Source organism: Coffea arabica, chromosome 6c (assembly GCF_036785885.1).
Source record: "Coffea arabica cultivar ET-39 chromosome 6c, Coffea Arabica ET-39 HiFi, whole genome shotgun sequence".
Lineage (NCBI taxonomy): Eukaryota > Viridiplantae > Streptophyta > Magnoliopsida > Gentianales > Rubiaceae > Coffea > Coffea arabica.
In genome coordinates, this window is record NC_092320.1 from 30,737,905 (window position 1) to 30,809,993 (window position 72,089).

Genomic DNA, 72,089 nt, shown 5'->3' on the forward strand with positions numbered 1-72,089 from the left:
GATAAATTGGATGGATTCTAGACAATCAAAGACCGCTCGAGATTGTTTAGAATGGTAGAATGGCGCCACAATTGAACATGGTCTTGAATTGATAAGCTGAAACTTGAACAAAGGAGATTCGACTCACTTTGTATCAAGGGACGCTCCCAAAGGAACAAGAAAGAGAAAACTCTCAATTTTTATTCATCATTGCCTTCCCCTTGAAAATATCATAAGCTTGGCTATTTATAGCCTTACAAGACTCAAAACCCTAATTTAAATTGGAAACAATACAAGTTTTCTTATTTGACTTGACTTCTAAACTTGACACAACTTTCTAAAAAATTTGGAAGCAATTAACTACTTTCTTAAAACTCTAATTCAACTAGAATAGGAAACTAACTCAAATAGGCTTAACTATGGTCAACATGACCTTAGCCTTTATTCCTCTTATTAAGGACTCAAAAATAACTCAAGACTAACTCTAATTAACTAACAATATTTGCTAAAAATTTAATTAAATAAATAACAAGAAATAAGCATGACATTTCTTCAATGATTATTGAGCCCGATTGCACCACCAACTATCAAACAAATTTTCTTGAACTTGAAAGGGATCCAAATCTTCATGTTCTCATCAGGTTCTATTGGAATTTGATCTTGGTAAATAATGATTTTGGATCCAAATTTTGAAGTTAAAAAGGGGAAAAAGTGAGATTTCCTCCAAAAGTTTAGTGGTTGACAATTTTATGAATTGATTTGACTTTGGATCTTTGTTGTAATGGAGTTTTGGCCGGTTTAGTTCAAGAAACCTTATTAAACTATGATCCTTGTTTATAAAATGATTTTGGGACAAAAGTTACGAATGTAAGTATTTGAAAAATGGACTTTTGCTATGAATTGCTTGCTAGAAAACTTGTGGGAGTGGAAAGCCATGTTCAAACTAAACGAAATGCTTTTGTCCGATTGGAAAGTTGAATTCTTTTACTTGAATTGTCAATTTGAAATCTTGAGTAAATTGAAGTGTCTAGGACACTAAAGTCGACTCATTTGAAAGCAAAGTTTTCGTGCTTAAGTGAATTGATTTGGTGAACATTAAAGGTTCACTTATATGTTGCATTTATAGTGCAAACTAAATGTGCAGGCGATCCTTTTGTGGATGCTTAAGTGCTATTTGGTGAGTGTTCTAAGTGCATGGTAGCACTATATAAATGCTTGATATATTAATGAGCTTGAGAATGATATAACTATGAACTGTCATTCTTTTGAACTTGTTATTAACGGGCGAGTATGTACTTTATCGCACTCGACCCTACTGAATTGTCATTGATATACGTGAACTTGATATGATATTATTGATATGTGGGGGCCCCAAAACCCAATGGCTAGTTATTAGAGGTTGAGCCGGCAAGGGTTTGGTCAACTCAATTAACAAACCTTGGGCAATATATACATGTTGGATCCATTCTGTTCTGGGTATACTCGAGTAATACCAATTCTGGAAATTTTATTGGCTTGTGGGCCCGGTAGGGGGTGAAAGGTGGATAGAGTGGCGTGAAGTGGTGATTCTACATGGACATGAAAGTTGATGGAGTGTCAACTATTTGAATTACTGATTGATCAAGTGTTTGCCAGTACTCAGTATCTTTCATGATTGTTATATAGACTTTAACGATTTACTTATATGAAATCCCTCGTTTATGTTTCTTGTTAGTTTAAATATATGATTAATTGCTTTCTTAATTGCATGTCCTTCTTGGACCTCACTGGGCGCAAGCTCATGCATTTCCTTTTATTTTTCTTAACAGGGTTGGTTCGTGATTTGGAGATTTAGCACTTAACTTTTGTTTTAGCTAGATTAAGTGATTAGAGTGCTATTTTGTTTTGAATGGGAATTGTAAGCTTAAACTTTTTCTTTTGTATTTTAAGTTGCATTGGCTGACAACTATATGTATATGTTGTATTTAGCGTATTTTGTGGTAAGCTTGGATATTGGGTTTGATTTTGTGGTTTGTTATTGAATCCTAACGAGAGTTGGGCAGGCAGCTCGCTGATATATTAGAGTACGCCCTTAGGAGAGGTGGGATCGTCACAGTTGGTATCAGAGCTATAAGCTTCAGATCTTTGTAGTGTATCCTAACCTTGAAGTTTAGGATGCTGGACTGTGGAATTAATTTGAATATTACATGAACTAGAGAACTTAGTATATCCTAGTGGTTAAAGAGAATTTGATGCGAACTCGATTCTCCAAGGACTACTTGAGAAGAAATCGAATCGATCAGGCAGCAGAAGGATCTATCTTGATCAGGTTATGGATAAATTGGATGAATTCTAGACAATCAAGGACCGCTCGAGATTGTTTAGAATGGTAGAATGGCACCACAATTCAACATGGTCTTGAATTGATAAGCTGAAATTTGAACAAAGGAGATTCGACTCACTTTGCATCAAGGGACGTTCCCAAAGGAACAAGAAAGAGAAAACTCTCAATTTTTATTCATCATTGCCTTCCCCTTGAAAATATCATAAGCTTGGCTATTTATAACCTTACAAGACTCAAAACCCTAATCTAAATTGGAAACAATACAAGTTTCCTTATTTGACTTGATTTCTAAACTTGACACAACTTCCTAAATAAATTTGAAAGCAATTAACTACTTTCCTAAAACTCTAATTCAACTAGAATAGGAAACTAATTCAAATAGGCTAAACTATGGTCAACATGACCTTAGCCTTTATTCCCCTTATTAAGGAATCAAAAATAACTCAAGACTAACTCTAATTAACTAAGCAATTTAACCATTTTGGGTATCATCATACAAAATTCAACATTTTGAATGAACTTTTCTTGGATTTTCTTGTTTTGGTAGTTTGATCTTGGATCATTATTGTATCGCTAATAGTATTTTAAACTGATTCGTAATTCAATGGGTTTTCATTATATGGCTCGTACATTGCACGGTAATTTTCCAAAAAGTAAGATGAAAAGAGGGAAAAAAAGAGAAGTAAAATATGGAAACTACTCTGAAACCAGTATTAGCCTTTGGATGTTGTCTCATATGGCCATGGCAGTGCTAGATATTTCAAGTTTGGGAACGTGTATGCAGTCATGATCATTGGCCACAGCAAAAAAGGGAGACAAAAAAAAAACCTTCTTCTGTAGCTAGCTTAAAACTTGACAATCCAAATCGAGTAAACATATAAAAATGGCCAGCAAATATCTTTATCCAAGACTACCATTTGGCTTCACAAATAAGATGTTCATCGTTCATCTCCAATATGGAATCAATAATAAGTGTAGTCAAGTTTTCGCCATCTAGACTAATGCCAGGCATGAAAATAAGCTTAAGTTGAGATCTTGCACCAAGAATCTATTGGGGGTTCTTTTTTTTTTTTCCTGATTTCGCAAGTGTCCAAAGTAGTCGAAAAATATCTGCAAGAGGAAGTTGGTTGGCATGTTAGACTAGATAGGGAATTATTTAGCTGGTGCCCCGTCAGTACCTTCCTGAAGATTCAATGAATTCTGAGATAATAAATCAATCAGAAGCTGATCATGTAGTAAACATACAGATTTCCAGAAGCATATGTTTCGTGAAAAGAGAGAATAAGAATTCATTTCAGATGGGACATGAAACGCAAAACACAAAGGTGATAATGAATTTCCATAGAGGTGCTGAAAAAAAAAAAAGAATTTCCATAGAGGAATGGCTACATTGGACTAGGACGATGTATATCTTCCCACAAAATAATATTGGCCGTCCTAAATATGCTAACGAGGATGAAATACAAGAGTGAATCATGAAAATGAGTTCATAACCTTCAAGAAATGGCCAGCAAATTTTAACTCAAAAGATGGAGTATGGTTCTTGTGGAAGACCCATAATGGGGTTTTAAGGAGAAACTTTATTTTTGTCCAAAAAAGGGAAAAAAGAAAAGGGATAAAGAGAATAAGGCAGAACCTTGTACTTTTGATAACGATCACACACTAATTTCTTTATCCTCTTGTATGACTTTGTTGGGTTCTAGAATAAAAATAGAATTAGTATAGTGTTGTCACAGAGGAAAACAAAATCATGTGAAAATTTTTGCTATTTTTTTCATAGTTTGTTCATAGTTTTTTTCTACATAGTTTTCAAAACCTCATAACTATTGCCTTGCTATTGAGATATGAAGGAAATATAAGGCATCAAGAATAGACGATAAATGCAGTACAATGTTTCCTAAAGTCTATTAAATGTGAGTTTTGATTTCTTTAATTGAATTAGAACAAAAAATTCATTTAACCCAAAGAAAAAATTATTTGACAGCTTCTGAAATTTACAAATGTTGCGGGATACCATTTTTTTTTCAAAAATTGTAAATATTTGATTAAATTGATAAGTGGGATTGTAGGAAACAAATTCTTAGCGGATCGATTATGAGAGATGATGGATGTGGATAGAATGAAATGAATGATAAACAGTTTTTGTGCCCGAAGGGGCGACGTGCGTGCTGAATCAAGCCTAGTCAATGATTAGGAATGCTAATTCCATATCTGATTTACACTTTACTTTAACAAAAGGAAAAAGTAAGGAAATAGATTCAGTATTTTATTCCTGCAAAGCAATGGATTTGTCTTTTTTCCCCTACAAACCATTGAAAAGAAAAGGAAAGTCCTGATTTTGTAGGAGTTCTTACAAAGGGTGTCAAATAAGCTCTTAGTTTTTATTTACTTGTTTATTTGGTTTGTACTTGATATTTTGTTATCAATTTGTCTGTTTCCATTAGCATCAATTATCTTCTTTTTTTGTTATTTTTTCTTTCTTTACCTGAATTTTTAATATAATATTAAATATATAATTAATCGATATGATAATCTACCATCAAAAGAAATGTGGATATATGCAATAATTGCACCAACAGGAGTAGCTGCTTTGGCTCTTGCTATTAAGTATAAGAACAAAGGTGAGACAAAGAACCATTTTCTCACGCTCTGAAATTTGGCCAAATTTATCTAACAAAATGAGAGAGTGTGACGACCCACCTTCCTTCTAAGACATGCCCTAGGGTTTGGCAAACTGTCTGTTCAACTCTCGCCGGAACTCATTCACGAATCTCAGAAAATAATAACAATTCCCAAACTCCAATAGTATTAACTCCAAAGTAAACATCAAAACTCCATGGTTAAACATTACAGATCATCCAACATTCCAAATTATCCATACTTATATACATATATAATCAAACGGATAAAAATCTAGGTCATTTAATCAAATGACCACAAGATAGAGCAATTACACTTCGATAAAGCAATAACATATTCATTTAAAAGGATACAGGGCTCTCATGAGCTTATTCAAGTAGCTTGATCAAGATTCAAGATTTTCGTTGACACTCCGTCAACTTTATTCCATAATACTAACAAGTATTTCACCACTTCACGTCATTCTCCAACCACCGTTCAACCCCCTACTAGGCCCATACTTCAAATTCAAGGAGGGTAATACTCAAGTATACCAGTTCAAGTTCAAGTTCAAGAGCTCAAGTGCAAGTTCAAGTTCAAATCCAGGTGACAAGACCCATGGTTCATTGATCTCATCGACCAAGCCCCTGGCGGCTCGACTCGACCGACTAGCCAATAGGATTTGCAGTTCTAAGCATGCAATGGAGTCGATGGGATAACAACCCAAACGACCATCAAGTCAAGCACAAGTAAAGCAATTCATTTAATACAAATATCAGGAATCTAGCCATGAAGGGTTGAGTATGATAAAGTACATTCTTGCCAGACAATGTCAATTCAAGAGCAAGTAACTCAACCAAGCAAACATGTCATTCAAAAACAAAACATGGCACGCAAACACTTCACAAGCACTTAGAACACTCACTCGAAGTAATTTGAATTCGCTACTCAGTGCTTGGACCCTCCTCTAGTTCTTTCTCGGTTCTTGAGATGGTTATGGACTTATTAGTTTATTTATTATTTTCCCAATGGTGAAGTTAAGGTTCACATGATGATTTTAGCTAAATGTATATATGTGCATATAGGTATAGTTCGAGATATTTAACTGCATACTTATACAGAGGGTTTTAAGATGATCTTAATATTTATCTTATTCTACTACATCAAAGGTTCAAAGTCTAGGTAACTTTAATCTTTCAAGCCTTAAAGTTCCATATTTTATCAAAATAAGGTAAGGTATAGTGGTTATATGGCAATTTACATTTTATAATGAAGGTTGGGATTTAGGTTCTAAGGATCATTAAGAAATAAAAAGGATCATTTTAGAAATCAAAGTTCTAAGTTCATAAATTTCCTCGAGATTGGCAACTTAGTATTCCTATGAACTTCCTTCATTTCATCCTATATTTTGGATGAATTTTCACAAGTAAAACTGTTATAAGATGGTTTGAAGGGTTTTGGTCAGTTTTGGGGTCAAGTTCCATTTTTGAATTCAAAGTTTAACTCAAAACCTAAACATTTGTTTAAAATGATTAGAAACAGATTTCCAGCAATGGGTAGTCAAGTTTCTTACTTTTTTTTTATAGAGAAATTTCATTTTTTTATTAATCAAACGCAAAGTTTGGTTCCTTTACAGGATAAAACCACGAGGGGGACATCAACCATACCACTTGGAAGCACAATAGGTGGCCTAACATCTTCTAAGGGATAGAATACCAATACTATCTAGCCTAAGCGCCCCTCGGGCCTTAGTAGGGAGATCCGCAAACTGAAGATAGACTCTATCGCAGCCTTCATCGCAGCCCACATTTGATAGACAATCCACCACCTGGTTATCCTCTCGAAAGCAATGGGAGACACTATTGAAATGAGATGAAAGTTGAAGCAGGCGTCGAATTTCTGGATCAATGCTCCATGGGTACCGAATTGCTTGCTTCTATATTTGAAATAGGATCAACAATTCCGCTTCGACATGCACCCGCACATAACCTTGTGAAATGCATAAATTAACCCCAAAGAGAAGGGATCTCGCCTCAGCTTGAATGCTAGAACTACTCGCAAAGAATGTGGAGAAAGCGAGCAGGAACTTCCCCTCACCATCCCGCAGGACGCCACCGCCCCCTGCCCTCCCAGGGTTGCCTCTTGAACACCCGTCCGTGTTCAGTTTTAACCCTTCAATAGGCGGCCTCAACCACTTAACCAATCTAAACGATGCCTACTGACGAACAGAGCCAAGTGCGGCATAAAAGTCAGCCAATGTCAGAAGAACAATGGCATGCTCGGGGAACGTTAGATTGAAGAGAGCCCGCACATCATTGAAAACGAATCCAGAAATAGCTACAAAAGCTAAACTTTCCCTTTGAACCGCACTTTGTTCCTGGCCTTCCAAATATGCTAGCAAATCAAAGCCGGGATAATCCGGTGAACAAACTACAGAGGTGAGTGAGACCACCAACTGGCCATGTTACTTCAAGCCGAAGCACCAGGGTTCAAAATCCCTGCCGGAGAATCAAAGAATTTCCATACCCCACTGCTACCTCACCCCCACAAAAAATAGGGTTAAATACCAAAAACCCTCATGTGGTTTGACTAATATTCACTTTACCTCCCTATGGTTTGGAAACCTACAATTTAACTTCCTGTCGTTTCAACTAAAGTGAAAGTCTAACAGAAAACATTTACAATAACGGTATTTCTTTCAGACTTTCACTTTAGGTAAAACAACAGGGAGTTAAATTGTAGGTTTTCAAACCATAGGGAGGTAAAGTGTGCATTTGACAAACCACAGGGGGGTTTTTGGTATTTTACCCATTCTCAAATGCACAAAACATTCTTCCAAGGGTTTGACTCATAGAGGGGCAATTTTGACATTTTCCTTTCAGACGTTAGTTTAGATGTTTTCCGTTAGACTTTTACTTTAGTTGAAACGACGGGGAGTCAAATTGTAGGTTTCCAAACCATAGAGAGGTAAAGTGAACATTAGTCAAACCACATGGGGGTTTTAGGTATTTAACCCCAAAAAATATGGTCTAGAGTTTCAACATTCGTCTCGGTTGTGAGGACTCGCAAAAAAAAAAAAAAGCCCTTTTATTTGGAATTATTATTTATTAAAGCCCTACTACCCAATTATTCTCTAATAAGTGCAAATGAACCTAGAAAGTAGGGTTTCACTCTTTGTTTGCAAGATTGGAGCAAATTAGGGTTTTCGTGATTTTTCGCCGGATGATTTTTCGGTACGGAGCAAGGACCAAATTTGGTGATTAAAAGTGACTTTTAAGTGAGAAATAATATGTAATTAGGAGCAATGATATAAGGTTAGTGAATAGGAAGTAAAAACCCTAGTACGTGTGTTTTAATGAAAAACGGCGCGAACCGACGTGTACCGTGTACTACTGATTTAATCACCACTTTCTTACCATACAGGCTCATTACTAATTGAGCAAAATATCTTCCCCCTCATGATTATCTCTTGACCAAAATTTGTGGCTCAAATGCAAGGAAAGAAAGAGAAAATTTTGTGGTTGAGGTTAAGCCAAGTGTTGGCCAAACTTGTGGCTAGAATTAATTCTTATCTTTCTACCTTCTTATAAGACAAACTTAGCTTAATCTCCTTCCTTTTCTTCTTCATCTTAGCCGAGCAAGAGAGAGAGAAAGGGAGAGCAAGAGAAAACAAATTCCTTCTTGATTTACACCAACCAAGTGCTAAAATCGAATTTTAAACCGATTGATTGTAAGTTTGGAAGCTTGGGAAGCTAAGGGAACCAAAAACTTCAAGAAATAGTGGAGGATCACTCTTGCAAGCCTTCTTTTTGAGGTATAAAATCTGATCTATGGCTTTGATCCTTTTATTCTTGTTTAAGATGTTAAATAGTCCATGTTTTGGGTTTGATTACAAGTGATGCAAGTTGTTGTGGTGATTTTTGGATGAAATATGTAAGTTAGAGTTTGATTAATTTCTGCCTAAACTTGTTGTATAGTTAGTATATGTTGTATATAAGGTTATATATGGGGTTTTGGTAGCAAGTGTAGCAAGAAATTAAGAAAACTATCATTGAAACCAAAAGATTTCAGATTTCTGGAAATTTTCATCCTATTCTGCCCGTTTTTGTTGCACCATGTTAGAGGCCGAATTGGGCTTGGCATAAAACATGAAAGTTGTATAGAATGGTATTTTATAGTTGCCCACAAAATTTCAGCTCAATCGGAGCAACGTAGCCTGTGAAAAGACCAAAATACCCTTACTATTTTAAGGTTTTTCCCAGTACTCCGTTTGGCCAGTTTATCCAGTTTATCACGTTTATTCACTAGGATCCGTACTGATTTAGCCTTTTTACAAAACATGAAAGTTTTAGTACTCTATCTTAGCTTTTAAACGCATCCAAGAACACCTTAAACGGACCTTGGTAGCCTGAGATATGACCATTCTAGTCTAGTGCAGTTAATTAGCCGTCAAGTTGGAAGTTGGTTCTGTAACTTGGGAATATGACCAGGTTACCCTGGAAATCCGACTAAGTGACCTTCATGGAAGTTGTAGGCCTTTGTTTTAGCTTCGAATTGGTATAAGTTGTACCTCAATCCGATAAGCGTAGCCTCGGATGTGTTCTTTCCGCAACCACACGTCAAATCTGTCTTTTGTAACTTCATTTCCGCACTTGATATTAGCTTAATTTTTGTTCTTGTATTGTTTTGAGCCTATGGAATGGCTATTGAACTGAAATTGTGTTATGGATAACTTTGGGTTGGATTGAGTGAAAGAATTTAAGCCTAAATGGCTGGAAATTGGGTAAACACAAAGGGCATGCTGCCCAAATTTACGCTAGAGGACTAGAAGACTATACTTATACTTTGTACTAGTAGTTATTCGGATTTTCTTTGATTTACTTAAACTTTGGAGGGGTTTAACTGTAATATTTTCTCTTGGCTATTATTAGGGTTTCTTGGCAATTGAGAGTGTTATCCGGGTGGATACTTTGGACATTATTTTGCTTAAATAGGTGAGTGTTCTATATACGTTTGTTTCTATGACTATGTGGATTGTTGTGACTATGTGGTTATTTGTGAACATTTGATTAAATGTTAATTGTTTTCTACGATTTCTAAAATGAACTTTTGCTAGGTGAGTGTGTACTTTATCGCACTCGACCTAAATGAATATGAGATTCTTGGTGTTTAAATGTTGAAATATTAGTTGCGCATGAATGTAAGCCTTTTGGCTGAACTGGGCCCTTACCTTTGTTACCGATCGACTCGAGCCAGAAGCGGACTCGGTCGGGTGATTTGGTGACCTGGGTGCACATTTGGTATACTCGAGTATTACCTTGTAGTCCGGTCAACGTCCGGATGGGTGGAGTCCGGTCAATGTCCGAATGGGGGGGAAAGCCTGGTCAACGTCCAGGAGGAGGTAAACAAGAATGAACAAACGAACGTCAAAAAAAAAAAAGAGGGGTTTTACTTACACAGATGCAATTTTAAATAATTGGAGGAATAAGGAAATGAATGGGGAACGAACAACGAATTGCTCCTCATGAGCTTGTATCCTTTTAATGAATGTATTATAATTGCTTTATATTGGACATGTTTTCTGGATTATTTGTTATTACATGATTAATGTCCCTGTTCAATTACTTGTTTTTGTATATAGAATCTCACTGAGCTTTTAGCTCACCCCTTTAGTTTGTTTTCCTTAACAGGAGAAGGCGAGCAAGGACGAGAGCTCAGTTTAGACTAGCCTAGACTAGTTTTTGGTTTTGTAATGGTTCTCGCCCTAGTGCTTGGCACGGGCTGGATGTGTGGTGAACTGAGAACCTTTGTATATTCAATGTTTGTACTCCCTTTTGAGATAGTAATGTACATAAGTTTTGCGTTAAGTTTTGGATCGTCGTTATATTTATTCCCGTGATTTATTTCGATTTTAATTGAGGATTGAAGTGAACGAGTGAGTCCTGGCGAGAGCGGGGCAGGCGACCCGCCGAACCCTTTGGTACGCCCTAGGGGGAAGTGGGGTCGTCACAGGTGGTATCAGAGTTTAGGCTTCAGATTCCTGTAGTGTATCCTAGGCTTGAAGTTTAGGATGCCGGACTATGGGATTTGATTTGATTCGATTTGACTTGAGAGTTAAGCGATTGAGGGATAAAACCTATAGCTGCTTCGCGTGGTCTCGGCGCGGAGTGACCCTGGACTAAGTGGTGAATAAGTATGAGGGACTAAGTGAAGCTATGAATTGCGAATGTTATAGGCCTTAAATCTTTCTCATGGTATCTGAGGATCATAGATAGGTATGTCAGGTAGGAATTCCGATTGTAGATAGTTTACTCTTGGGACTGCATTTCGAGATGTGAATTATCTTATTTCGGATTCTTGTGCCTGAGTACTCCAGAGTTGAGGCGCTGCTAAGTACTTGAGACTTGCATTTTGGGAACATGAACAGGCTTGTCTGACTAGAATGAGCACAAGACGTTAGTAAGTGACGTGAGGGACATCTAGTTTGGATAGTAAGTGATGTGAGGGACTGGACGGGCTGATACTGGGACGACTTCGCCTTTTCCTTTTGATTTACCTGTATATTGTTACTACATGACGTTAGTATACATGTGTGTACATGGTTATCTGTCCAACTTGATATGTATTTATGTATTTGCTTATCCGTCTTCTTGATATGGCATGTTATGTGCGTATATGTTTATTGGTGTATTTGGAATACTAGAATTTGTTACTGTAGTCAATTTACTGTGTTTATTTACTAAATTACCTTTTTGGGGAAAAGAAAAGAAAAGAGAGAGGGAAAACATATATATGGACGGGAGACGTAGTCGTGGACGTGGCCGTAGAGCTAGGCAAGCTCAAGAATCGAGAGAAGAAAGAGAAACAGTGGCCGAGCAAGAACAGGGACCGAGGGTTGAGGCTGGAGATCAAATGGCAACGGCGATGCAACAAATGACAAATATCCTGGCACGACTGGTAGATCAACAGGGTCAAATGCCAGTGAATCAATCCCGAAATCCTGAGATCGGAGAGGATAAGGCTCTTGAGAGATTCCAAAAGTTTCTACCTCCGAAATTTCAAGGAGGGCCTGATCCGGATATAGTTGAGCAGTGGTTGGAGGCAATGATTAATATCTTCGCGGCTTTGAATTACACGGAGCAAAGACAAGTAAATTTTGCTGTATTTCAATTCGAAGGACCAGCCCGCGCGTGGTGGAATGTAATTAAGGCCAAGTGGGAAAGAGAACAGACGGTATGGACATGGGCAAACTTTGTAAGGGAATTTAACGAAAAGTATCTCCCACCATTAGTCCAAGAAAGGAGATAGGACGAATTTATTGGCTTGCGTCAGGAAACCCTAAGTGTGGCCGAATATGAGACCAAATTTACTAGACTATCTAAATTCGCTTCCGAATTGGTGGTTACGGAGCGACGGAGAATAAGACGATTTGTACAAGGACTAAATTTGGAAATCCAGGAGGCATTAGCGGCAGTTCAAGTTAATACGTTTACAGAGGCTCTTGAGAAGGCCCAAAGAATTGAGGATGTGAAAGCCCAAGTAAAAAGCCTTTCAAACGCGGAAAAGAGATACATTCAGCAGCACACCTGAGGAATTCGGAGAAAAGACAATGCTCTCCAAAGTGCAAAAAGTGAACCATTCACCTCGCCCACCTTGGACATTAAGAGCATTAGGTGAAAGGTCCATGAAAGGAAGTCAGATCGGATCAAAGGACATTTCTCGTGAAGATCCAACAGTAGCTTCTCGATTGGCCTGTGGATACTGTGGAAAGGCAAATCACACTGAGAATGATTGCTGGCGGAAAAGGGGAAAATGTTTGATTTGTGGGAGTAGCAATCATCAACTTAACAATTGCCCGAAGAAACAGCCACGAGAGGGTAGTACTCAACAAGTGGAAGGAACCAAACCGAAACAAACTCATGAAAGAGGAAACCGAACAAAAGTATCAACACAAGTTTATGCCGTAGATCAGCAACAAGTTCTGGGGTCCTCCGAGGCGACGGAAGGTATGAATTTCGAGGTCGAAATTCTTTTAAAGGGGAGAGAGTGTGAGGACTCGCAAAAAAAAAAAAAGCCCTTTTATTTGGAATTATTATTTATTAAAGCCCTACTACCCAATTATTCTCTAATAAGTGCAAATGAACCTAGAAAGTAGGGTTTCACTCTTTGTTTGCAAGATTGGAGCAAATTAGGGTTTTCGCGATTTTTCGCCGGATGATTTTTCGGTACGGAGCAAGGACCAAATTTGGTGATTAAAAGTGACTTTTAAGTGAGAAATAATATGTAATTAGGAGTAATGATATAAGGTTAGTGAATAGGAAGTAAAAATCCTAGTACGTGTGTTTTAATGAAAAACGGCGCGAACCGACGTGTACCGTGTACTACCGATTTAATCACCACTTTCTTACCATACAGGCTCATTACTAATTGAGCAAAATATCTTCCCCCTCATGATTATCTCTTGACCGAAATTTGTGGCTCAAATGCAAGGAAAGAAAGAGAAAATTTTGTGGTTGAGGTTAAGCCAAGTGTTGGCCAAACTTGTGGCTAGAATTAATTCTTATCTTTCTACCTTCTTATAAGAAAAAATTAGCTTAATCTCCTTCCTTTTCTTCTTCATCTTAGCCGAGCAAGAGAGAGACAAAGGGAGAGCAAGAGAAAACAAATTCCTTCTTGATTTACACCAACCAAGTGTTAAAATCGAATTCTAAACCGATTGATTGTAAGTTTGGAAGCTTGGGAAGCTAAGGGAACCAAAAACTTCAAGAAATAGTGGAGGATCACTCTTGCAAGCCTTCTTTTTGAGGTATAAAAACTGATCTATGGCTTTGATCCTTTTATTCTTGTTTAAGATGTTAAATAGTCCATGTTTTGGGTTTGATTACAAGTGATGCAAGTTGCTGTGGTGATTTTTGGATGAAATATGTAAGTTAGAGTTTGATTAATTTCTGCCTAAACTTGTTGTATAGTTAGTATATGTTGTATATAAGGTTATATAGGGGGTTTTGGTAGCAAGTGTAGCAAGAAATTAAGAAAACTATCATTGAAACCAAAAGATTTCAGATTTCTGGAAATTTTCATCCTATTCTGCCCGTTTTTGTTGCACCATGTTAGAGGCCGAATTAGGCTTGGCATAAAACATGAAAGTTGTATAGAATGGTATTTTATAGTTGCCCACAAAATTTCAGCTCAATCGGAGCAACGTAGCCTGTGAAAAGACCAAAATACCCTTACTATTTAAAGGTTTTTCCCAGTACTCCGTTTGGCCAGTTTATCCAGTTTATCACGTTTATTCACTAGGATCCGTACTGATTTAGCCTTTTTACAAAACATGAAAGTTTTAGTACTCTATCTTAGCTTTTAAACGCATCCAAGAACACCTTAAACGGACCTTGGTAGCCTGAGATATGACCATTCTAGTCTAGTGCAGTTAATTAGCCGTCAAGTTGGAAGTTGGTTCTGTAACTTGGGAATATGACCAGGTTACCCTGGAAATCCGACTAAGTGACCTTCATGGAAGTTGTAGGCCTTTGTTTTAGCTTCGAATTGGTATAATTTGTACCTCAATCCGATAAGCGTAGCCTCGGATGTGTTCTTTCCGCAACCACACGTCAAATCTGTCTTTTGTAACTTCATTTCCGCACTTGATATTAGCTTAATTTTTGTTCTTGTATTGTTTTGAGCCTATGGAATGGCTATTGAACTGAAATTGTGTTATGGATAACTTTGGGTTGGATTGAGTGAAAGAATTTAAGCCTAAATGGCTGGAAATTGGGTAAACACAAAGGGCATGCTGCCCAAATTTACGCTAGAGGACTAGAAGACTATACTTATACTTTGTACTAGTAGTTATTCGGATTTTCTTTGATTTACTTAAACTTTGGAGGGGTTTAACTGTAATATTTTCTCTTGGCTATTATTAGGGTTTCTTGGCAATTGAGAGTGTTATCCGGGTGGATACTTTGGACATTATTTTGCTTAAATAGGTGAGTGTTCTATATACGTTTTGTTTCTATGACTATGTGGATTGTTGTGACTATGTGGTTATTTGTGAACATTTGATTAAATGTTAATTGTTTTCTACGATTTCTAAAATGAACTTTTGCTAGGTGAGTGTGTACTTTATCGCACTCGACCTAAATGAATATGAGATTCTTGGTGTTTAAATGTTGAAATATTAGTTGCGCATGAATGTAAGCCTTTTGGCTGAACTGGGCCCTTACCTTTGTTACCGATCGACTCGAGCCAGAAGCGGACTCGGTCGGGTGATTTGGTGACCTGGGTGCACATTTGGTATACTCGAGTATTACCTTGTAGTCCGGTCAACGTCCGGATGGGTGGAGTCCGGTCAATGTCCGGATGGGGGGGAAAGCCTGGCCAACGTCCAGGAGGAGGTAAACAAGAATGAACAAACGAACGTCAAAAAAAAAAAAACGAGGGGTTTTACTTACACAGATGCAATTTTAAATAATTGGAGGAATAAGGAAATGAATGGGGAACGAACAACGAATTGCTCCTCGTGAGCCTGTATCCTTTTAATGAATGTATTATAATTGCTTTATATTGGACATGTTTTCTGGATTATTTGTTATTACATGATTAATGTCCCTGTTCAATTACTTGTTTTTGTATATAGAATCTCACTGAGCTTTTAGCTCACCCCTTTAGTTTGTTTTCCTTAACAGGGGAAGGCGAGCAAGGACGAGAGCTCAGTTTAGACTAGCCTAGACTAGTTTTTGGTTTTGTAATGGTTCTCGCCCTAGTGCTTGGTACGGGCTGGATGTGTGGTGAACTGAGAACCTTTGTATATTCGATGTTTGTACTCCCTTTTGAGATAGTAATGTACATAAGTTTTGCGTTAAGTTTTGGATCATCGTTATATTTATTCCCGTGATTTATTTCGATTTTAATTGAGGATTGAAGTGAACGAGTGAGTCCTGGCGAGAGCGGGGCAGGCGACCCGCCGAACCCTTTGGTACGCCTTAGGGGGAAGTGGGGTCGTCACATCGGTGCAGTAAAAACATTTCGATGGTCCAGCTATACCAAATTTACACACCGTGGCATCCAAAGGCAACCGATTTCTTAGTAGTCGAAGCAGGAAGAAGGATATCTTCAACGGGAGACTGGGATGCCAAACCCTGGAGAAAATAAACGACCACGGCTGAAAAATGCGTACTAAGTCAAAGGCTGTGAGCAACGTGAAGGACCCCTCCTGAGAGGGTACCCAGACTATCAAGTCATCCACTCCCGCTTCAATCTTAGGGAGAGCAAACTGCCTAATCTCGGATAAAACATCACCCAGCACCCACACTGCCAATAACTGAAAATTCCATCTGCCCTCTATTAAAAAATCCACGACCCTATGATCTGAAACGTTGCATAACCGCCCGGACAAAGGCCCCGTCCCTAACCAGTTATCAAACCAAAAGTTTGAACTCCCAGATCAAATGACAAAGGTGATATGTTGCTCAGCCAAATCCCGCACCTGAAGCATCCTATGCCATGTAGCTGAAGCGCCCACTGAATCTTCCACCATCCCTGGATGGGCATTGTACACATACTTAGCCATCATGAAATTAGCCCATAGAGACGAATTCTGTTGAAACTGCCACCACAACTTCACCGAGAAGGCATTAACAACATCCGTCATGGAGTGAAAACCTACCGCACCCTCCTCCCTAGCGGCACAAAGCTCCTTCCAACCAATCCAATGGTGTTTGGCCACACCCTCCTCAGCTCCCCACAGGAAATTAGAGCAAAACCTCTCCACCGCAGCCAAGATGGACTTTGGGGGCGATATCGTAGCCAATAAGTGTAGGGGAATCGAGGACAACACGTGCTTTATAAGAACAATCTTCCCGCTTGGAGATAACAAACGATTCTTCCAGGATGTGATCTTAGCATACACCATATTGAGTAAGTCCTGGAAGAATGCCTTTTTCTGTCGCCCACGAAGAGCGGGGTCCAAGATAGCGTACCGGAAATTCCTTATGAGAGAAACTCGTGACCCGCTGGATTATAGCCCTCCTGCTCTGGGACATTGTCAGGTGAACCATGAAACCACTCTTTGAAGCATTTATCTTCTATCCCGAGACACCTTCATACCTTGCTAACACCTCCATTAACAACTTCAAAGAAGATGACGAGGCACTAGAAAAGACAAGAATATCATCCGCAAACCCTAAGTGAGAAATTGGAGGACAGGCCCTAGGAACTTTGAATTCACATAATCCGGGATGCACTTCAAGCTGGTTTAGCAGACGTGATAGGACCTCTGCACCTAAGATAAATAAGGATGGGGATAGAGGATCACCCTGCTGGAGCCTTCTGGAAGCTGAGAAGAAACCACGTAGCCCCCCATTAATGAGAACCGAAAACCATGGATTGGAAACTAGTCGCCAAACCCAAATGCCCGTAGGATGTTAACCAAGAAGACCCAGGACACCCTATCATATGCCTTTGTCATATCCAATTTTAATAAGACATTTTCCCCCCCTGTTCTTCCGTCCCATACCTTTAAGCACCTCCTGAACCAGTAGGAAATTATCGGACATCTGGCGACCACGGACGAAGCCACTCTGATTAGGAGAGACAAGTCGAGGCAGCAGTGGGGCTAGTCTATCCGCAAGGATCCTTGATATCACCTTATTAAGGAAGTTACATAGACTAATTGGCCAAAACTAAGCGAAGGAGCTTGGACTCTGCACTTTGGGAATCAACACAATTAATGTGGCGGTGACCCTCCTTGGCAACTCTGCTTCATAGAAAAAGCTAGCAACCGCATTGTAGATGTCCTAGGCAATTATCTCGTAGGCAAACATGAAAAATTTGCTTGAATACCCATCAGGGCTTGCCGAACTGTCCCCATCCATACTGAAAACTACGTGCCGTACCTCCTCTAACGTTGGGACCGTTTCCAACAACTCACTGTCAGAAGGCTCCGGCCACTTGGGGATAATGGAAGAAACATCCCAAGGATCGGTAGGCTTAGCCGAGAAAAGCAAAGAGAAATACCGAACAGCCTCCATATCGATACCATCATCCGACGTAATCCAATTGCCCTACCCATCTTGGACTCGATGGACCATTGATTGTACTCGTCTCTGCTTGAGAACGGAGTGAAAAAAATTTAGTGTTCTTATCCCCCAGGTCCAGCCAGCGAATTCTCGCTTTCTGCTTCCAAAAGCTCTCCTCCATTAGCAAACACCGATGCCACTCGGAGATGGCACACTGTAATGACTACAGAGCATCACTCGAGTCATCATCCTCCACACGCCTCTCTGCTGCTAGCACGGTCTTCTCGGCCTTCCTTGCATTGACGAAGATATTGCCAAACCAATGCTTGTTCCACTCTTTAATATCTACTTTTAAGCGGGATAGTTTCACACAAATAATCTGAATAGGGGAGTAGGTATATTCTCATTGCCAAGAGGCCTTGATAACATCTCTAAAATCTGGATGATAGGTCTATGCATTGATAAAACGGAACGGGCGGGGATGCCCATCAGCTCGTGTTGAGACAGAGATCAGGAGGGGAGAATGATCTGATGGATCTCTAGCGAGATGTGAGACAGAAACCACAAGCCTAGCATCAAACCATGCGTTATTAATTAAGACCCGATCTAGGCGCTTCCAAATATGTGTGCGACCAAACCGATTATTACACCAGGTATAAGGTAAGCCAGAAAATCCAGCATCATATAGTTCCGCCAAAGACATAAAATCCAAAAACTCGATTGCCTCCGACAGACGAAATGGCCGGCCTCCCTTTTTTTCCCCTGCCTCTACCACTACATTAAAGTCCCCACCTACCAGCCATAGCCCATGTGTCGGCTTGTCCCGTATCAACCCGCCCCACAATGCTCGTTTCCCCTCCGCCGTACAAAATGCATGGACAAAGGAGATCATTAAAGGGGTTGGAAAAACACTATGTTGGACCAGGAAAGAGAAGTGCTACTCCCCCTCACCCACTAGCACAATTTTAGCAGGACCATTGTAAAACAACCAAAGAGAGCCAGAGGAATTACAAATGACATTATCAAAATGGAGTTTTTGCCAAAAAGCTTCAGCGAGCATATTGTTTGCACGAGTTTCACAAACTATTAGAAACTGAATGTGATGTTGCAGTATAATCCTTCATAGACGTCTAAAATGAGAAGGCTTAGACAAATCTCGTATATTTTCGAAGAAAGAATTAATCATCATTAGATAAAGCGTGGAAGGAATTTTGCGAGGTGGTTGATGAGGACCGTAGTGTTCTATCTGACGGAGCAATGGCGCAATACCCCTTTTGCTTTCTAACCACTTGAAGAGAATCATCCCGTGAGCACTGTGCCCCGTTTGAAATTCTGGGGAGCACCACCTCTACAAACGGTTGACCCCTTGGGGATAGGTTGCCCGCCATGGGGAGTAATCGTACCACACTCCCCTTGTCGCCCTCCCCTCCATCATCGTTGACGACCTTGTCAGCTAGACGCTCTAACTCCTTTACTGCGGCACTCTGGATGGCCTCATCAACTAGCTGTTCCAACACCCCCTGACGACCAGCCACTTCGGTACTAAGGCGCAGGTTCTGATCCCCAACGGTGCGGAGGGCTCTGCCATAGCCCTCTTCTCCAGGCAACTCATCACCAATGGATCAGGGGCATTAGTTGACACCAGGTGTTGGGCTTCAGTAGCCGAGACTAGGTCAGCAAACCTATCAGCGTTCCTCCCCTCCATCTCTATCTCGGTCCCAGTCTGGAGCAGAAAGAGAACCCCTCCCACCAGACATTGGGTATCAGTTGCAGAGGTCAGGTCAGCAGACCTAGCAGTGTTCAAGCTCTCCTTCTCTATCTCAAACCCAGTTTGGAGCAGAAGGCCGTCCCCTCCCACATCACCAACAGTCCGCTCTGGTACATCTTCCACAGCAGCAAGCGCTTGGGGGCTGCCTAGCCGAGGGTGCTCCTTTTTGTTCTCAGTGTCACTCCAACACGTCCCAGCCACTCTCTCCCTCCTTTGCTTGTAGACTCCCACCCCCTTCCGTCCCTCAATCTTGGGGTGATCTGGGTTCTCAACCCTGATTGGAGGATGTTTAATCCGATATTCCTTCTCGCTATGGCCTTGGTGAAGGCAGTGACCACAATACTTAGGAAGGTTTTTAGGCACCATCGACTGCCAAAAACCCAACCTGTCGCCGATCGAGAGCCAAACCCTATGCGGCAGCTCCTTCTGAAGGTCCACCTCGATGCATACTCTCCACACACTCGGTCGAGACCCCAGCGCTATTGCAGAGTCCACACACAGGGGACGACCCAGGCAGGCGACAATTGCAAACAAACACTCCTTTTGGAATAAATGGATTGGCAACTTCGGCAACGCAAACTACACCGGCACCAGCGGGGATTCTCAATCCACATGGAAGTCAATGGACCACTTGAATACCCGCATTGGAGCCTCGTGGATATACCAGATGTTTCGAGACCATATGTGATAATAATCTGCCTCATTCAAGAGACGAATCAGAACGTGCCTTCGATCCAGCAAACCCAGGGAAACCAAATCCTTTAAGTCCAACGTTCGGAAGAATTTTCACAGGTCCTCCATGGATGGGCGACCCCTGGAGAACTTGCCCACCAACGCGAATTGGAAGGGGCCGCAACTCACTCCATGTCTGCCATGGAAAAGGTTACTGTCGGCTCTCCCCTATGCGTGGAAGAAGCAGCTTGAACCTTTGGCCCTAAAGAGGACAATAGCGAAGAGAAGGACTTGGACTGAAAACCAAGAGGTTGGTTGGAGGATACCACATCCGCAATCAGTTGGAGGGAGATTCCCCTCCCCCTTGGCCATGGAGGCTAGCAAGCGTAGAAGCCCTAGTTAGAAGCCCGAAACCCTAGAAGCATGCAAGCGTACTAAATTGAGGCATTGATCAAGTTTCTTACTTTAGTTTGCTATTTCCTTGCTTAAATTTCGTCAAATTTAATGTATATTTTATGATTGTTCTGTTATAGATCATTTTTGGTTAAGATTGACTTAAAATTTCTAAAGAAACTTAGCAATACAATCGAAATCATCCAATCAACCCAAATCTGCCAAACAGTTTTGCATGCTCAATTAGCTTCCATTTCTTTCTAAGAGTTAGTCTTTTCCCCCCAAATCAGGGCAATCACAATGTGCAGAGTAAAACAGAGGAGTAGGGATGTTTTTTGATCAATATATGCATAAATTTCAGGTACAAGATGAAATCTAAGCTTGGGAAAACATAACAGCATTCTCAGGTTCAAAGTTGAAGTTTCTAGCGGTATATCTTCACCAACATTTCATTTAATGCATCAAACATCAACCAAATTTGACATGTATTCACGTAAACATTGCAATAAGATTATGTAGCTTTGAAATCCAGCAAAAACTTCTCATCAAATTCTAGTTTTAGACCAGAATCACAGCTGATGCTCCATCGGACCGGTTATCAAGCTAGTATATAGTTCATCAATCATTTTATCCTCAGTTCCATCCCATTAATCAAATTTTCACCGAAGAAAACTTGCATACAACCATAAGTACAGCATACACAAGGTACATAACATGATCTTTCAGTCAATTTCCACCAAAATACCCAGGTCAAAACTAGAAGATTCATCATTGGCTAAGCTGCAAATTTTCCAGCAGCCATGTAGTCCTCCAAACAAGAATTCTAGCCACAAAAGTCAAGATTTTCACCATAAAAACTCATATGCTTGCAAAGATTGAAGTGTTTTAAGATATATGGAGTTAAGATATGTCAATTTACAGCCAAAGTTTTAGATATAAAGTTAGAAAAATCTCAACTTCTTTCCCACAGGTTCCAACAGAAAATTCCAGCAACTTTCTTCAAGTTTTCATCCAAAATCTCCAACTTTCCACTAGATTCAAAGGTAAAACATACTATATATCATATAAAGAGATAAGACATATATCATGAACTCCTAGTAAAATTCCTCCGAAATTTCAAATGAAAAGCTGTGAAACTAAGCTCTCTTTTCCGCTCAGCCAAAGCTGGAAATTTTCAGCAAGAAATCAATCTTGAAGTAAGGTTTTCTCTAGCAAAACTCCTCTTTCCTTCACTCAAATTCAACATGCAACAAGTACCTAGGTATATTGAGAGAATGGATGGTGTGGTTAGAAAATTTTACCTCTTTTCCCCTGCAAATAAAAGCTGGAAATGCAGAATCAGCATCACCTCCTACCCTCTCGATTTTCAAGCAGCAAGTTGCCCAGAAATTTCCAGCTTTTGGATGAACTTTTCTCCAACTACACCTCTTTTTCTTGGTTTTAATTCAATCTAAGACATCACTAACTAAAAGTAGAAGGAAAATGAAGAATAACTTGGTAAATTACCTCTTATTTCTTCACGGTTTTGGGCTGGAAAATTTCTGCTCTCTCTCTCTCTCTCTCTCTCTCTCGATTCCCTTAGCTAAATGAGTTGAAGTTGTTTCTTGTTTCTTGGCTGGTGTTCCACGGTTGATGAAGGATGGAAGGTTCAAGTTTTCTCTCGGTCTCTCAACTCTCTCTTTCTCTTTTGGTTTTAGAAGTGGTCAAGACAAGAAGCTTCTAGGTTTCTCTTAGTCTCTCAACTCTCTCTTTCTCTCTCGGTTTTGGAAGTGGTCAAGACAAGAATGAAACTCAAATTGGTGTTTGGAAGATTTTGTCTTGACATATCTTGCATGGTAGTTTAGGTATATTCACATGGCAATTTGGTCATTTGGTAATAATTTTAACACTTGGCAAGACATTTGTCAAATGCATGTATTTTGTGTCAAGACATTATTCAACTATGGCCATATAATTTTTAGTGGTCACACTATTGCCCCATTAATTTGTTCTAATTAGTATCGTATCCCTAGGGTTTAATCTTGTAATGAATTAAAACGCACTTGAACACATAAGTTACACAAAAGCAATTAAATACATAATTAAATCGATAGATAAGTAACATAACACATTTGAATTTTTAAGTAAAATGTGAAAAGTATTTATATAAATTTTGGATTCTCACACTACAAACTTCTATTATTCACCTCCCAAGTGGTAAAACAATTAAACACTTAAATTCATCAATAATAAGGTGTATATAATTAAAATAAAAGTATGAAATTTACACAAAATTTTCGGGTCCTCATAGAGTGAAGTTTGATTAATAATAATTTTACTTCAAAGAGTTTCACAGGTATATATAGTGACGAAAAAAATCTCTGAGGATTTTTGTTGACAATTAAATGTAAATTCATTTTCAGAATTGGTTTTTACCAAAAACAGTTTCTCTAGGATGGGATGAATTCATTATTTGGAGTTTTGTGTATTAAAAAAATGTACTATGAAGTTCCTAGTGCACTAGATTGTAAAAGTTTTGGAAAGTTAAATTCTAATTCGTGATATGAAACCTTTTCCTTTTACTTTTTTTTTTTTTTTGGGTTACATTCGAGCAAATAGTATGATTTGTTTAAAGAAGCTTAAGCCAAAAAGGTCCAGTTACCTATTATTAAAAAATATATATTAATCGCCAAAAAAGTTTAATTAAAAGTGCAGCAATCAACCCTCATATATCTATCCATGCATGCCAAAGATTTGTAACTTTTGGCTCGAAGTTGATATTCTTAATTAAAAATCAAATGGTAATGTATTAACAATCTAGTTTTCGGTGGTGCGATTTGCGTGCTAAATCAAGGAGGGCTCTATAATTTGGAATTTTAATTCTACATGTAATTTACACTTTAGGAGCAAAAGAAAAAAATTGGATTCAATAGTTTAATGCTAAAACCCGTGAAAAGAAAGCCCAAAAAAAAAAAAGTCTTGGTCTAATAGGGGTCAAATAAAAGGTATCAGATGTAATGTTAGTAGTTTTTATTTACTTATCCATTTGGTTTGAACTTGATGCTTTGTAACCAAATTTTATAATAGTTGAATTTTTTTTTTCCATCAACATTTCATTATACATTTTTGCCATTCTTTCCTCTAACCTGACTTTTCTATACAGTATTAACTATATGATTGATCGGAATAATTAATCTATCATTAGAAGAAACATGGATAGGTACGCAATAATAGTATTAATACCACTGCTAATCGTACTAAAAAAAGATATGATGGGACTTTCAATTAATTTTCTGTTCTAAGTATGATATTTTAGTCCATGACTTTCAACTAAAAGAACAAAAATGGGACAAGGAACCAATAATCTCTCAGGCTTTGAAACTGGGCCTAATTCATCTAAGAAAAAGTGTATTTCTAGTGGTGACAAAGTACCCAAACTGAAAATGAGTACCCGAACTTTTGTTTCTAAGTCATATTGATCCACTAAGATATGATAAATGCTAGCTCTTCAACTCCAAATAACGTAATCAAATTTAAGATATTGGCCTTGTTTTCGGTTGTTTTAAATTTTATAAAATCTGATTATAGGTATTGATTAGAGAGAATAAATAGAATCAGCAAAAGCTACTCTTTGAGTAATTATAAATTTTATGTTTTTTGATCAATAAAAAATCTATAATCAGAATCAAAAGTAACTCGGAACATCATAAAAACTGATAATCCAAATTAGAATCTATAATCAGTTAAAATAATCAATCAAGAATATAAGCTGATTGTACATCAATGAAAGTACAATGTAAAGCTGCAACGTGTTTTACCTTCTGTCATGTCTGTCTTGTGTTTATATAGCTGCCTGAATGGGCAACATCCATGAATGGTTGGGGTTTGGCATTCCGGCCATTGAATCGAGGGTTCATAGAGATCAATGCTTGGAAGCCAAATGAAGGTCCTCTAGAGTAGACATTGTTGGAAAGAAAATATTCCAGAAGTTCTGTATATATTTGCACTGTGATAGGTTGCTGAGGTGTCCTGATCTAACAACAACTCATAGTTTACATGTTTACTTTCATATGCCTTTTTAACATGATATTTAGAAAAAAAAAAAAATTGGTTGGTCAAGAGCTTGAAAGAAATTCTAGAGGCACAGACAGATAATGTAGAGCACTAGGTGCCTTTTTGTGAAACAATGTAAAACTTCAATAAAAAGAATGGAAAGCACTATGTAAATAGACAATTTTGATTTCCTTTAATAACTTAATTTGATGTAAAAAAGTTGAAATTGCCTGGTTTCATTTGTTCTATGTACTTTCTTTCTTGTATATTGTTATTCTTCAAATATGGTAAAGTTGGTGATAAATATATCCTTTCTGCTTCTTATTAAAAAACCAACAAGTTTCACAGTTTCACCGATTGGCAATTGCCAAGTTCACATTTATTGGTTTAATCAGGTGGCGTAAAGAGGGAACTTGACGTTTAAGTGACATTAAGCTGTAAATCTTGTAACGTCTTCCATAGCTCTTGGCTCCTAGAGGCTACAGGAAAATATAGAAGGTTGTACTTTTTTGTAAAAAAGAAATTTAAAATGTTCAACATTTTTGAAATGTTCTAAATTCTAAGTAGTTGGGCTGCCACATCTCATTGTGTATGGGTAAGATTTGTGTCAGTTAACATGCGGTATTAGCCGTGAACTATTGCTTATTCTTAAGTAATTAAGAATTACAAACTATCACAATAGTTTGAGTGTATCCCTTTTTGCTCATGTGTCTTTCAAATTCATTTCCTCAACAATAAGGTAAATCACCATTTTACAACCATTTATTTCACCCAAATACTTATCATACCAAGCAAAGGAGATAGAATTATATTAAGAATTAAGACTTGTTTAACTCATTTCTTACCCTCAACTCAATTTCACCTTTAAACAACTCATATAGCGAAGTCAAGGTATACAACTTCCGTCATCATCTTTATTTACTCAAAAGAGGGAATTATTCAATACACAACAAATAGCTTCCTCAAGTAGTGAATATGCATTATGACACGAAGATCGATATTGGTAGATGAAAACTTCCGATTACTCAATTTCATTACTAACTAGAGTTGTTTTTGCATATTCATAATGCAAGAGCCGATTAACACAAAAATCAACATTTGTAGATGAAAACTCTTGCTTGCTAAGTTTCAAGAATCATTGGAGTAGAACCTTTATTATTTTCTGCCCTTTTTTTTAGGTGTTTTAGGAACTTCCCTCATAGAAAAAGTAATGCAAATATTGATCATATTCATGACTCAAATTATGAGATTCAATCAAGATAGGAAACTTATCAAGTATGCAAAATTCAAGGCATAATTACTTCCAATTGACAATATATATTTTCTTCATAGCAAAAATCCTAGTTGTATAAGAGCTATTTCCAAGTCAAATAGGAAATAAGATTCTTAAGACACATAAGGGAGAATTTTGACTACCAATGGTTATGAAACTTCTTTGAAAATTGACAAAATTGTGAAAATTTTAAACCATTTTTCTCAAATCCCCCTAATTAAAAAGGAAGTAAACCTTCCATCCACACTTAAAATGCACATTGTCTTTAATGTTTGAAAGAAAAAGCAAGAGTAAAAGTGCACATTTTCCTCATTATTTGGAGTTTTGTGTGTCAAAAAAATTTACTATGAAGTTCCCAGTGCACTAGTTTGGAAAAGTTTTGGAAAGTTAAATTCTAATTCGTAAGATGTTTTATATGACAACCTTTTCCTTTTACTTTCTTTTTTTTTTTTTTTGATAACACTCGAGCAAATAGTATGATTTGTTTAAAGAATGTTAACGACATATACTAATCGCCAAAAAGATCCAGTAACCCATTATTAAAAAATATCTACTAATCGCCAAAAGGTTTAATAAAAAATGCAGCAATCAACCCTCATATGTCTGTCCATGCATGCCAAAGATTTGTAACTTTTGGCTCGAAGATGATATTCTTAACTAACAATCAAATGGTAATGTATTAACAATCTAGTTTCGGTGGTGCGATTTGCGTGCTAAATCAGGGAGGGCTCTATAATTAGGAATTTTAATTCTACATGTAATTTATACTTTAGGAACAAAAGAAAAAAATTGGATTCAATAGTTTAATGCTAAAACCTGTGAAAAGAAAGCCAAAAAACAAAAAAGTCTTGGTCTAATAGGGGTCCAATAAAAGGTATCAGATGTAATGTTAGTAGTTTTTATTTACTTATCCATTTGGTTTGAACTTGATGCTTTGTAACCAAATTTTATAATAGTTGAATTTTTTTTCCATCAACATTTCATTATACATTTTTGCCATTCTTTCCTCTAACCTGACTTTTCTATACAGTATTAACTATATGATTGATCGGAATAATTAATCTATCATTAGAAGAAACATGGACAGGTACGCAATAATAGTATTAATACCACTGCTAATCGTACTAAAAAAAGATATGATGGGACTTTCAATTAATTTTCTGTTCTAAGTATGATATTTTAGTCCATGACTTTCAACTAAAAGAACAAAAATGGGACAAGGAACCAATAATCTCTCAGGCTTTGAAACTGGGCCTAATTCATCTAAGAAAAAGTGTATTTCTAGTGGTGACAAAGTACCCAAACTGAAAATGAGTACCCGAACTTTTGTTTCTAAGTCATATTGATGCACTTGGATTTGTTAAATGCTAGCTCTCGAACTCCAAATAACATAATCAAATTTAAGATATCGGCCTTGTTCTCGGTTGTTTTAGATTTTATAAAATCTGATTACAGGTATTGATTATAGAGGATAATTAGAATCTGCAAAAGTTACTCTTTAGTAATTATAAATTTTATGTTTTTTGATCATTAAAAAATCTGTAATCAAAATCAAAAGTTACACGGAACATCATAAAAACTGATTATCCAAAATTAGAATATGTAATCAGTTAAAATAATCAATCGAGAATATAAGCCCATTGTACATCAATGAAACTACAATGTAAAAGCTACCACGTGTATTACTTTCTATCATGTCTGTCTCATATTTATATAGCTGCCTGAACGAACAACCTCCATGAATGGCTGGGGTTTGGCATTTCGGGCTTGTGGTAACCAACTAATGGTTGGGCCTGTGGCATTCCGGGCATTGAATGGAAGGTACATGGAGATCAATGCTTGGAAGCAAGATGAAGGTCATCTAGAGTGGACAATGTGCACTTTTACTCTTGCTTTTCCTTTTCACACATTAAAGACAATGTGCACTTTAAGTGTGGATGGGAGGTTTACTTCCTTTTTAATTATGGTAATTTGAGAAATATGGTTTAAAATTTTCACAATTTTATCAAATTTCAACGAAGTTTGACAACCGCGAGTTGGCAAAATTCTCCCTTTGGAGTAAAATTTATGTGTCTTAAGAATCTTATTTCCTATTTGACTTGGAAATAGCTCTCATATGACTAGGATTTTTGCTACGAAGAAAATATATCTCATAAATTGGAAGTAATTATGCCTTGAATTTTGCATGCTTGATAAGTTTCCTATCTTGATTGAATTTCACAATTTGAGTGATGAATATGATCAATATTTGCATTACTTTTTCTATGATCTTTCTATATGAGGGAAGTTCCTAAAAAAACCAAAAAACAAGAGAGAAAATAAATAAAAGTTATATTCCAATGATTATTGAAACTTAGCAAGCATGAGACTTCATCCAGTAATGTCGATTTTCGTGTTACACTTCTCTTGAATTATGAGTATGGAAAAGCAACTCTAGTTAGTAATAAAGTTGAGTAACTGGAGATTTTCATATACCAATGACGATCTTCGTGGCAAAGGGCATCTTCACTACTTGTGGAAGCTATTTGTTCTGTATTGAATAAATCCCTCTTTTGAGTAAATAAAGATGATCATGGAAGCTGTATACCTTGACTTTGCCATATGAATTGATTAAAGGTGAAATTGAGTTGAGGGTAGGAAATAAGTTAAACAAGTCTTAATTCTTAATATAATTCTATCTCCTTTACTTGGGATGATGAGTATTTGTGGTGAAATAAATGGTTGTAAAATGGTGATTTACCTTGTTTTTGAGGAAATGAATTTGAAAGGCACATGAACAAAAAGGGATATATTTGAACTATTGTGATAGTTTGTAATTCTTAATTACTTGAGAACAAGCAATAGTTGAGGGCTAATACCGCATGTTAACTGACACAACTCTTACCCATACAACAATGAGATGTGGCAGCCCAACTACTTAGAATTTAGAACATTTCAAATTTCTTTTTTGCTGAAAGGTACAACCTTCTATATTTTCTTATAGCCTCTAGAAGCCAAGAGCTATGGGAAGACGTTCCAAGATTTGCAGCTTAATGTCACTTAAACGTCAAGTTCCCTCTTTATGCCACCTGATTAAACCAATAAATGTGAATTGGCAATTGCCAAATCAGTGAAACTGTGAAACTTGTTGGTCCTTTAATTGAACTATTGTGATAGTTTGTAATTCTTAATTACTTGACAACAAGCAATAGTTGAGGGCTAATACCGCATGTAAACTGACACAACTCTTACCCATCCAACAATGAGATGTGGCAGCCCAACTACTTAGAATTTAGAACATTTCAAATTTCTTTTTTGCTAAAAGGTAAAACCTTCTATATTTTCCTATAGCCTCAGGATCCAAGAGCTATGGGAAGACATTACAAGATTTGTAGCTTAATGTCACTTAAACGTTAAGTTCCCTCTTTACGCCACCTGACTAAACCAATAAATGTGAACTTAGCAATTGCAAATTAGTGAAACTGTGAAACTTGTTGGTCCTTTAATTAGATGCAGAAAGGATATTGTAGACACCAAAATTTTATCATTTTATTTATTCATTTTTAGTTAAATTTTATTTTATTTTAATTTATTTTTTCATTTCTATTTTCTTGAGAAAAATCATTTTTAGAAAATCGAAAAAAAAGAAAAGAAAGAAAGAAAGAAAATAAAAAAAATAAAAAAAAGAAGAAATGAAAATTGCTGTTTTGTAAAAAAAATATATATTTTTCTACAGCCTTCACACGCGCGTCTTCTGCCTCTTCATCTGGTACTAAAACCAGAAACTAAGTACAAGAGCTGGCAAAATTATTTTGAGCAATTTTTGGATCCTTTTTGCTCCTAATTTCATTGCCCTACACGTTCAAGCTAGTACTAAACATCTAATCTTGGGTTTTGACACCTGGAAGTTGTATCAAATGGCTCTCAAAATGCCACAAAAATTGTGACGCCCCCACTTCTCCCTAAGGCGCACCAAAGGGTATCCGCGGAACGCCTGCCTAGCTCTCGCTAGGACTCAAGCAATAAACGTTCAACCTTAAAGCGATACTAGATACCAAAATCAAATTAATACGAATACATATAGTGCGGAAACGTTCATGCTTAACAATATCCATCCATTACCCAACCTGTCAGCATATGGCTCTGATGCCAACTGTGACAGTTCTCATGGTTACATCACAAGGTACCTATCAGCTTGCCACCCGCACGTCGTGCGTTCATAATACAACTTAAATTCCAAAATATACACCCCATATATCCGAATGCTACATTAAACTTCCAAAAGTACAATCATAAAGGGGTCGAGCCAAAATACACCTGAAACCCTAAAACACAATATATCCAAAAGGAGATTTCTCTGCGTTAACTCCATTTCTAGTCCTGTTAAGGAAAACAAATCTACAGGGTGAGCAAAACGCTCGTGAGCCCAAGGACACACATGCAAGCACATTGTTCAAATAGCAATCTCAACTTTATTAAATAAAACCGTGATATTTCAATAAAGTACCATTTGAGCAGGAAAAATAATCAGAAACAATTCAAGGATATAGTAGCTCTTAGGAGCTAAGTTCCACTCGCTCTGCCGATGTCATTCGTATACCTTCCCGCATTGACCCTCCTGTCAACCGGGTCGGTATTTCCATTTCCGTAGATCACCACTTACTTCCCTCCGTCCACCGTACACCCCAAGGGCCCACAAGTCTATTATAAGGCGATACTCTACGAGTATGCCAAGCAGGACCTCTTATTAGGTCGAGCTTATAATCTCATGGCTCGCCCAAGTTCCCGACCAAGCCCATTACCGGCTCGAGTTCAAGGTCGGCCTATGAGTTTGGGCGTCCCCCATTCATTTGAAAGTCGAGGAGGTTCACTCCAACGACATATGTAACCATTACATAGCATTGCATTTCATTCATTCATTCAATACATTTCATTCATTCATTTGAAATCAGAACGGATGCGATAAAGTACACACCCGCCCTTATTTTTAAAATCTCTAATAATTACCACAATTAAGCAAGTATCAAAGATTCACACACTTGACACTCACCGAGCTAATCAATAAAGATTATTCGCTGGAGTTCAAGTGTCCACGGTGAAATCCTCTTGAAGGTCTCCTTGTGTGCCTGGCAGTTAATAGTGGATAATTACTCAAGTATCTCAATTATCAAGCAAGATTGTACATTAGTATGATCTAAGGAATATTTCACAAAAATGAACCTCAATTACTCGTAAATCGAGGTTCAACTTGCGTTTTATGAAGTATAATATTAGTTGAGTTTTTATCATGAAAATCGTGGGCAAAACGTTTAGATAATATCAAAAGAGTAAAGAGTTCTTGAAAAACTCTATTTCTTTGAAATTGGAAAATTTTCAGCTTTATTATGAATCTTTGAAAAATCGTAACTCACTCGGTACAAGTCAAAAATTGGAAAACTTTATACCGTTGGAAACCTCTTAGAAAGTACTATAAGTTCCTAGAAGATGCTTTTCCATGAATCGAAGTGGAAAGTGTTAAAAAATGGGCTTGAAGGTGCAGACTTGGTTTCAAGGCAGCATTAAGTTGGATTTTGGCCAACTTTGAAAATTCGGCATGATTCACACGTTGCAAACCGGCCTCTGAAATTTTCAGCTCAATTAGTGTTGCAAGTGAGGTGTATAACAAAACAAGCGGATCAAGAATCGGAGTTTCGAGTACCGAGATACGGTAGCTCAAAGTTGAGCAAATTCAAGACTGGATGAGAATTTCCAGATTTGAACCTCCAACTTTAGAATTTTAATTAGGTATCGAAACGAGCTTGAATTGGCACCAAAATTGGCAGTATTTTACTCCTATATGGAAGGTACCTCTCTATCGAATTTCAGGGAAAAATACCCTCAGGAAGGTGGTGAACTAATCACCCAAAGTTCCGGAAAATTCCTAAGGCAATCTGCCTTTTGACTTTCATTTTCCAAATTCAAATCGTTTAACCAAGAAAGCTATCCAACCATGGTTCATTTGTGAAATAAAGGTCTAAGATACACCCATGATACCTTTGGTAATGGTTTAGCATCAAAATTTCAATTAATAAGATCACTCACGGGTTTTTGTCCAAAACCAGTCCAAATAATATGTTTTTCCAAAACAGGGCAGTCCTCTTATTTTGGTCACAACGCATTCAATTTAACTCGGAATTGAGCATGGTTTATGGCGTTGGAAAATACGTTCATAGGACTAAAAGTTCACAGAAGAAATCATTCAAAATTTGGCAAGCAACCAGCTCGAAATTGAGCCTCAAGTTACTGCCTCTACAGACCATTCCAGCAGTTCCGAGAGACAGGACAGTGATCTTAAAACGTTTGGTTCGGCTCACTCACAAAAAATCAGAATGTGAATTTTATCTCAAATTAAAGCCTGGGATGTCTAGTTTCAAACGCCACTGACGGCACATGATTTCGACATCCGAGGACAGAGTTATAGCCAAAACACCACCGCTGGTCTGAGCCATACGTGAACAGTTTCCAGATTTGCTAGTTTCCCCAAAAAAATTCATTTGCCCAACCAAACCTTATTATTTTTCAATGAAATTTTTCACACATCTAATATAACATATAAACATCAGGTTCATGCCAATAATTCACCAAAAATTGGCCTTATAGTGGCCGAACAAAACAGGGGTATTTTCGGAAATTTTTGCTTCTTGCACCTAATGAAGTTTCTATCAATTACCCACCACTAATCCATCATTTTAACCACTAAACCAACAATATAACCACCATCAATCATCAAATCAGCAACAACCCAAGTGTGGGAATCCATAGAGCCCACTTTTTAATTTTTCCAACAATATCAAGATACCCATACACATGCAATAGCTTAAGGATGCATTTCTACCATCATAAACCAAGCTTAAGGTGTAGGATGAGGTTATACCTCCTTGTTGCTTTAAACCAGAAATTTCGGTCCTCAAGATGCTCCAAGAAACCGTGAAAATCTCCTCCTTTTGCTAGCTAGATGAACTCTCCAAGCAACAAGCTAAGTGTAGTTCAAATTTGGTGTGAATCTATGAAGGTTTTGTGCAAGAATTGAAGATGAAAATGGCAACTTTGTGTTGTGTTTTTGCTGCAGAGAATTCGGCCAAGAGAGAGACTAAGAGAGAGAGTGTTTGGTCCAAATTTAGCTTCTTAAGGAAGACACAAGGTGTGGTGCAAAATCCTCCCCAAAGTCAACTCTCACTAGGGTGCGTTTGGGCGCGATCCGGCTCGATTTCTCTCGCATTTGTTTCACTAGTGCACTAAACCTCTAATGCACTTATTTTCATGTAAATATTATTCACTCTTAATTGTCCCGAAATAAGGGTCTAAAGTCCCTCAAACAAAATCGCGTGTGTGAAAACGCGTACCGTCGATTTTAACGCTATAACGCGAAACCTCCGAAAAATTCTTATAACGATTGCACTACTAACTATCACTTGAGTATTTATTCATAATATTACCTATTTTAGGACCGTAGTACAAGTCTCCAATATTCCAAGTTCATTGTGCTCCTACGCGGTTAAAATCTCCAAGCACTATTCACTATTTTTACTAAACGTGCTCTAGGTAATTAATTCTTGAAACGAGTCACTTTAAAAATATTACGAGGTTATATTACTATGTATTTATGTCCAATAAGACTAGAAAATATTTCTCGTGGCAAAAATCCAATTAAATAATTTATTAAGCCATAAATTAGGTTTAAATAAAATAATAGTTTTTACGAGTCCTCACATGAGTCGAGTATTAACTCCTCAAATCTCCAATAAATTTGTATCCATGCGTCTTTTGGAAAACTATCCACGCGTGAGTAGTATATGCTCACTTAGAACTTATTCACCTTTAATTCTCGATTAACTTTTCTTAATCTGCTATTGTCCGTTCTTAATTTCCCTAGGATAATCATACTCTCGAATATAATATCACCTCGAAACACTCGTGTTCACTATCTCGCACTTAAACAATCCTTCCGAAAATTGAAGTTGTTAACGGGACATTTTAAAAACACAATGAAGACATTATTCCATACGAATGGATTTAAAATGGTCGTAATAAATTATTTGGGGAAAATAGGTGGATAAATACTTAATGAAACCATTAATATTCGATAAAATAAGAAATTTTTCGGGTCTTCACATCCTCCCCTTCTTAACAGAATTTCGTCCTCGAAATTCACACCTGAGGAAATATCATTCCCCTCATGGTTAAGCCTATCAGATCGATCACCAACTTACGTTCTTCCAACTTATGCATGACAGATTCCATTCTTTCGACTAGCAATCAAACCCCTTTTTTTTTTTTTTTTTTTAGGCGCTTCAACTTCCGAGTCATAGAGCAACTTAATCGGCCTCATGTCTACCTCATATAGGCAATATCTCAACTTCTTTAAAGCAAATATTGTAGTTATTTACTCCCAATCAGGAGTTGGCTACTTCATCTCGTAATATTTTAACTTCCTAGAGGCATATACAAACACCTTTTCATGTTTTATTGATATACCTTCTAAACCATCCTTTGAGTCATCTGTAAAAATCACAAGATTACCCCCTACACCTATACACCAATTAACATTCTTCATCTCAAGATTTTTCCTTATATTTAGAACCTCAAATGGTTTGCCAAGTCTTGCACTCTTACAAAAATCCTTGATAAACCAAAGGTAGTATTCGACTAACTCCGAGAATTCCAAATTTCAATATGCTTTTCTGGTCGTTTCCTCTTATACAATCTTTCATTTTAGCTGAGTCAATAATAATTCCTTCCTTAGATACTGTATAACGTAGAAAGATTATTTCTTCCAATCGAACTCACAGTTATTGAACTTAACAAAAGTTGGCGTTCTCTCGAGGTTCGTAAAATTACCATCAAGTGTCTTTCATGACCTTCTCAACACTAGAGTATATCGATATATCATCAATAAATGCCTCCACCGATTTGTCCAAATACGATTTAACTGCGATACCTTGGGTCCATAAATACTTCTAGTGCATCTGTCAACTCGAAGGGTGTACCGAAAATTTTAGAGTGTCCATGTCTTAATTTGAAAGCGGTATTAACCACATTAGTTCCTAGGGGTCCCAAATGGTTAATATCTCTACTTTAAATCCAACGTAAATAGGATCACGGCTCCTTACAAATTATTGAATTCTTATCCATGTAAGAAAAATGGTGGTTGCTCTTAATGGTCACATCGTTCCAGACTCCATAATCTATCAATACATAGCTTCTAGCCTTCATTCCAAATACGATATCTAGTCCTTAATCGTTAGGCACATTGAATCCATTAATTATTTCCTTTTACTAACTCAATCCACCGATTTTAATATCTCAAATTGGCATTTCCTACATTGAATTCCATTTCAACACTAAGTCCTCACTTCGATCCCGATCTCTAGTCACTATCAAGACCTCAGGTGGTCTATATTCTTCAAGCAAAATCTCGATCACATCCAATACTATTCGCGTCTTATTATAATTCTAAGGGCGTGGAACAGGATTTAAACATACGTGTAGGTCATAAAAACAATTAAAAGCGAAGTAAATTTTCATGAGTCATAAAGATCATAATAATTACATCCAGTTGGAAGAGGTTTATGGACTCCTCTCAAAAAGGAAAGGAGAAACGACAGGATTGTAGCAAAACATGTCAAGTTGCCAGGATACAAAACAACAAAAGACTTTTTCTCTTTTCAAAAGATCACAACCTCCAAAGGTGCTAGCCTAGTCTAGGGTAAAACTACAACCTCTATTCCTCGAGTGAAGTCAAACCATCTCAATCTGTGAAACCTTCACTACTAGGACCCCGTTCATAGCCATTAGTACTAATTACTCCCATCTGGCACTTGATCGCTTTGCGGTGGACCTAGTTGGCTATTGAGTACTTCCTCTTTTTAAAAGTTTTAGGGCAATCTGAAATCCTATGCTTGGTACTACCGCACCCCAGACACTTTCCTTGCTTCATCCCGCACTCGGCCTCAACGTGGTTAACCTTGCCGCAGTATCCACAATGTGCATGAGAAGTGGCGGCTTGGCCAGTTCGAGGCTTTTCTTTGCATTTCTTCTCTAATCCTACATTTTGGCGTAGTAATTCAATTTTCTCTGCATATTCTTGTTTCCACCGTTCTTCCCAGTAGTCAGCTAATTTCCTTTGAAATTCTACCTCGTTTCGAAGAAGGTTCAATTCCTTACGCATTTCTTCCAAAGTTGTCATCTTACCAGTTGACTTAAGTCAAATGCTAACCTGTCAGGCAAATCACAACATCAAAAGAGTAGCCATGCATAATGGAAGTTCGAGCCAGATTACTCTTTCATTCTTTTGTTCATAGGTCACCCCGAAATATAAATCTTAGTTATTCTCTGCCGAACATGAGTGAGTTCTTAAGTCTCCATAAAATTACTACCATTAATTCCAATTACAACCAGATACGGGGACTCTATTCCTTGATATAAAGTTTTTCATGTCTTACTTCAATCTTCGATATTTGTCTATGAAGTTTGTTCGAAAAGCGATCAAAATCTCGTAGTCCCATTAGTACCTTATGTATCCTTTCAAATCAATCTTACTATTTCAAGGTTAGGTCCCCCGTGAAACCTAGATAGACGACCTTCAAGAATCATTTCATTTTCACACCTCTCCTAGTCCTTAGGTTGGCTTATTGGTCCGGAGCTTTGGTACTCAACCAACTGTTCTAGGATATCAGTCGTATGGCCAATAGTAGGAGCTATGTAGGTGTTTCCCTTTTATTTCTAGGGTTTCGGTTCAATCCAGCAATCGTTCCCTAATTATCCCCTGGAGCTTGGGGTGGTCTAACCCCCTCGCCCTCTATCCCCCTTTTACTTATTTGGCCACTCATAACTTTAACAGTCATATAAACATGGCATGAAATGAACGCACCCAAACGAAGTTTGAAAGCGAGACTTGATCATGCTAAACAAATATGAGAATAAAAGGGAAAACGCTGAGATAATCGTAAATACGTATAACCCCAATCATGGATTTTAAAATCATAAAGTAGTAAGGTTAAACATGTCATGAGAAATGTTTAATTGCCTCAAAAGGTAGAAAACATATTGAAACAAGACACAAATTACAACGGCCTTTAAGCGAGCGTCACCCTGTCTATCTTTGGCAAACTATTAAAATAGTTTAAATCACTAAATTAGTGATTGGCAGTACCCAAAAGTCTTCACTACCTCCATAGGATCAGTTTCATTTCCAGCACTAGGAGTTTTAGATCTCATGTCCCTTATCGAATATCTTGTCATTCCCCACTCATGCAACCAAGGTAACACACCTAGCCACCGACTCATCCATTCTGTCTTTAATTTCGGACACTAACCTAACAAGTCGGTTCTTAGCTTTTGAAGTTTCTCACCAGGAGCCTTTGTCTCCCTCGCTCCTGAAGTACTTCAACTTCAATTTCAGGAATTCTAGTAGTCTAGGCATCCGCAATTGTCCTCAGTTCTTGATCATCCCTTCGAATCACTCCAGTTTCTTCGGATAGCCACTTCAATTGATCGACCACTATTAACACCCCACTATTTGGGCTCGGGCAAGTCCTTTGAAATTCACATGAAGTCCTAGTCCAGTAAATCGGACCATTTCTCCAATGCTCTTTTAGTTCACTCTCTCGATAGTGGACCACCGGAAGGCGCCCCCGAGACAATTTAATATCACCATTACCTTCTGTAGTTTACACTTAAGAGTAAAAGCTTAGGTAGGTCCAGATACACGAAATAAACAAGATTTGATCACTTCATACTATCCCACATGTATCACACCATATCAAGACTCCTTGTCATCCACCAATTCGGACCCAGGTTCTAATTTTCATTTTCACGAGCAGTCACTTAACTTTCAATCAAATTCCACAGTCCGGCATCCTAAACATTTAAGCCTAGGATACACTACAGAGATCTAAAGCCTAAGCTCTGATACCAACTGTGACGCCCCCACTTCTCCCTAAGGCGCACCAAAGGGTATCCGCGGAACTCCTGCCTAGCTCTCGCTAGGACTCAAGCAATAAACGTTCAACCTTAAAGCGATACTAGATACCAAAATCAAATTAATACGAATACATATAGTGTGGAAACGTTCATGCTTAACAATATCCATCCATTACCCAACCTGTCAGCATATGGCTCTGATGCCAACTGTGACAGTTCTCATGGTTACATCACAAGGTACCTATCAGCTTGCCACCCGCACGTCGTGCGTTCATAATACAACTTAAATTCCAAAATATACACCCCATATATCCGAATGATACATTAAACTTCCAAAAGTACAATCATAAAGGGGTCGAGCCAAAATACACCTGAAACCCTAAAACACAATATATCCAAAAGGAGATTTCTCTGCGTTAACTCCATTTCCAGTCCTGTTAAGGAAAACAAATCTACAGGGTGAGCAAAACGCTCGTGAGCCCAAGGACACACATGCAAGCACATTGTTCAAATAGCAATCTCAACTTTATTAAATAAAACCGTGATATTTCAATAAAGTACCATTTGAGCAGGAAAAATAATCAGAAACAATTCAAGGATATAGTAGCTCTCAGGAGCTAAGTTCCACTCGCTCTGCCGATGTCATTCGTATACCTTCCCGCATTGACCCTCCTGTCAACCGGGTCGGTATTTCCATTTCCGTAGATCACCACTTACTTCCCTCCGTCCACCGTACACCCCAAGGGCCCACAAGTCTATTATAAGGCGATACTCTACGAGTATGCCAAGCAGGACCTCTTATTAGGTCGAGCTTATAATCTCATGGCTTGCCCAAGTTCCCGACCAAGCCCATTACCGGCTCGAGTTCAAGGTCGGCCTATGAGTTTGGGCGTCCCCCATTCATTTGAAAGTCGAGGAGGTTCACTCCAACGACATATGTAACCATTACATAGCATTGCATTTCATTCATTCATTTGAAATCAGAACGGATGCGATAAAGTACACACCCGCCCTTATTTTTAAAATCTCTAATAATTACCACAATTAAGCAAGTATCAAAGATTCACACACTTGACACTCACCGAGCTAATCAATAAAGATTATTCGCTGGAGTTCAAGTGTCCACGGTGAGATCCTCTTGAATGTCTCCTTGTGTGCCTGGCAGTTAATAGTGGATAATTACTCAAGTATCTCAATTATCAAGCAAGATTGTACATTAGTACGATCTAAGGAATATTTCACAAAAATGAACCTCAATTACTCGTAAATCGAGGTTCAACTTGCGTTTTATGAAGTATAATATTAGTTGAGTTTTTATCATGAAAATCGTGGGCAAAACGTTTAGATAATATCAAAAGAGTAAAGAGTTCTTGAAAAACTCTATTTCTTTGAAATTGGAAAATTTTCAGCTTTATTATGAATCATTGAAAAATCGTAACTCACTCGGTACAAGTCGAAAATTGGAAAACTTTATACCGTTGGAAACCTCTTAGAAAGTACTATAAGTTCCTAGAAGATGCTTTTCCATGAATCGAAGTGGAAAGTGTTCAAAAATGGGCTTGAAGGTGCAGACTTGGTTTCAAGGCAGGATTAAGTTGGATTTCGGCCAACTTTGAAAATTCGGCACGATTCACACGTTGCAAACCGGCCTCTAAAATTTGCAGATCAATTAGTGTTGCAAGTGAGGTGTATAACAAAACAAGCGGATCAAGAATCGGAGTTTCGAGTACCGAGATACGGTAGCTCAAAGTTGAGCAAATTCAAGACTGGATGAGAATTTCCAGATTTGAACCTCCAACTTTAGAATTTTAATTAGGTATCGAAACGAACTTGAATTGGCACCAAAATTGGCAGTATTTTACTCCTATATGGAAGGTACCTCTCTATCGAATTTCAGGGAAAAATACCCTCAGGAAGGTGGTGAACTAATCACCCAAAGTTCCGGAAAATTCCTAAGGCAATCTGCCTTTTGACTTTCATTTTCCAAATTCAAATCGTTTAACCAAGAAAGCTATCCAACCATGGTTCATTTGTGAAATAAAGGTCTAAGATACACCCATGATACCTTTGGTAATGGTTTAGCATCAAAATTTCAATTAATAAGATCACTCACGGGTTTTTGTCCAAAACCAGTCCAAATAATATGTTTTTCCAAAACAGGGCAGTCCTCTTATTTTGGTCACAACGCATTCAATTTAACTCGGAATTGAGCATGGTTTATGGCGTTGGAAAATACATTCATAGGACTAAAAGTTCACAGAAGAAATCATTCCAAAATTTGGCAAGCAACCAGCTCGAAATTGAGCCTCAAGTTACTGCCTCTACAGACCATTCCAGCAGTTCCGAGAGACAGGACAGTGATCTTAAAACGTTTGGTTCGGCTCACTCACAAAGAATCAGAACGTGCATTTTATCTCAAATTAAAGCCTGGGATGTCTAGTTTCAAACTCCACTGACGGTACATGATTTCGACATCCGAGGACAGAGTTATAGCCAAAACACCACCGCTGGTCTGAGCCATACGTGAACAGTTTCCAGATTTGCTAGTTTCCCCAAAAAAATTCATTTGCCCAACCAAACCTTATTATTTTTCAATGAAATTTTAATATAACATATAAACATCAGGTTCATGCCAATAATTCACCAAAAATTGGCCTTATAGTGGCCGAACAAAACAGGGGTATTTTCGGAAATTTTTGCTTCTTGCACCCAATGAAGTTTCTATCAATTACCCACCACTAATCCATCATTTTAACCACTAAACCAACAATATAACCACCATCAATCATCAAATCAGCAACAACCCAAGTGTGGGAATCCATAGAGCCCACTTTTCAATTTTTCCAACAATATCAAGATACCCATACACATGCAATAGCTTAAGGATGCATTTCTACCATCATAAACCAAGCTTAAGGTGTAGGATGAGGTTATACCTCCTTGTTGCTTTAAACCAGAAATTTCGGTCCTCAAGATGCTCCAAGAAACCGTGAAAATCTCCTCCTTTTGCTAGCTAGATGAACTCTCCAAGCAACAAGCTAAGTGTAGTTCAAATTTGGTGTGAATCTATGAAGGTTTTGTGCAAGAATTGAAGATGAAAATGGCAACTTTGTGTTGTGTTTTTGCTGCAGAGAATTCGGCCAAGAGAGAGACTAAGAGAGAGAGTGTTTGGTCCAAATTTAGCTTCTTAAGGAAGACACAAGGTGTGGTGCAAAATCCTCCCCAAAGTCAACTCTCACTAGGGTGCGTTTGGGCGCGATTCGGCTCGATTTCTCTCGCATTTGTTTCACTAGTGCACTAAACCTCTAATGCACTTATTTTCATGTAAATATTATTCACTCTTAATTGTCCCGAAATAAGGGTCTAAAGTCCCTCAAACAAAATCGCGTGTGTGAAAACGCGTACCGTCGATTTTAACGCTATAACGCGAAACCTCCGAAAAATTCTTATAACGATTGCACTACTAACTATCACTTGAGTATTTATTCATAATATTACCTATTTTAGGACCGTAGTACAAGTCTCCAATATTCCAAGTTCATTGTGCTCCTACGCGGTTAAAATCTCCAAGCACTATTCACTGTTTTTACTAAACGTGCTCTAGGTAATTAATTCTTGAAACGAGTCACTTTAAAAATATTACGAGGTTATATTACTATGTATTTATGTCCAATAAGACTAGAAAATATTTCTCGTGGCAAAAATCCAATTAAATAATTTATTAAGCCATAAATTAGGTTTAAATAAAATAATAGTTTTTACGAGTCCTCACATGAGTCGAGTATTAACTCCTCAAATCTCCAATAAATTTGTATCCATGCGTCTTTTGGAAAACTATCCACGCGTGAGTAGTATATGCTCACTTAGAACTTATTCACCTTTAATTCTCGATTAACTTTTCTTAATCTGCTATTGTCCGTTCTTAATTTCCCCAGGATAATCATACTCTCGAATATAATATCACCTCGAAACACTCGTGTTCACTATCTCGCAATTAAACAATCCTTCCGAAAATTGAAGTTGTTAACGGGACATTTTAAAAACACAATGAAGACATTATTCCATACGAATGGATTTAAAATGGTCGTAATAAATTATTTGGGGAAAATAGGTGGATAAATACTTAATGAAACCATTAATATTCGATAAAATAAGAAATTTTTCGGGTCTTCACAAAAATTGGGTTTCATGGGAGCCATTGAGATGAGAGTTTAGCAACCCTTATCTCATACAAAATGGAGCAAAAACGGTGCAAGAAAGGGAGAAAAAGTAAGAGGAAAAAGAGAGGGGAGGCGGCGGGGAAAGAAAGCAAAGGGAAAGAGAGAAAAAAGAGGAAAAAACAGAGGAAGAAAAAGAAGGAAAGGAGCAGAAAATTTGTGGTGAAGAACTCTGAGCCAGGGTTGATGAACAGGCCTTTTTCCTGGCCGAAATTTAATCTCAATTGTAGTCTTTTAGGTGCGTTTTTCATTGTTACACTATCTACACTCGTCAAGGATCAATTTCGTTTCAGACAACTCTAGGAGGAAACATTAGCAAGATCGCCAAATCAAAGGCCAAAGTAGCATGGTCGTCAACGCTTGGCGGTTCTTCATCAGAAGACTGGTAACCTTGTTCTTTCATTGGGCAGCATTTCCTTCGGATTCTCCGTGTTTTTCTGGCTCTATTAAGCTTCAAAACTAATTTGGTTTGTCTCTTTCTTTTTGTTACGTCTAGATTTGTGCCATATGTATTAAGATTTGTTGCATTCATTTGCTTCTTCTTTCTCTTCTACTTTGGCTGTTTTTCCCTTCTCTTTGCAGCCCCTTTTCTAGTCTAGATTTCCCCTCTGATGCGTGTTAATCTTGCATTTGGATGATGGTTTTTGGAATCTAGTGTGTGTTTGGGGCTGGAGTTTTGTTTAGATCGTCGCCATGCTTTCTGGGTTGCTAAAGTTTCAAGCCCAGAAAAGTTGCAGAAGGAAGAAAGCTTCTTTCTATCAGGCTTCATGCTTTTTCAAAAAATTACATTTTTGCCCCCAACTTTCACCTAATTCTACTATGGCCCAAAAACCTCTGCAATAAATCAATTTTGCCCCCTTTAAAATTCTAATTCTCTTTTGCATATTTTAAGTAGATTGTTGGACAAATTAATTCTGGACTTTAAGATGTAATTAGGGTTTAATAGTTTTTAGTTAGCTTTTTATCTTGTTGGGTTTAATAAAATAACATGAGTTTTGGTTTTATTTGGTTGGGTTTTGGCAGAAGGGTCTTGATAGTTTTTTGATTGGGTTCAACATGGGCTTGGAATGATGAAGCCTAATGTATTCCGGTTGGGTTTGTTTGAACCGGAAGTCGGGATGGCTTGCCTTTTTCTTTTGGACTTTCAATTGGGCTAAGGTGATTTCGGCCCAAAGAAGATATAAAATGGCCCATTGGCTTTGGCTTCTTAGCAATCTGCTGTGCTATTTACAAATCAGTCCCTAGATTTTTTCGTTATTATACTATGGCTAAAAATTTTAGTTTTATTTCATTTAGGTTCCTAATTTAATTGCACTTTGATTCCTAAACTTTATTTTCTTTATTTTTCACCCTAATTTTTGTAATAATTAGTAATTGGACCCCAAAAACTTTCTTAATTTTTGTAATTAGGTCCCTGACAGTTTTGATTTCTTAAATACAAGTTGCTTTTCTTCTTTAATTGTTAATTGTACTTCATTTAAGTGCTTTAATTGGTAGATTTCATGATTATTTCCATTTCTTCACAATTAAATTAGTGCTTTGATCATTTTGTTGATTTTGGAGTATTAATAGGACAAATCCAACCTCATTTAACCCCTACTTCAAAGGAGGTATCATCTTTTATTATTTTAAATTCTCTTATGTACTCCTATGTGTTTTTTTATGTGTAATTGCATGTGTTTGAGTGCTTTTTCCTTTAATTACCCATTTTATTCATTTTAACTTTCATTTATTTTATTTAATTTTGATGATTATTTGAGAGGCATTAAAATAACAAATTGTAATAGATAGGTGTTCAAGATATGTATTTAGCTAGCCTATGTAATAGATAGGTTTTAATTTTTGCTAAAATGCATTTAGTTAGATAAATGTAATAGTTAGGTTATTATTTTTAAATTCCCCCCTTTTTTTGTTTATTTTAAGCTTTTTTTTTTAATTTTTGTTTGTTTTGGAAGCATATCTTAAATGATGTATGTAATATGTAAATCTCAAATTGAATGTCGATTTCCTGGCAAAGTCATTCATTAGGGCATATCGCTTTTTATGCAAGGTTATTCTTCTTTTGCTTTTCATATCTCCTCTTAGATTATAGTTAGCACTCCAAATGTAATAGTTAGGCTATTATGTGTGTTTCTTTGCTTGTGTGCTTGCATGCCTATGTGCTTAAGTGTTTATTCGCTTTCCTTAGGTTTTTTGCTTCTAGATATCATGTCTATGTGTTATGTGTTATATGTTTTATGTGCATTATGTGTTTATATGTTTTAATCATGTTTTATATGATTTATTTTCTTGTAATAAATGCATGACGTCATTACACTAGTTCAACGCTAGTTGTGGCCTTTCTCTCCGATTTCTCACTAGTCCAATGCTAGTGAAGACTTGTAGAAATGGGATAGTTCAATGTTAGACTCTTTAAGCTGTTTTCGTGCTAGATTCACTCTTTTCGTGTGACATTCATCGCATCTGTGAAACATGACATGGCATTTCATATTCGTGTGAAACATGACATTTAGATTTGCATTTTATTTAGGAAATTAGAAATAGGTTAGCTCATTTGCTTTACTAGATTAGAAGAGTCACCCTTCAAATATGGGAAATGGACGAGTATAGTTTCTTAGTCTTAGCACGCTCGTATCTTCTCTATAAAAAGCAAAATTGAAGTCACGAATCTTAGTTCCCCGTACTTGTTATATTGCATTCGTCTCCTTTAGGTCACGTATATTTATGATTATATAATTCTTCTTTTCTTCAAGTCTCATTTTTGTACATTCGTGACCTCTTCTAAGGATTATTTTGGGTATCACAATTAATGTGATTTGCACAAATTAAATTTTGAAGAGATATTTCGATCATCTCGATATTCATTAGGTCTAGATTTGCATCAATGTAAAAACATCCAAATGTGATAAGTTTTATATTTTAGATTAAGAAGATTTTCGACTAAATCTCGCAACTAGCCTTGGTTAGGTTGAAAGGTGCCTTAGGTTTGATTCTATTAAATCTTTGCCTTCCTTTTCTTTAACCATGACTCCGGAACTCTTTTCTCTTGTTTTCAAAGATCTGGAGTCGTCTAAAAAGGGTTTTATCCATTTTTTAATTAAAAATACATTTTAGGTGATTTGGTACACCTAAACTCTATACCAAGTGGCGACTACTATTTTCTTAAAAACCCTTTTTAAACTTTTATTTTGGACCAAAATCATCGCACTTTTTAAGTCCCATTTTATACCCTTTTTCTTGTGTTTATTCTCTAAAATAAAAAACTCATTTTCCAAATCAAAAATTCATTTTTCTAACACTTAAATACCTAGATTTTGTTTTTCAAAAAATGGGTCGCGACAGTTGGCGACTCCATTGGGGATGTTTAGAGAGTCCAAGCATTTGGTATAGTCGATTCTATTTTTTCTAACCTTTATACATATCACATAGGATGTTTAGGTTGCATCTTTCTTTTACTTTTTCTTTTTCCTTCTTTTTAGGGCTTTTTGCATTTCACATGCATAATTGTCACTCGATATCCGTGTATGCGATGAATAATTTGTTTATTTACTTTCATTTACTTATGTTTATGTATTTATATCATGCCTTACATCTTGGGTGGAAGGGTATAGCTATCTTAGAGCCTTCACACGTATTTTAATGGTATTTAATCTCTCCCCTCGAAGGAAGCACTTCATACATGCATGCATTACTTTTGTCCTTTTTTTTTTATTTTCTCGTGGGCGTCATCCTACACTTTCTTGTAGGATTAGGACCGATTTGCTTAGGTAGGCAGATGGTGTGCTCCGCATCCATAGCGATGTCTAAGGGATCACTCAAGCCACCGACTGAAGGCTTTGGGATTGATGACCCATCGACTCTTGGTCTGAAGGTTTAGGAACCTGAAACCTTATCGATTCTAAATGCATTAGTGAACTCGACCTCATGCATCCATGTTAAAAATTACCTAGGATAGAGTCAACCATACCCAATTAGGAACACTAGATATGAGGGGAGGGGTTCTACCCCACTTTCTTTATTTTTGCTCTTATATATCCTTTATTGCTTTAATGTGCTAGGTGTTATTTATTAAACTAATCTTTCCTTGTCTTCTCTTGCATCCACCAACTTTAAAAACTAATTGTGACGACCCCACCTCCCCCTAGGGGGTACTCCAGGGTTTAGCGGACTGCCTGCCCAACTCTCGCCAGGACTCACTCACGCGTAACTCGAGAAAGATACCACGTCCATAGAGAAGAAATGAAACAACAATCTCTAACTTAACATATACATTGATGTTCAAATCTAGCTACAAGGTTTATACATGCCCAAAACATTAAAGTATTTACAACCCAAGTAAAATCAACCCTAGTCGGGTGTTAGCGTGAGTACAATTGTAAAATTAAAAAACTAGACTATGTTAGTCTGTATAAGTCTCATGCCTCGCTCGTACCCCTGTAACGAAATCAAATGGCGTGGAATGAGCTAAAAGCCCGGTGAGGTTCCAAATAACAAGTTAACCATTATTTAAAAGTACAAGTATCAACGTAGAAAAATAACGAGCATAACAAGTTCATAAAAGTGAACAATAACACTTCAAGTAGCAAATCTCAAAATGAACGAGTGTAAAGTGTTTTGTTTTTCAAAAGAAACAATAATCCAATAAGCAATAATCATTTCAAAGTATAAGGATACGGATGGCTCTCAAGAGCCAAGTTCCCGTTGCTTCACCAGAGCTTGATCAAGTATTAGTTGACACTCCGTCAACTTTCAATTAAAATAACCAATCCAGTAGTACTTCGCTTAACTCCAATCCGTCCACCATTCAACCCCTTTACCGGGCCCAAACACTAACTAAACACTGATGGTAATACTCGAGTATACCGATTAGTCGAGGAGATAACACTCCACTCGACAATACTAGATACCTATAGTTCGTTATCTAATCGACCAAGCCCTTGCCGGCTCGACTCGATTAACTAGCCAGTGGGGTTTGGGTCTCCAAAAAATTGATGAGATAACATCTCCAATCGACTGAATCAAAATAAAAGTACGGAGACGGAAATGAGAGGCACTTCCCACTCACATTGAGTGTGGTATATGCTACCGCTCAACACTTACAAGTACAGTACAAGTATATCAAGTCAATTGCAACAATAAACAAGTATATATCATATTAGGGAAAGTGCAATAAAGTACATTCTTTCTCGATCCAACAAATTACATATCATTAAATCACATGGGCCAAGTATTGAAAAGAAGTGTCCAGTTTAACCAAGCATTTGGAAGCACTCACCAAAGATATAGTGCGTTTATGGATCACATTCAGGTATTACTTTTTGTTTGGAGTCCAAGTCTGTGATAAAACATTGTTTAAGAGCTTTGAAATTCAACTAAGGTTCGAAACTTAAACGTTTCATTTAACAAAAATCAAATAATTACAACTCATTTGGAGAATATTCGTAAAACTTATACTCGCTCTTAAAACTTTGAAATCCCCATTTGAGTCAAAGAAATGGAGAAAACGTATTTCTATTAGTCGTAAATTTCATTTTTTCAAGGGTACAAGTTTTGGCCGAATGCTAACTTATAGACCTCTATGAAACAAGACTTGAATACCCTAGACAATTTAAGTTCAATTCGTCCTCAAACCCTTACTCAAGTCGTGAGTATATCTACCTAATTTTCGAGTGAAAATTTGGGCAGCACGCCCTATGTGTTTACCTATTTTCCAGCCATTTATGGCTTCATTGTTTTTCTTAATTCAGCCTCAAAACACATACACATAATCTCATCACAATAGCCATTCAATAGGCTCAAAATCATCGAAGTACAACACAAGTATAATAATCCAATCGGAAATTAAGTTTTGAAGGCAAAAGACTAAATGGCAGATTCAACATCTTATAACATTTTGGTCTCAACTAGAGTTACATTTATCAGATTGGTGTGAACTTTATACCATTTTGAAGCTAAGACAAAAGGTTACAACTTTTATGAAGACAACTCAACCCAGTTCACAATTGATCCAGGTCGAAATTACAGATTATAGAACTAGAATGTCCTTGTCAGTATGGTTGTCAGTACTGAATTCAAATGACAATAACTCGGGTTACACAATTCCGTTTGAGGTGTTTTCAGATGTGTTGGAAAGTTGAAAATAGGGTTAAAAGTTTCATGTTTTGACCAAAGGCTGATTTGATACGGATCAAGGTGAAAAAGGAAGCAAAAGTGCGAGATCACAAAACTGTCTGTAAAATGAAGCTTTCGGTAGTCAGGGGTATTCCAGTCATTTCACATGATACAGTACTCCAATTGAACTAAAATTTTACAAGCAGCTATATAACATCATTTTCTACAACTTTTATGTTTTAACCTAAGCCTAATTTGGTCTCTAACATACACGAATAAAGCTAGTTAGAATAGGGTAGTTTCACTCCTTAAATCTGGAATTTAATGCATTCAAGGTATAAACTTCACATTTCTAGCTTGAACCACTACTCCAACTTCCTATCTAAGTTTATTCACATCATATTCTATATAATCAACAAGAAACACAACTGATGTGAGACGGATCTAGACGAACACCAAGTTGGGATGTTTTGCGGAACTTTGACCCTTCTAGAATCACGAGCCACGAACTAAGGAGATTCCTTAACCCACGACTAGCCACTTTAGTGAACCAAAAGTATAGATAGAAGAACGCCACAATCAAGGAGACTACTTGATTGATAAGTTCGTTGAACAACTTGAGATTGATTCTCAAGTATTCAAAGGAAATTCTCTTTGAGTCAAGAGAGAGTGAATAAACTCACATATATTTTATAAAATCTGAAAACTGTCCTTTAATGAATGAAAACCTAGGCTATATATAGCCTTACAGGACTCAAACCCTAGAATGTCCAATGGACGACCTTGCCCTTCATTAAGGGCGAAAATGTCTAACAACTAATTGACTAAAATTAAGACTCTAAATTCGGTCAAAGTGAAGTGAAAATTGACCGAAATTATTAATGCTAACAAACAACTAATAATGGAAACTAAAACCCTAATTAACAAGCTAGTACTCGGTGAACTAGTCTTCACTTGGTTCTTCCATTTGAAGGAAAGTGTATAGAGTAGTTTCTCCATTATGTAATCCTTCAATGGTCCTCAAGTCATCACCAACTCGTTCTTGAATCGTGCACACAAGAGCTTGAAGTGATTCTTGAATTTTCCTAGCACGCGCTCTTGTAATTGGACCACTGGGTATTTGCATGACTTGAGCACTAGAAGTTTGAGCAGCCTTGAGCCCCTCCTCATTAGTCCCCTCCTCTTGAAGGCGATTTGTCCTCAAATCAAACTCATCGTCTGCATGAAAAGGACTCAAGTCAGAGACATTAAAAGTAGCATGTACCCCATACTCACCTGGGAGGTCAAGTTTGTAGGCATTGTCATTGATACGCTCCAGGACTTGGAATGGACCATCTCCCCATGGAAGTAGCTTACTATGCCTTTTTACTGGGAACCTCTCTTTGCGCATGTGTATCCATACCCAATCGCCAGGCTCAAAGACCATCTTGCGGCGCCCCTTGTTGGCACTTTGGATGTATTGAAGTGTACGCTTCTCGATGTTGGCTCGCACCTTAGTGTGTAGCTCACGTACATATGCAGCTTTGTTCTTACCATCCAAGTTAACTCTCTCATGAACAGGTAAAGGAGTTAAATCCAAAGGTGTGAGAGGGTTAAAACCATACACAATTTCAAACGGCGAATAATGTGTAGTAGAATGAACAGTGCGATTGTATGCAAATTCCACATGTAGTAAGCAATCCTCCCAAGATTTAATGTTCTTTTTAATAATTGCGCGCAACAGGGTAGATAAAGTCCTATTAACCACTTCGGTTTGACCATCAGTTTGTGGGTGGCTAGAAGTAGAAAATAGCAATTTAGTACCTAGTTTACACCACAAAGTTTTTCAAAAATAGCTAAGGAATTTGGCGTCCCTATCAGAAACAATAGTGCGTGGCATGCCATGTAATCTAACTATCTCACGAAAGAATAAATCTGCAACATGCTTAGCATCATCTGTTTTAAGACAAGGAATAAAATAGGCCATTTTGGAGAAGCGGTCAACTGCCACAAAGATTGAATCATGGCCTTTTCTAGTCCTAGGTAGCCCAAGCACAAAATCCATTGACAGATCAACCCATGGTTCATGTGGAATTGGCAAAGGTGTATAGAGACCATAAGGGTGTACCTTTGATTTGGCTTGGTGACAAGTCACACACCTTTCAATGTGCCGTTCTACGTCACTCCTCATGCGTGGCCAGAAGAAATGCTCTTGGAGAATCATTAAGGTCTTGGCAATGCCAAAGTGTCCCATTAGTCCTCCCCCATGAGCTTCTCTCACTAGGAGCGTGCGCATGGAGCTCTTGGGAATGCAAAGCTTGTCCTTGTAGTATAAGAACCCCTAGGAGATGAAATAGTGCTCACGAGAGTGTCGTGGCAAGGAGACAAAAATCTCACCAAAATCTGAGTCAGTTGCATAAAGATCTTTAAGGAATTCAAAACCAAGCAACTTAGCATCTAAAGTAGTGATAAGTGCATACCTTCGTGAGAGTGCATCAGCCACTACATTCGTCTTACCTGTCTTGTATTTGATCACAAAGGTAAAACTGTCAATGAAGGTAATCCATCGTGCATGTCGTTTGCTCAACTTGTCTTGAGACTTGATATGCTTGAGTGACTCATGATCGGTGTGCAAGACAAACTCACGAGGGCGAAGGTAATGTTGCCATGTTTGTAGGGCTCGCACTAAGGCCATTAGTTCCTTATCATAGGTTGAGTAGTTGAGAGCAGCTCCATTCAACTTCTCGCTAAAGTAGGCAACTGGGCGACCCTCTTGGAGTAAAATAGCTCCAATACCTATACCAGAAGCATCACACTCTACTTCAAAAGCTTTGTCAAAGTTAGGTAAACTAAGAACAGGTGCATGTGTGAGCTTGTGTTTAAGTAATTGGAAAGACTTAGCTTGTTCCTCTCCCCAATGAAATTGCACATCTTTCTTGACAATTGACGTTAGTGGGGCAGCAATTGTGCTAAAATCCCTGACAAAACGCCTATAGAAGCTTGCCAAGCCATGGAAACTTCTCACCTCACTTGCATTGGTAGGGGTTGGCCATTCACTAATAGCCTTCACCTTTTCTTGATCAACATGAATTCCCTGCTCACTAACAACATATCTTAGGAAAACCAATTGATTTGTGCAAAAGGTACACTTCTTAAGGTTAGCGTAGAGGCTTGCCTTGCGAAGTGCATCGAGGACCATTTGTAAATGCACAACATGCTCATTTAGAGTCTTACTATAGATCAAAATGTCATCAAAGTAAACGACCACAAATTTACCAATGAAAGAGCGTAAAACATGATTCATGAGTCTCATAAAAGTACTTGGTGCATTGGTTAGCCCAAAAGGCATGACCAACCACTCAAAAAGTCCATGTTTTGTTTTAAATGCAGTTTTCCATTCATCTCCTTCTTTCATGCGAATTTGATGGTAACCACTTTTCAAATCAATCTTAGTGAAAATGATAGCACCATGTAATTCATCAAGCATGTCATCCAAACGAGGTATGGGATGGCGGTACTTTACCGTGATGGCATTAATTGCCCTACAATCAGTGCACATTCGCCATCCTCCATCTTTCTTTGGAACAAGTAGAACTGGGACAGCACAAGGGCTTAGACTCTCTTGAATCCACCCCTTACCAAGCAACTCCTCCACTTGTCGTTGTTGCTCCTTGGTTTCCTCAGAATTGGTCCTATATGGTGCCTTGTTTGGAAGGGAAGAGCTAGGAATGAAATCAATTTGATGTTCAATTCCCCTTAATGGTGGCAAACCATTAGGTATATCCTCAGGAAAGACGTCTTGATACTCCTGTAAGAGGTTAGTAATAACACTAGGCAAAGAAGCATCAAGAGCATTAGTGAGTAAGGATTCCTTGCCAAATAAAATAAATAAAACCTGATTAGAATGCAAGGCCTTTCTCACATCTTTTACCTTGGCAAGCATGCTGGGTTTTCTCTCCTGTGCGGCCTCGAAGACCGAATGAGAGTGGTCCAACTTGCTTGAAGAAGGGTCGGCCAACACTAATTTCTTAGTTTTGCCGTTGTCCTTCTTGGTGGCAGCATGCAAGTCATACTCTTTTTGTAGACTAACTTGATCCTCATGCACTTGTTGAGGTATAAGAGGTGCAAGTGTAGTCTTTTTACAATTATGCATAAAAGAGTATGTGTTCAAGAAACCATCAAAAGTGACTCTTTTGTCAAATTGCCAAGGACGCCCTAAGAGTATATGTGCAGCTTGCATTGGTACTACATCACACATAACATCATCTTCATACCTACCAATGCGAAAAATAACCAAAACTTGTTTAAGAACACGTACCTCGCCACTGTTGTTTAACCACTGAAGCTTGTAGGGACGGGGGTGCTCACTAGTTGGCAATTTTAGTTTCTCCACCATCAATGCACTAGCAACATTAGTGCAACTTCCGGGGTCAATCACCAAGCTGCATACCTTGTTGGTCACATGGCATCTAGTGTAAAAGATGTTGAAGCTCATCTTTACTAGCTTGAGTAGCTAGCGCCCTTCTTGCTACCAATCCAACCTTGTCTTGAGTTGGAACTTCCACTATTTCATCTTCCTCTTCAACCAAGGGAGGCATGTCTTTGTAATCCTCCTCTTCATCATCAGTGACAATGTCTCCATTTGGTAGGACAAGCATGGTCCTTGGATTAGGACATTGCCTTGCAATATGCCCAACTCCTTGACACCTCCAACATTTGGTGTCACGATTCCTAGGTTTTGAAGTTTCAATTGTTGGCTTTGAAACAACCTTGGAGTCGGTTTTGTTAAAAGGTGGCCGTGAGCTTGACCCTTGATCTTGCTTCGGCTTTGGAGTGGTCCAAGCATTCGAACCTCTCTCTTCCCTTCTGGGCTGGAATGGGCGAGTAAATGTTTGTGGATGAGGGGTATAATTTCTGGTTGTACCCCTCCTCTTGAGCCTTTGCTCAATCTTGATAGCCTTCTCCACCATATCTTCGATCTCCACATAGTATTGAAGCTCCAGTTGATCGGCTATTTCAACCCTCAGACCATTGAGAAATCTTGCCATTGTAGCCTCTCTATCTTCTTGAATGTCAGCTCTCAACATGGAGATTTCCATGTCCTTGTAGTAGTCCTCGACTGAGCATTGACCTTGTGTCAAGGTTTGAAGTTTGTGGTACAAGTCTCTATGGTAGTGACTTGGTACAAATCGCTTCTTCATCAGTCTCTTGAGCTCAGTCCAAGTGGTTATAGGTGGGTCTCCACACCTTCTCCTGCTTGTAGCCACTTGTTCCCACCAAACTATGGCATAGTCGGTGAATTCTACTACGGCAAGTCTCAATTTTTGTGCATCGGTGTAGTCATTACAATCAAATACTAACTCTACTCGACTCTCCCATTCAAGGTATGTATCCGGATCAGATTTGCCTTGGAAAGGAGGAATCTTCATCTTAATCCCCTTGATGGCATCACCGATTGCTCTTGAGTGTCGCTTTGGTCTTCTTTGCTCGTATGCCTCATGTTCCGAATCGGCATTGGAGTCACTAGATTCCCCCAGGGTGGATTTTCCCCTAGATTTCCTAGAAGAAACCCTAGATGAATTTAGTTGATCAATTTGCTCATGGATTGTTTTCAACCTTTGGTCAAATCTCCTCTGCATGTCCTTCCACATATTATCCATTTTAAGTGACAATTGAGCAATGGTAAGTTCATTTTCCTGAGACATGGTGAAACCTGCAAAACTTGACAAATTATTAGTAGAAAATGTCTCACTTGCTCCCTTAAGTGTTTCACTCCTCTCGTGTTTTCACTCAAGTGTTTATGTCACTATAATGCTCTTACCAATTCACTCCTCAAGCCAATTGATTGTTTCCTTTGAAGAAATCAGAAATTTCTCAAGGAAATTCAATCATAATCAATTAGCTCCCAATTGTATCAAAGGAACAAGGAAACAAAAAGTAGAAATGGAAAGCTCAAGGAATGAATAAGGACTGGAAGAGGAAAGAATTGATGTACAAAGAAAAAAGAAAAAAGAAAGTCCAAGTACGGTGATGGAGTTCCCAAGTGCTTTACTCAATTGCCCAATTGATTTTTGGAAACAAGTTAGGTGTTGGACTTATTTGGAAATTTCCTTAAAGTCGGCTAACCAAACAGAATTATTACCAAAATTTTTCCAGATTCCCTCTCCAAAAACCTTCCTAAAGTCGGCTATAACAAATCAGAATTGTTCCCAAAAAAAATTCCAGATTTCCTTCTCTTTTGAAACCTCCCAAAGTCGGCTGCAAAAACAGAATTTGGTAGCTAAAAAAATTTCCAGATTTCTGCTCCTTTTAAACCTTCCAAAGTCGGCTGCAAAACAGAATTTGGTAGCTTAAAAAATTTCCAGATTTCTGCTCCTTTTAAACCTTCCAAAGTCGGCTGCAAAACAGAATTTGGTAGCTTCCTAACCGCTGAAAATTTCCAGATTTGTTACCTTATCAAATCAGAATTGCTTCCACGAAAAAAATTCCAGATTTCTTGTCTTTTTAAATTCCCCTCAAAGTCGGCTGGAATTTCCTAAAAATTTTCCCAGATTTGGTAGCTTCCTAACCCCAAAATTTTCCAGAATTACCTCTTCTTAAATCCCCCTCAAAATTTTCGTCCCTTACTCTCCCTCAAGAACAACAATTCGGCCCTCCCCTCTTTGCTCCACACAAGGACAGTTTTGACGCTTGGTGCTAAACAATGGCTTCACAAGATGACACAAGCAACGTCACCCAAGAATACCCCAAGCGGCCTGCTCAAGAAACTCCCAAGAGGTTTACTCCTAAGCCAAGAAAGCCCCGTATGGATGCAAGGACGTACAAGAAACTGTTTATACGTAGGGAGGTGCAAATCTTCAAGAATCAAGATGGTCAAGATCCTCAAAAAACTCAACGGGTGATACAAGTGATCAAGGCTCAAGGTGTGCAAGATTTTCAAGAGGAGGTTGGTCAAAACTTTTGAGTAGTCTTTTCTTGATGTAATTTTCTGGTTTGTTGGAACAATTGCAACAAGACAGAATTGGCAAATAAAAGTGCGGCTTCCTTCTTTGTTGTTTGCTACCCGAATGCCCTTTCTCTTTTTCATTTTTTCTGTTTTTTTTTTTACTCTAAGAACACACAATTACTCGGCTGTTTTTGGGTAAAAATTCCAGAATCTAATGTCAAACCGATGCTCTCCTTCAATCCTCCAATAATGATCAAGACATGTATCAAAGTTTCAAGACTTCAAGATTAGTTTCAAGAAACTCAAGAAACCCTAGATTATGGTAGTCCCTCTTCAAGATTCCAACCCCTAACAAGTTTAACCACAAAAATCAGTTTAGGAAATTAATGAAAACAACTTGGTGGAATAAACTAAAGTTTGAACAGATTCGGTAAGAAACTTGTGCCCAAGGAAAACCCTAGTTGCAAGTGAAAACCCTTGCCGTCGCAGAAATTTTTTTTTTTTTTGATATTTAAACAGAATATGCAACGAACAAAACATGGCTACACTTGAAGGCAGGCTTCAAGACAGAATCACACAACAAGTAATGCACGAAGTGGACACGAAGCAAAAGAAATCAAAGAATGACTCAACAAGACAACAAAGGCGGACAGAATTTGTTTTTTTTTTTGTTATAACAATCGGACTTGACACAAAGGAAGACACGACCAGAATTGCAAAATAAAATTGACTAGAAAGCTTACGAACAAACTCAACGGGATATACTTGATGTCGTCGACTAGCTCTGATACCAACTGATGTGAGACGGATCTAGACGAACACCAAGTTGGGATGTTTTGCGGAACTTTGACCCTTCTAGAATCACGAGCCACGAACTAAGGAGATTCCTTAACCCACGACTAGCCACTTTAGTGAACCAAAAGTATAGATAGAAGAACGCCACAATCAAGGAGACTACTTGATTGATAAGTTCGTTGAACAACTTGAGATTGATTCTCAAGTATTCAAAGGAAATTCTCTTTGAGTCAAGAGAGAGTGAATAAACTCACATATATTTTATAAAATCTGAAAACTGTCCTTTAATGAATGAAAACCTAGGCTATATATAGCCTTACAGGACTCAAACCCTAGAATGTCCAATGGACGACCTTGCCCTTCATTAAGGGCGAAAATGTCTAACAACTAATTGACTAAAATTAAGACTCTAAATTCGGTCAAAGTGAAGTGAAAATTGACCGAAATTATTAATGCTAACAAACAACTAATAATGGAAACTAAAACCTTAATTAACAAGCTAGTACTCGGTGAACTAGTCTTCACTTGGTTCTTCCATTTGAAGGAAAGTGTATAGAGTAGTTTCTCCTTTATGTAATCCTTCAATGGTCCTCAAGTCATCACCAACTCGTTCTTGAATCGTGCACACAAGAGCTTGAAGTGATTCTTGAATTTTCCTAGCACGCGCTCTTGTAATTGGACCACTGGGTATTTGCATGACTTGAGCACTAGAAGTTTGAGCAGCCTTGAGCCCCTCCTCATTAACAACTCAAACCCTAACTCAAAATCCAGCATAATCATCAAAACTATGTAAATAACTATCATTAGCCAAGAATATGAGTTGCTACACAATTTAAGCAATATTAAGGGAAAGAAATAGGATGGACAGTCATAATACCTCACTAAGACGCTTGAAAGAGATATCTACCACCTCTCCTTGTAAACTTTTAGCACACCAAACTTCCCAAAGGCTCAAAGAAAGGATTAATAGGTTTAGATTCTTGATTTTCACTGAACTAAGCTAGGAATCAAGATTGAAATGAAGTGGTCTTCACTCTTTTCTTTTTCCTATCATAAGTTACGACCAGGATGAAGGAAAATGAAGAAAAATGAGCCAAGAAGAAAGATAAGAAGAAAGGAAAATGTCTTGGTCAAAGGTCTTGGGCAAGACCTTGGTTGGATTTTTGACAAATGGCTTAATCACAAATATTTCCACCAAAATATCTCTCTTTTCCTTAGTCAATAATGTTGGCTGACTTAAGGGTTAATTAAGAGCTAATTAGCTCAACTAAAACAAGGAGATTAAGGTAATAAAGTGGTGGTCAAGTGGTGTATTCAATCGGTAGTGCACGGTACACGTCGGTTCAAACCGATTTTCCTTAAATCGCGTGTATTAGGGTTTTATCTTATGATTCACTAACTTATTATTCTCACTTCTAATCACACACTTAATATCATCTAAAACTCTCTCTTAATTACCAAATTTAGTACACACTCCGTACTGAGTAATCATACTTTCAAAAGACGTAAAAATCCTAATTTACCTTAACGATGGAAGTAAAGGAAAAACCCTTGGTTCTGTGATTAATAGTAACTATTGAGGAAGTGAATAAGTAGTAAAGCTATTGTAAGGTAATAAATTCCAAATAAAAGGAAATTTTAAGAAAATATAAGGGATTTTACGAGTCCTCACACTCTTTTCCCCTTAAAAGAATTTCGTCCTCGAAATTCATACATATATCCATAAATAGTTCTGGGTATTTTTCTTGCATGTCATTCTTTAGCTTCCAAATCTCACCATTAGCCAAACATGTAGGCAGACAAGGGAAAACATGAATTGTACCTTAGTGATCTAAAGCATATACTCTAGTTGGCACTCTGGATTTATCCCCTCCTCTATTCAGTTGTTTAGGGTTTGATGTGTCTGCTGGTTGGGTATCACTGATCAGTGGACAATTAGCGATCTGGTGCTCAATACTTCCACACCATAAACACTTTCGAACCTTCCGCCAGCAATTATCTTCTGTGTGGCTGGATTTTCCATAGTATCCATAAGATACTCGAGGGGCTGGGGTTTGACCTCCTTGCGAAGCACCTCTTGCCCCCTTCCACCTGATGCCCCTCTTGAAGTAATTCCCTTAGGTATCCCCGAAATTTCCTCACCACCATCTCCTCGACCCATCTTAGAGGGTGGCCTGTCTAGATCACCTTGGTCTTGCCCCTGACTTCCACCAGGTGCACCTATCCTTTTTGCATGAAAAGCCCTTACTTGTGCCCTAACAATTTCTATTCTCTGGGCTTTCTCCAGAACCTCCGTAAAAGTGTTAATTTGGGCCTCCGCCAAAACCTCCTGCATTTCTACATTAAGTCCCTGTACAAACCTCCTAACCCTCCTTTGCTCCGTAGTTATCAATTCGGGAGCAAATTTTGATATTTTAGTGAACTGAGTCTCGTACTCAATTATACTTAGGGTTCCTTGACGGAGCTTAATAAACTCATCCTCCCTCTTTTCCTGAACTATCGGTGAAAGATATTTCTCATTCAACTCCCGCACAAAATTCACTTAAGTCCATGCAGTCCCCTCTCTTTTCCATTTAGCCCTACTTACATTCCACCAGACCCTAGCTGGTCCCTCAAATTGAAATATAGTGAAATGCACCTGCCTATCTTTCGTATAGTTTAAGGCAGCGAAAATATTGATAATAGCCTCCAACCACCTCTCAGCTGCCTCAGGGTCCGGTCCTCCAAGAAACTTAGGAGGAGAAAACTTTTGGAATCTCTCTAGGGCTCTATCTTGTCCCATTTCAGGGTCCCTAGGCTGATTAACAGAGGCTTGACCCTACTGCTCTACTAGTCAAGCAAGAATATTAGTCATCTGTTGAATCGCTGTTGCTACCTGATCCCCCCTACGGCCTGGTTTCCAGGTTGCAGTTCAATTGTTTCACCTCTTTCCTCTCTCGGTTCCCGTACTGGTTCTTGTGCCTGTCTAGTCCCACGGCCATGGCTAGAACAACATCCTCGAGTAGTTCCACGTCTTTGACTCTGCTACCTTCCATACGTCTTTTGAACAATAGCCGATATAAGTATAAGAAAAATAAAGTAGCTATAAAGTTCGATAAAAGCATTTTCAAATCATAAAGTGGAAAACAATAGAACACATTGAAAATAACATACTTTCTTTCTATACATGTCATAGCAATTCACATTTCCTATGGAACATTAACCCTAGGTATTACTCAAGCACAACACTTAAGCAAAACTCGAAGAAATATAACCAAGTATGTACACTTGCATACTAAGGGTCCCAATTCTCCCTAATATCTTCAATCTATCCCAAGTTCAGACTATTTGCATTCCCTGTGCCTTGGCTTTCACCATCCATACTCATTCTAATATTACTCGAGATATCGACTTATCATAATGGTATCACTCTTTGGTACTCAGGTACAAGAATCCAAAATAAGATAATTCACAACTCGAATTGGCCAGTCCCCAAGAGTAAATCATCTACTTTTGAGATTCCTACCCAACATACATATCTAATATCTCAAACAATGGACATTCATTCCATACTTAACAAACCAATCCCAACAGTTCGAGAACGCTCTCCCGGCACGAGCTCGATAAGAGCTCTGATACCATCTGTGACGACACCACCTCCCCTAGGACGTATCCCAGGGTTTAGCGGACTGCCTGCCCAACTTTCGCCAGGACTCACTCATGCGTAACTCGAGATAGATACCACGTCCATAGAGAAGAAATGAAAGAACAATCTCAAACTTAACATATACATTGATGTTCAAATCCAACAACAAGGTTTATACACGCCCAACACGTTAAAGTATTTACAACCCAAGTAAAATCAACCCTAGTCGGGTGTTAGCGTGAGTATAATTGCAAAATCTAAAAACTAGACTACGCTAGTCTGTACAAGTTTCATGCCTCGCTCGTATCCCCTGTAAGGAAAACAAATGGCGTAGAATAAGCTAAAAATCCAATGAGATTCCAAATAGTAAGTTGACAATTATTTAAAAGTACAAGTATCAACGTAGAAAAATAGCGAGCATAATAAGTTCATAAAAGTGAACAATAACACTTCAAATACCAAATCTCAAAATGAACGAGTGTAAAGTGTTTTGTTTTTCAAAAGAAACAATAATCTAATAAGCAATAATCATTTCAAAGTATAAGGATACGGATGGCTCTCAAGAGCCAAGTTCCCGTTGCTTCACCAGAGTTTGATCAAGTATTAGTTGACACTCCGTCAACTTTCAAGTAAAGTAACCAATCCGGTAGTACTTCGCTTAACTCCAATCCGTCCACCATTCAACTCCCATACCGGGCCCGAACACCAACTAAACATTGATGGTAATACTCGAGTATATCGATTAGTCGATGAGATAACACTCCACTCGACAACACTAGATACCTATAGTTCGTTATCTAATCGACCAACCCCTTGCCGGCTCGACTTGATTAACTAGCCAGTGGGGTTTGAGTCTCCAAAAAATTGATGAGATAACATCTCTAATCGACTGAATCAAAATAAAAGTACGGAGACGGAAATGAGAGGCACTTCCCACTCACATTGAGTGTGGTACATGCTACCGCTCAGCACTTACAAGTATATCAAGTCAATTGCAACAATAAACAAGTATATATCATATTAGGGCAAGTGCGATAAAGTACACTCTTTTCTGATCCAACAAATTACATATCATTAAATCACATGGATCAAGTATTGAAAAAAAGTGTCCAGTTCAACTAGGTATTTGGAAGTACTCACCAAAGGTGTAGTGCCTTTACGGATCATGTTCAGGTATTATTCCTTGTTTGGAGTCCAAGTCTGCGATAATATATTGTTTAAGAGCTTTGAAATTCAACTAATGTTCGAAACTTAAACGTTTCATTTAACAAAAATCAAATAATTACAACTCATTTGGAAAATATTCATAAAACTTATGCTCGCTCTTAAAACTTCGAAATACCCATTTGAGTCGAATAAATGGAGAAAACGTATTTTTATTAGTCGCACATTTCATTTTTTCAAGGGTACAAGTTTCGACTGAATGCTAACTTATAGACCTCTATGAAACAAGACTTGAATACCCTAGACGATTCAAGTTCGATTCGTCCTCAAACCCTTGCTCAAGTCGTGAGTATATCTACCTAACTTTCGAGTGAAAATTTGGGTAGCACGCCATTTGTGTTTACCTATTTTCCAGCCATTTATGGCTTCATTATTTTTCTTAATTCAGACCTAAGACACATACAAATAATTTTATCACAATATCCGTTCAATAGGCTCAAAATCATTCAAGTACAACACAAGTATAATAATCCAATCGGAAATCAAGTTTTGAAGGCAAAAGACTAAATGGTAGATTCGACATCTTATAACATTTTAGTCATAACTAGAGTTAAGTTTATTGGATTGGTGTGAACTTTATACTGTTTCGAAGATAAGACAAAGGATTACAACTTTCATGAAGACAACTCAACCCAGTTCACAATTGATCCAGGTCGAAATTACAGATTACAGAACCAGAATGTCCTTGTCAGTATGGTTGTCAGTACTGAATTCAAATGACAATAACTCAGGATACACAATTCCGTTTTAGGTGTTTTTAGATGTCTTGGAAAGCTGAAACATAGGGATAAAAATTTAATTTTTTGGCCAAAGGCTGATTTGATACGGATCAAGGTGAAAAATGAAGCCAAAAGTGTGAGATCACAAAACTGTCCATAAAATGAAGCTTTTGGCAGTCAGGGGTATTCCGGTCATTTTACATGTTACAGTACTCCGATTGAGCTGAAATTTTACAAGTATCTATATAACATCATTTCCTACCACTTTTATGTTTTAACCTAAGCCTAATTCGGTCTCTAACATACACGAATAAGGCTGGTCAGAACAGGGCAGTTTCACTCCTTAAATCTGGAATTTTGATGCATTCAAGGTATAAACTTCACATATCTAGCTTGAACCACTACTCCAACTTCCTATCTATGCTTATTCACATCATATTCTATATAATCAACAAGAAACACAACCGAAACAACTCAAACCCTAACTCAAAATCCACCATAATCATCAAAACTACGTAAATAACTATCATTAGACAAGAATATGAGTTGCTACACAATTTAAGCAAGATTAAGGGAAAGAAATAGGATGGACAGCCATAATACCTCACTAAGATGCTTGCAAGAGATATCCACCACCTCTCCTTATAAACATAGCACACCAAGCTTCCCAAGTCCTCAAAGAAAGGATTAATCGGTTTAGATTCTTGATTTTTCACTCAACTAAGCTAGGAATCAAGATTGAAATGAAGTGGTCTTCACTCTTTTCTTTTTCCTCTCATAAGTCATGACCAAGATGAAGGAAAATGAAGAAAAATGAGCCAAGAAGAAAGATAAGAAGAAAGGAAAATGTCTTGGTCAAGACCTTGGTTGGATTTTTGACAAATGGCTTAATCACATATATTTTCACCAAAATATCTCTCTTTTCCTTAGTCAATAATAGTGGCTGACTTAATGGTTAATTAAGAGCTAATTAGCTTAACTAAAACAAGGAGATTAAGGCAATAAAGTGGTGGTCAAGTGGTGTGTTCAATCGGTAGTGAACGGTACACGTCGGTTCAAACCGATTTTCCTTAAATTGCGTGTACTAGGGTTCTATCTTATGATTCACTAACTTATTATTCTCACTTCTAATCACACACTTAATATCATCTAAAACTCACTCTTAATTACCAAATTTAGTACACACTCCGTACTGAGTAATCACACTTCCAAAAGACGTAAAAACCCTAGTTACCTTAACGATGAAAGTAATGGGAAAACCCTTGGTTCTATGATTAATTGTAACTATTGAGAAAGTGAATAAGTAGTAAAGCTATTGTAAGGTAATAAATTCCAAATAAAAGAAAATATAAGGGATTTTACGAGTCCTCACAATAACAGTTCTGGCATAATACTCTTTTTAGAACCCATCTTAGTAGATAGATTTTCAGATGTTTAAATTACAAGTTATTGCATTTTAATATCTCGATATTACACATCATTTTCGGCTTACCCCAACATTTAATGGGGCACTTTTAGGTCATGTTTCAATTATTGCATTATGTATATTTACACGCTTTAATAAATTGTCATCATGCATCAACCATCGAGGGAATGCCGCATAAGGGATCTCATGTTAGGAGCAAGCCACCTTGTGCCTCAGATATCTAATCCAATGAAATTTACATGTGTATAATTTTATGTTTCCTAAGGGATAAAATCATGAGGTAAGGTACTAAAAGTGAATTTCTACTCAAATGGCCCCGTGCAGAGTGCTGAATCAAATACCTCGAGAACTAGCCGATTGGAAAAATAATATGTCGCACGAGGTGAAAAATTTATTCAAATATGTAGGGCATTTGCCAAGTCTTTTGAATGTGACACCAAATGTTGCAATTGTCCAAGCTTTACTTGAGTATTGGGATCCAGAGGGTTCAATTTTTCGATTTTGCGAATGTGAGCTAACGCCAACTTTGGAAGAGATAAAAGGACTATTGCAAGTACCAGAGAAAGGTCATCCTATGTTATATCTGACTAGTGGAACAAAAGAGCAGTTTTGTAGATTTCTAGGATTAAGGCAAAATAGTACGGACCAACATCCGGATGCAAAGTCATGCCCTTTAGAGTTTCTATATAGGTGATTTGGGGAAAGAGAATCCTATGAACAGTATCGCACTCATTTTTTCATAAGGAACAATGGAAAGAGAAGTGAGTGCAAGCATTTGGATTAGTTTTGATCAATTTGTTAGTGTTCCCATAGAAATATGAAAAAGTGACCTTCTCAACTATTAACATGATTCCGAGTCTTTTTTTAGGAGTCAATGGAATGACCCCCACATTGGTGTCTATTATCATTGCCGACATCTTCACAATCGCTACTGAATATCAAAAGAAAAGGGGTTCTTTTATGCATCAAACTTGATACTTCAAATGTAGGCAATGGAACATTTAGCAAAGAGAACGCTCAATCCCTTGGGATCTTGTCTTCCAACAGAGAATTGGATCGAATCACACTGAGAGAGGGTCAAAAGGTATTACCGAATAGCATCTCCAAGTCAGTTTGTTCAAGAGTTTGATACTATGACGCCGAATAAGATACAATGGGTTTTGGATTGGATGAAAGTTAGGGATCCGACTTTCAAAACTACCCAACACAGTTTTATCCCTCTAGCAAGCACCAACGGATTGGTCGCATATGTTTCGCAATGAGTCATGAGGCAATTTGGATATCCACAAAGAGTTCCGATGATACAAGAAATTGGAAATATCAGATTCAACACCGTTGCTGAGAGCCGGTGCATAGTACTAGAAGCTTGGGAGAATCTTCGTAGTTTAAAGAACCTGCACTTGGATCAAGTGAAAAAATTGGAACCTAAGGTCATTTCGGGATATGATGAATGGATCAAGCTGATAGTGGAACAGGGAAAAGAGAGATCGCAGTCTACTCCCTCCAGTCCTAAAGAGCAGATAGAGAAGTTAAAGAAAGAATTAGAGGATTATCAATTATAACTTTTAGTGCCGATCATGCTTTGGAAGACAACCGATCGCAATTAAAGAGAGAGACAAGAAAAACTGAAAAGTTGGAGAGAGCATTGGATGCATTTGACAAAATTCAAGAGGGAATTCGAAAACTTAGTGTAGGAAGTTTTAGAGAGTCTCAACGTACTAGTTTAGCGAGGCATGAGAATTTTGTAAAAATGATCAGCTGAACCATTAATGAAGCTGTAAAAAATGATTGAACTTATCAGTGATTAATGAACATTTCTATTTTGGCTTCTATATTCACTTACAGGTTTGAAATTGGGATTTTATCCCGAAGAAATTGCATCATGTTAGGACAACCCTTGGCATAAAAAGGGTTCCCCCTTAGGACATGCATTTGAATTATTTTAATATCTACTAACTCATGTTTTTTTTCTTTTTCTTTTTCATTTTGAATAAATTGTAGCAATTTGATAGAAAACATACACCTGAACCGATTTCTTCTCTTCATCCATCAGGTACTTTTCAAAATAGCTACCTATAGCCCCATCATTACGCAGTCTCGCAGCGGAGTCTTGAGAAATCGTGAAAACATTAGTACTCATCAGTAATCATCGGAGAGATCTGCGTTAATCCCATCTTCGGACGCCGCAAATCTGGGGGCCTAGTTAATTGAAATGCTGAGCAAGTTCAATGAATTGAGTGCAGAAATAGCAAGAAAGAGCAGTATGATTGACCAACTGATCTCGAGCAACGCTGAAAATGTCTAAAATAACCATGTACCTATCGACGATAACCAACATGAGTTAGAAAACCCACCACCTCATATGTCTCACCATCAAACTACTTTTGTTCCACCTTTCACCAGTCCATTTGAAGGCATTTTTACGTATCCTATCCCCAGTTTATCACATACCTATCCAAACAATATCTTCGTCAGCCCAATTACTCATCAAATTCCCCAAAATTATTCACAAATCAATATGAACATTCCCTCTGACCCTCAAGGACCTCATCACCCCACCATAGAACCATTCATGTTAGACCTCACTTTTCAACCAAAGGCAGAAATAGGCGAGCCCTCTGCATCAATTAACAAAATTCTACTGAAGAGATTAGATCATTTCAATGAGTTCATGAAGAAAAATCAGGGATTGAACAGGCATGGAGGATTAGACTACGATAAGCTGTGCTCTTTTCCCGATATGCAATTGCCAATGGGTTTCAAGACTCCTAAATTTAGCAAGTATGATGGCACCAAAAATTCGAAAACGCATCTTCGAAAGTTTGCAAACAAGCTAGGAAAGCCAGTAGATGATGAGAACTTGCCTGTACGTCTGTTCCCTGAAAGCTTGAAGGGTGATGATCTCGGCTAGTATTCTATCTAAAGCCAGAAGAGATGAAAACTTGGCTGGATTTGTCTACTACTTTTGTGAGGCAATATGAGTACAACTGTGAGCTTGCACCAGCAAGAACCACGCTCAAGGGTACCAAGAGGAAGCTGTCAGAAGATCACAAGACATATGCTAAGCGTTGGAGGAAGTTGACTGCAAAGGTGGAACCTCCCATGACCGAAGAGGAAATTGTTCGAATATTCATTATAACTTATGACCCACCGTACTTTGAGGAGATTTTTCATATGACTAGGTGTTCATTCGTAGCTATTATCAACAAGTTGGAGGAATTTGATGAGTTCATTAAAGCAGGAAAGATAGTCAACGTATCGACATTAAAGATGCAGCTGGAAATGCTGCAAGGTTAGGGTAACAGTGGTAAAAAATCCCAATTCAAGAAGAAAGAAGGAAAAGCTGCTTTCGTTTGGGATCAAGGCCCCTCGACTAGACCCAAATTTCCAAGCGGCCCCACTTACTCATCACCCTACCCATATTATCCAAGCTCCTGCTCTATCTACCATACTACCATTAACCATCCTAAAGACCTCGACCAAACTACACAAATATACCCGCACCACCTTTCAAAATTCTCAATCAAACTTGCAAAATCGACCCCGACCCTTGTATAATCCAAGACCCGTTCCACCAAACAATCAAACCTATAACTATCCTCAAACCACTGAAATTCCAAACTAAAATCAATACCGAACCTTCACCAATTTGAGTTGACCTCTCGACCAATTATACCAACAACTTAAGACTACTGGTAAAATTGGCGTTATGCCTCCTAACACTACCTTAGAGGTGTCCCTATTGGTTATGATCCCCAAATCATCTGTACCTATCATTCTGGGAGTCTCGGCCACTCTACTGTTAATTGTTGGACATTAAAATATAAGACTCAAGACATGATTGACGCTGGGGATATAGTTTTGAGGCAAATGGGTGAATCAAGACCAAACGTCAACAATAGCCCTCTTCCTGAGCATAAAGGAACTGTAGGGGTTATTACCACTGAAAAGGAATTTGAGGAACCTGGCCAATATATTGTAGATGAGAATGAAGTAATTGAAATAGTTAAGAAGCCTTTTGAGCTTGAAGAAAAATTGTTGAAAAATAATGGAGAGCCTGTCATTCTGGACCTACCAGAACCGGTGGTGCTTGAATTTCCTGAACAATCACCTGTGCATAATTTATAAGAAGTGCCATGGGATTATAGTGAGTCTGCCTTGTTGATTGGGGATGTCGAGATGCCAAAAGAAGAAGGGGTTACTATTACCAAACTTGAAAAGATTGTGGAGGAGAATCTGATGCCATCGAAACCATTTGTGACAGAAAAGGAGGCATTAGATTTTCTTAAATTGCTGAAAAGGAACGAATTTAATGTCGTGGGATAGTTGGATAAAATGCCTACACAAGTATCTATTCTAGACTTGCTTTTAACATCCTAGTTGCATAGAGAGGCGTTACGGAAGATTTTGAGTGAGGCTCGAATACTGAAAAATATTTCGATTCACAAATTTGCTCACATCATGGAAAATGTGCTAGCTACCAACCACATTACCTTTTCTGATGAGGATTTGACTTCTAAAGGAATCAGACATAACAAGGGGTTATATATCTCAGTACGTTGCAATGGAAAGTTGCTACCTAGAATCTTGATAGACAATGGATTTGCCTTGAACATCTGCCCGAGGAACACTCTCATAAAACTTGAACTTTCGGATGCTAGACTACGGCTATCTGCAACGATAATAAGAGGATTTGATGGAGCCAAAAGGGAACTGATGGGTCAAGTTAATTTGGTACTGGAAATAGGACCCGCCCAATTTCAAGTGGTTTGCCAGGTTATGGACTTCTCAAGTGTTTATAACATTCTACTTGGACGACCTTGGATCCACACTTCTAGTGCCATTCTATTTTCTCTCCATCAAAAAGTGAAGTTTATTGTCGACGATCAGCTTATCACTGTGTTCGCCGAGGATGATTGCACTATGATCATTAATTCTACATCGAAGGAGAAGAATGGCAGAAAAACTTTGGTTTCCCCCCATTATGCAGCTGATATCATGTTCGTAGGTCAGGCATCTAATCAAGATTCATTGACGAAGACGGGCCTACCGGAAGCTAGCGTCATGATGGCCAAAGAAATGATAAGAGGAGGGTATAAGCTAGGCAAAGGTTTAGGACGAAATTTGCAAGGCATTCTGGAACCTCTAGAGATATTTTTGGGAAGAAAGACATGTTTGGGTTGGGATTCCAACCGACTGCCAAGGACAAGAAGGAGATGCAAGCAACAAAAAGGCAGAGAATGTGGGAAAGCAGATGGCTATGAGTATCCCGCCATTGCGCTACACCTTTCCTCGGCCATCTGGAGTAATCTTATCAGAATTGGATGAAGAGGACCTGATTGAAAAGATTGAATTGGGCCTGTCTCAGCTGTTCATCAGAGTTACCTGTGAAGATGAGCCACTGGAAAAAATGCGATTCCCGACCATCCCTGAAGGAGCCTTGCAAAATTGGACCGCAGATTACCTTCTCTCTCAAAGGGAATTTCGGTAAATTTAGGGATTGTTCTTGGCCAAAAGCAATGACAAAAAGTTACTTTATGTTTAGTTATTTGTTTTCCTCTCAGTATCATGTTAATACACATTTTGTTTAAATGAAACTCCATTCCCACTACACAGTTTTACTGGGAATGTGTTTGTTTTAACTAAAGTTGAAGTTTGCAAAGTTCGAGTTTTTATTCCAATGTCTGTCTGCTTCTTTAGATTCAATGAAAAGAAAAATTTTTGTCTGTATTTATTATTTTTCACTTGTTTATTGTGCATGTTTACTTTATTTTTCAAATGGCCAAAAATAAAATCGTTTGACCTTCGGATATCGCTGTTCTGGAATTCAATGATTGCCAACTCGATATCTCTCATGAATTTCAAATTATAGAATTCGAAATTCAAAACGAGAGTTGTGAGAACTCGTGAATTTTCCTATTTTCTAGGCCTTATTTTATTTAATTACACGCCTTTTATGCAATTTCTTTATTAGGAAAAAATTTTCTAAATAAGTTTATGAGTAAATAGGGTTTTTAAAAGTATTTTTCTAGTATAAGTTAGTTCATGAGCTTTTAAGAGTATATACCGGATGTGAGACCCACTAGTGCGGAAAGTTCGGTAAAATTCGGCCAGTTAGGTTAAGTTTCGTATACCGGGATTAATTTAGTTGGTGTTAAGAGATAACTAGAGGTTACTAGATAAATTGGTGTGAGAGGGACAAAAGGATAGCCATGCATTAATTAAGGTGACAAGTGTCACCTCCCTATTTCATCTTGGACTTTGACTAATTGGCCAACTTTACCAAATAATCCCAAAATTCACCAAAAAATTATCATTTCTCTCCCTCTCTTGGCGGACTCTCTCCACAAGAAAAGAAAAGAAAACTCTCAACTCTTTGGCTTCCAATCTTGCTTAATCCTCAAATCTAACCGATTAAACTTGGATTCTCTCCATAAAAATCCCTAGTCTAGTGGTTGCAAGATTGGTTATCAAGTGGTTTGGAAGATTAAGGTGCTAAGTTGCTTCCTTTCTTGGGTTGGTAAGGTGAGTAGCCAAGAAATTCTTTCTTGTTCATGATAATGCAAAATTGGTGCCTTGTGGTAGTTGAATAAGTGTTTTTTTGGATGATTTCATGACTTGTGGTGAAGATTGATGGATTTTTATTTTATGCTTGATTTTTCTGATTTCATATGTTTAGTGTTGGTTAGTTATTTTGTAAAATGGAGTTGATATATGTTGGATATGGTTGATTGTGCAAAAATTCTGGTTTGGGGCAAAATTTCCAGGTTAGGGTTTCAAACAGGCTTGTTCTGTCCAAATTTATTTGAGCAGGTTAGAGGCCGAATTAACTTAAGGGTAAAACATGAAAGTTGTAGAGAATGATGTTTTATAGTTACCTACAAAATTTCAGCCTAATCGGAGCAACGTAGCCTGTGAAAAGATTGAAATACCCCTGCTGCCCTGTTTCTGTCCGAAACTGATAATCAGCTTTGGTAATTGGTTAGGTTGACTGGGAATACTACTGATTTAGTTGTTGATGTCTTTTTAACATTTATAACCTGGTATCTTAGCGTTCGGATGGCTTTGGAATCACTTGAATTGGAGTCATAGGTGCTGAGATATGAGTGAATGAATCAGGACTATTGGTTGTATTTCATAGTAAACTTCAAACTGGGAAATCTGGGGGTTGTTTTGGTAAATTTGACCTAGATACATTGCAAACTGGACTGAGTGGTCTTCTTCAACATTGTAACCCTTTCTCTTAGCTTCGAAACGGTGTAAATTACACCTCAATCCGACATGGATAGCTTCAGTTGTGACGACCCCACCTCCCCCTAAGGCGTACCAAAGGGTTCGGCGGACCGCCTGCCCAGCTCTCGCCAGGACTCACTCACTATCTTAATCGAGTCACGTACACACATCCATGAACCATAAATAACATTCCCAATTCAAGCTTATAATTTACATTAATAGAAATCGAGGTACAAAGTCTCAACACACCCAACTAGTTCAATACGTATACAATCCAAGTACAACATGTTCCATTCGAGGAATAGCGCGAGTATAAGACCAAAAAGTCAAAAGTCAAAACAAAAGGCTACGCTAGTCTTTTACAAGTCTCACGCGTCACTCGTACCCCTGAAAGGAAAACAAATGGAGTGGAATGAGCTAAAAGCCCAGTGAGGTTCCAAATAGCAAATTGACCATTATTTAGAAGTACAAGTTTTCGGTATAGCAAAGTAACAATAATTCATTAACCAATATTCACTCCAAAGTATAAGGATACGGATGACTCTCAGGAGCCAAATTCCCGTTGCATTACCAGAAGCTTGATCACGTAGTAGTTGACACTCCGTCAACTTTCAAGTAAGTAACCAATCCAGTAGAACACCACTTACACGACTCTCCGTCCACCGTTCAAACCCCCTACTGGGCCCAAAATCCTCAATAAACACGGGTGGTAATACTCGAGTATACCGATTAGTCGAGGAGATATCACTCCACTCGACAATACAAGAGACCCAGGGTTCGTTACCCAATCGACCAAGCCCTTGCCGGCTCGACTAGAGTAACTCGCCACAGGGTTTCTGGAATTCCAGGAAGTGCGCGCATCATAATCAAGTATATCAAATCAATTGCAACAATAAACAAGTATATCACGTAAGGGCAAGTGCGATAAAGTACACTCTTGCCCTTACAATTCACGTATATAACATGTAATCAGATTGGTCACGTATCAAGTTCAAGTATCAAGTTCAATTCGGTATTTGAAAGCACTCACCAAAAGATATAGTGCCTTTACTGGCCACTTTCAGGTTATACTCCGGGTTCGGAGTCCAAATCTGCAATAAAACTCAGTTTGAAAACTTTGAAACACGACTTAGATTCGAAACTTAAACGTTTCGTTCAATAAAATTCAAGAAATTGGAATTCACTTGGATGGTAGTGTGAAACACTTGCTCACTTTTGAAACGGTAAAACTTTGTAACTTTTATACTTGAAATTGTCATGCGAGTGGAAAATACAAGGAAAACATACTTCGAGCAATCATGATTGCATTTCTCAAGGGTACAAGTTCGGCCAAATCCTTACTTATATACCTCGGAACAAGAAGACTCAAGTACCCTAGATGGTTCAAGCAGTAATCACTCTTAACCCTTACTCAAGTTGCAAGTAGTTCTCTAGTCTTCGAGCGTAAATTTGGGCAGCATGCCCCTTGTTTTTACCTAATTTTCCAGCCATTTAGGCTTCATTATTTTTCTTCAACCAAAACCCAACATCATAAATATCAGCAATTCAAGTCAAAAGCCGTTCCATAGGCTTACAATATCATAAAAACAAGATTCACAACAATCACAAGTGCAGAATTTCAACTTAGCACAAGACGGATTTAACGTACAAATGCGGAAATAACATATCCGAGGCTACGCTTATTGGATTGAGGCGTAACCTATGCCGTTTAGAAGCTAAGACACAGAGCTACCATGTTCATGAAGGTCACTTAGTCCAGTTTCTAATGTAACTTGGTCAATTTCTCAAATTACTAAACC

The 72,089-nt window shown here is 37.9% G+C and overlaps 1 protein-coding gene across 1 annotated transcript; it reads right to left on the reverse strand.

Moving 5' to 3' along the window:
• Window positions 1-20,114: 20,114 nt before the first annotated feature.
• LOC140008734 (uncharacterized) lies at window positions 20,115-53,982 on the reverse strand. Its single transcript, XM_072053594.1, has 7 exons — window positions 52,864-53,982; window positions 52,641-52,772; window positions 51,846-52,130; window positions 51,353-51,416; window positions 50,803-51,118; window positions 49,619-50,118; window positions 20,115-20,284 (listed from the first exon to the last, which is right to left on the reverse strand). The coding sequence occupies exons 1-7, from the start codon at window positions 53,980-53,982 to the stop codon at window positions 20,115-20,117; spliced, it is 2,586 nt and encodes an 861-aa protein (XP_071909695.1).
• Between the last annotated feature and the right edge of the window lie 18,107 nt (window positions 53,983-72,089).

Coding starts and splice junctions, on each gene's coding strand:
- LOC140008734 (XM_072053594.1), bottom strand. CDS start 53,982: ATGGATAATATGTGGAAGGACATGCAGAGGAGATTTGACCAAAGGTTG. Junction 51,417..51,845: donor GGGCAATTAATGCCATCACG/GTAAAGTACCGC, acceptor GTTAGTGAGCAG/GGAATTCATGTTGATCAAGA. Junction 50,119..50,802: donor GCTGATGCACTCTCACGAAG/GTATGCACTTAT, acceptor TTCTACTTCTAG/CCACCCACAAACTGATGGTC.